The following is a 72,089-nucleotide window of genomic DNA, read 5'->3' as shown; positions in this document are numbered from 1 at the left end:
GAAATACGAATGGACCTCGGAGCAGGAGAACGCATTTCAATTATTGAAGAAGAAGTTAACTACGGCGCCTATTTTATCGTTACCTGAAGGGAACGAAGATTTTGAAATATATTGTGACGCTTCGCGACAAGGTTTTGGTTGTGTTCTTATGCAACGGAAGAAAGTTATTGCATTCGCATCCCGACAATTGAAGATTCACGAGCAAAATTATACGACGCATGATCTAGAATTGGGAGCAGTCGTGTTTGCATTGAAGATGTGGAGACACTACTTGTATGGGGTTAAATTCACTGTGTTTACTGATCATAAAAGCCTTCAACATATTTTCGATCAAAAACAATTGAACATGAGGCAACGTAGGTGGGTCGAGTTAATAAACGACTATGATTGTGAAATTCGTTATCATCCCGGGAAAGCGAACGTGGTGGCCGACGCTCTAAGCAGAAAGGAACGAGAACCAATTCGAGTACGAGCGATGAACATAAAAATTCGCATGAATCTCAACTCACAAATCAAAGAAGTTCAACGAGAAGCACTTACTAAAGAAAATATAGGAAATGAAATAATGAAGAAGTATGAGAAGCAACTCGTTATGCGGGAAGATGGAATTCGATATTTTGCAAATCGTATTTGGGTACCGAAGTTGGGTGGATTAAGGAAGTTGATATTGAACGAGGCACATAAGACAAGATATTCGATACATCCTGGAGTTGGAAAGATGTACCAAGATCTTAAGACGCATTATTGGTGGCCTAATTTGAAGACAGACGTTGCAACATATGTTGGGGAATGTTTAACTTGTTCTAAGGTCAAAGCAGAACACCAGAAGCCGTCAGGGTTACTTCAACAACCAGAAATCCCAGAATGGAAATGGGATGGTATTACCATGGATTTCATCACAAAGTTACCAAAGACTGCCTGGGGATACGACACCATTTGGGTGATTGTTGATCGTCTCACCAAGTCTGCACATTTCTTGCCTATAAAGGAAACGGATAGAATGGAGAAACTATTACGATTGTATATAAAGGAAGTTGTTTCAAGGCATGGAATACCTATTTCCATTATATCTGATCGTGATAGTAGATTTACCTCAAAGTTCTGGCAATCACTACAGGAGGCACTAGGAACTCGGTTGGATATGAGTACCGCATATCATCCACAAACCGATGGACAGAGTGAGAGAACGATTCAGACTCTCGAAGACATGCTCAGGGCATGTGTGATCGATTTTGGAAACGGATGGGATAAATATCTACCGTTAGCAGAATTCTCGTATAATAATAGTTATCATGCGAGCATTGGAGCTGCGCCATTCGAAGCATTGTACGGAAGGAAGTGTAGATCTCCTATCTGTTGGAATGAAGTAGGAGATCGACATTTAACTGGTCCCGAGATCATACACGAAACGACCGAGAAGATAGTACAAATCAAGGAGAGATTGAAAACATCCCGTAGTCGCCAAAAGAGCTACGCCGATGTTCGAAGGAAACCATTAGAGTTTCAGGTTGGGGACATGGTTATGCTAAAGGTTTCACCTTGGAAAGGTGTAATACGTTTCGGCAAAAGGGGTAAACTGAACCCAAGATACGTAGGCCCGTTTAAGATCATCGAACGCATTGGACCGGTAGCTTATCGACTCGAGTTACCGCAACAACTCGCCGGAGTACATAATACCTTTCACGTCTCGAACCTTAAGAAGTGTCTTGCAAAGGAAGACCTTACCATTCCTCTTGAAGAAATTCATGTCGACGAGAAACTACAATTCGTCGAAGAACCAATCGAAATCATGGACCGTGAAGTTAAACAGCTCAAACAGAGTAATATACCGATTGTTAAGGTTCGTTGGAATGCTAGAAGAGGTCCCGAGTTTACTTGGGAACGAGAGGATCAGATGAAGCAAAAGTATCCACACTTGTTTCTCGATGACGCAAAATAGGTACAATTTTAAAATTTCGGGACGAAATTTATTTAACGGGGAGGTAATGTAACGACCCGCACTTTTTCGATCATACTATACTTATAAGATTAATATTTACATAAATTAAACCTTGCCAACATGATAAGCAATCCAAATTGTCGAGACTTATATTTCCGAAAAGAGTTTTACACAACGTTTGACCGTCTAGTTTGACCGATGATATCACGAACTATACAATATATGATAATTATACGTTTGTGTATATAAATGTATATATACATATTTAACATGATTAATAAATGTTTTAATATCTCATTTTGTATTAATAACAACAAGTTATATGTGTATTTTGAAACTACTAACTTAAGTTTTCAAAACGATAACTATACGTAACGTTATTTGACATAAATACTTAAGACATATAATGTTTATACATATATTGTATAAGTAATGTATTTAATCACTTTTAAAGACTTAAATACATAAAACCATATAAGTGTATTCACAAAAGATAGCTATATTTGAATCCTCATTCCATTTTTCACAAAATTTCTATACGTATACCTAGAGTATTTGTACTCGTATCATACCAAGCTTCTATACGTATTTACTAATAGTAAATACACATCAAAATCACCACCTAACCAGCCATTATTCATGCCATGAGGGCTAGGTAATTGATTTTGGAAGCTTATTGACTAATTACACAAAAGAACAACTTGAAATCTTGTCATGGATACCCCATGAAACACGTTTTTTGTAGCTTATATACATGAGCATTTTTGATTCATTTTACCTTAAATTCTCTAGCAAAACACACACATACTTTGAAGCCTTAAAACCCTTAATCAATTCAGCAAAGTTTCCAAGAAGATCTAGCTTCAAAAACCATACTAAAACACCATAAGAAAACCATACAAAAACACTTCAAGAAAACCTTCCAAGAACACCAACTTACTTCCAATCTTTCATTCACCTCTAGTACCCTTTTGATTCTAGCTTCTTACTTCTCTTTTACAGCAATCTTATCCAAGGAACTTGAGGTAGAATCTATGTTCATAACCTTATTCGATTCATATATATATAGCTATATTATTTTGTGGTACAAAAGTTTAACAACAAGAACATAGTTTGAATGTTTTCAAACTTGTTTGCAAACTAAATAGATCCTTCTAACTTAACTTTTAAAATACTTCAAGACTTGTAATATAACTTATGTATATGCTAATTTAACAAGGTAAAACTTGGTTTTTCAAAGTATAAGTATTTTTAGAAAAATGGTCATTAAATGATTTTGTTGTAACAAAAATGTTTAACTTCATATGTTTCACTAATGTTTCACTTATGCCGTATGATTTTGAATACAAACCAAGGTATTTACAGTTCATAGTCTTAAAGAAGAACTCGATCCAAGAAGATGGCAATTTGAATCAACGAAAACGGATTTGTAACGAAGAAACTATGACCGAAACAAAATTGGTTATCCTAGATCATTTCAACTACGGGATCAATTGGAAAAAAATGATATAAATCACATATTTCTAAGATAACATGATATTTTATATATATGTACTTATAATTCAATTTTATATGGTTCAGGATCACCCGTAAACAACACGAGAAGATTAATTATAAGATCCCATGATTGTACGCAACACGTCATTTGACAACACCGGTACCATGGGTCAAGATTAATCTCGACCAATACATATACGATGGGGTTTTATTTATTTCGTTGGGGGTTTTGTTTATTGCGGGTATATTAAACATCTAAAAATGAACCATTAAAAATTGAATTACTAACATCGGAATGCTAACTACGGACTAAGGAAATATTCAAAATATTAAAAGTATAACAAGTATATATATATATAACGTTTGTTTTAAAATGAAAACATATTGATATATTATATATGGATAGGTTCGTGATATCAACCGGAAGACCGAGTCAAATTATATATATCATCAAGACAAGAGTGAGTATATAGTCCCACTTTTAAACTCTAAATATTTCGGGATGAGAATACATGTATTTTATGTTTTACGTTATGGACACAAGTAACTGAAAAATATATTCTACGTTGAGTTGTACCACTGGCATACTTCCCTGTAGCTTGGTAACTGTTATTTACAGCGGTATTGTAAACGCGAATCCTGTTGATAGATCTATCGGGCCTGACAACCCCAACCGGACTGGACGACCAGTATTCAACGGTTGCACAGTACTTCGTTTCGTGACTACACTTGGTACGGTGTAGTAAGATTTCATAATAAAGGGAATATGCGACGTGATTAAATGTTAAGTATGGTTACCAAGTGCTCAACCACTTAGAATATTTTTATTGAAATGTTTATATACGAAATCTTGTGGTCTATATATATATATTGCTGCGCACTAAACCTATATCTCACCAACTTTATGTTGACGTTTTTAAACATGTTTATTCTCAGGTGATAATTAAAGCTTCCGCTGCATTATGTTGAATCTAAGCAGGATCATGCGTACTCATATTTGTGTCAAAAATAAAACTGCATATCCGAGGACGTGTGTTGTAAAATATGCTAGAAATCGTGTTGTTATTATCATTTGTAAAGTTTGTAAGTCGAAGATTATCGTTAAACGATAATCATCTTTTTATTGTCTAAAGCTTGTAACAAAAATAATGGTTTGGTTTGTAATGTATAATATATGCAGTTTTCCTTTTTAAAAATGTCGCATATAGAGGTCAATACCTCGCAATGAAATCATACGTTATCTAACACGTTCTTATGGTTAAGGACGGGTTATGACAAAATATCCCCATACTTTAAAAAACAACACCAATTTCATTACCAACGGGTGCAACTGTTGCAGCACCAGGGACTCTACCGGACGAAGCATGCTAAATATATATAGTCAAAGGGCATTTTTGTTTTACCTGATACATTGTAAAAATGTTTTCAGTGGTTGGCGTACAGTAATATTGTATCAAATTTCTCAACAAGTCACATATGTTATATTTCTCTTCACTTTAGCAGATCTTTTAATTCCTATCGGAAGTAGATTACCGTGGGTGGAAATTGGAAATGATAAATAGAGAGACCAAGACTTTTAAATTGCTTTACATTGAGTGGTGTTGTTTGTTTCTTGAACTTATATGATTAGAATTATCTGTTTCTTTTGGTGTTAAATATGCCAAAATTTTGGACTTTCAAAAATGTTGATGCTCACTTGAAACACTATTATGAATATGACGATATTCATTTGTCTTGTGGTATCTGATTTTCACGTCTTATTTGGGTGTGCACATCGTTGCCCATTTCGCACACACACGCGCACAAACACACACAAAAGATCTTTATAGTTCGATACGCCCAAGCAGTCGTGTTAAATATAGTTGCTTCGATACTCCCAAGCAGTCCATTAAAACATGAAATTGATCCTAATACGTCAGTCTTTTAGTTTTTGTTTTATAGTTGCTTCATTTAAAATGCCGAATGGGTACTACAATGGGGTTCCACTAATTCGAAATTTGACTGCTGATCAATATATAAATATGGCCTAACCGTGAACCAGTCTGCCATGTACAATTGTATTTTTAGGTATAGTAATCCTTTTAGGTATAGTAATCGTGCCACAAACTGTCAATGTTTATACATACGTGTAAAGAAAGTAGAATTATTAACTTGATGTTTACACATGTTTCAAAGGAGCAAAAGTAAACTTGCTATTTCAAAATTGTAACTTTTAGTGTAGTTGATTCGTTTTCTTTGTCTAATAAGTTATTTTTACCATCTTAAGTCACAACAAAGTGTGGTTGAAAAGCGCAGCGCGGACCTCCTACACTCACTTATATTATATTACTTCGTATTACATATATAAAAAATATAAATACATATATTAGTATACACGTCTTAAGTAGAGATGAAGTTGCTTAATTTTACTACTTTATCTACGGATCTATATATGTTTTAACTGGATTAACACTATCTAGAGTATACAGTTTATATAGAGTTACAAAACAAAACAGCTTGGGCCTGATAAGATGTTTATAGACTGGAATATTGTGTAGAGGCTGCGCGAACGCAAGCCCCCACTGCCACAAATTATGACGTAGGCTCGACCACTTGTGCCGACCTTAGGTTAGCACGCCTCCAAAGTGCAATGGAAGTCACCAACCTAAGCCATGGACCTTCTTGATCGTCCATTGACTTCGTCCAGGTAAGTACCTAATACATTTGTTTGGCTCCATTTTCATACACGAGACTTCCCCTCTAACTTTTCTCTTCCCACCAATATGGGATAACCCCAATGCTAGTATTTTCAAATTTTACTCCATTTTATCTATATCTATATTTATTTAAAATTTTAAACTAATTAAACTCTCGAGAGGATGTTAAACAATTTTCATTGAACACGAATCTAAAAGTTTTAAATGAGAAATACGAACTTATCGGTTTATGGTAGTTTGCCGTGAAACCTTATATTCAAGACCGATAAATTTGCACGGATAAATTGGATTGGATATTACTTTCGATTTACTTCAAAATAAATGACACTCAAACTATGTTACAATACGTTTCTTGTTTAACATGCTTATCAAAATTAAAATTAATATGTAAATATAGGATATTGTAAGGAGTTTTACTCAATAATTCTATTATTCATTTTCATCATGGTTGTGTTTATAGAGTTTCATAGTTCGCAACAAAAATCTTTTAACGTATTCCAGTCAACTGGATCATGTTATCTCTGTATGCGTCATTTTAACCAAGTATGATGACACGAGTTTGCCAACGAAGCATTGCTTCAACGGCATCCCCTTCACATTGTGTGTTGGGGCTGAGGATTAGGTCATGGGTTCGAGTCTCGCTCTGCCCATCCTATTAATTAATCTGCCTGAAATATGGATATCCAGATTGACCTCAGTGGGGTTTTCTCCCGGATCCATTCATGATTCAAACTCGGTCCGCCTGCCCCTCGGGATGGTTAAAGGATCGGGTTCCTGTAATGCGATTCGGGTTTTCTCCCGAACGCGTGTGTGGGTGCAAATGATGAGTGTCGTTGAAATAAATGATACGCTGATGCAAGCTTGCCGTTCAAAAAAAAAAAACAAATGATGACACGAGTTTATGTCAATTCAACTGTATCCATGAGCAGGAAGGCGAACTTTATGCTAATTTATTTAACAGTTTCTCATAAAACAATCATCCGTTTGAACTTCGATTGCAGGTTGCACCACCAACTATAGGATTGAGTAAAGCAGTCAAGATCTATATAATTTTAAGTCACAATTGACAATATTGTTACTTAAAAGTAGTAACTAAGCATATCGTAGATCGGTCCAACACTTCTCAATAAAAGGGAGAAATTACACTTTCATATTGATTTTACAACAAAGCGCCCACCAAAAGACGATGTCTAAATGGACAAACAAGGTTTATAAAAACATATGTACATCCAATATAATATGATCAATGTGTAAATGTGTTTTTCTAATGAAAAAGCTTGAAATACAGGATAAAAATAACTGCAAGCACAATGGCTCCAATCAAGGAACCAAGGATCCAATTGTTCTTTGACATCCTTCTTGACATGGATGTCAACACTTTCTTGCTCTTGTCAATTGCATCATCAACACCATGAAGCTACCAAAACAAGTATAAAATTAATCTATGAATAAAATAAAAAATAAACTAACTATTAAAATTTACGCAACTGATTGAGTTTTGGTAAAATCTTGTGCTAAAGAGCATGGAGATTCGAGTTCTCGGCCCCTTCAAATCTTTGAGTAACATTCCGTTGAGTAAACAATTAAAAATGCCCCACGAAATAATATGTTTTTTCACTTAAACATGAAACATCACAATCAAGTTCACTGATTATAGCTAACAAATTATTCCTCTTAAACAAGATTTTATCTTGAGAAGCTTTACATTTTCCTTTGAAAAAAATGTTGTCTAACAAACATCGTTCATATTAATCATGATTGTGACTATTGAACAGTCTATCAAAAGTGTTTATGTTTATATAAAAGTCCATTACAACCAATACCCTCTTTAGTGCCATAGAAGAAGAAATATGCAGCTCGTAAAATACCTTTTTGCGTGGGAATTTAAAAGAGTGTCACGTTATTGATGCGAATCTTCTAGAATTGAAATGACAAGCTCCTCTGTTTCAAAGGCAGCTCTCCTGCTAACCTACTTTTTCTCGCTAGATTGATTTAGTCTCAATTGTGGTATCACCTCGCTGAGCTTTTTCCATTAATTTAAGTAGCTTAGACCTTTGGCTGGCCAGGCAAGACACACAGTCGGAAAGAAAAATAGTACTATGAAATATGAAAAAAATTGAACTAGAGTATTGTGCAGGGGCTGCGCGAACGCAAGCCCCCACTACCACAAATTATGACGTAGGCTCGACCACTTGGGCCGACCTTAGGCTGGCACCCCTCCAAAGTGCAATGGAAGTCACCAACCTAGGCCATGGACCTTCTTGATCGTCCATCGACCTCGTCCAGGTAAGTGAGTATTTCAATTGCCTGGTTCCCATTTTATACTACCTATATCCCCTAATGCTTTTCTCCTCCCTTAATATTCACCCAAACCTTTTTATACTTCAACATTACCATTTTCAAGTCTTACAATTCTTTTATAATTTCCTTTCAATTAAAATATATAAATAAATAAAACTCCCAACAGGATCTTAAAAACAATTTTCATTGAATGTATCAAAGAGTTTAAATTAGAAATACGAACTTATCGGTTTAAGGATATTAACTGTGTATCTTTATATTCAACACCAAGTGGAGGTGCACAACTAGGAAATTTGTACTGAATGAGTATCACTTTTGATTTACTTCAAAATAGCACACATTCAAACTATGTAACAGAAATCGTGAATGTATTCCAATCAGCATGATCATGTATGTATCATATTTTTTTACCGTGTAACCAATTAAGATAATCACGAGTTTTAGATGATTATGTATGTCAATTCATATGTGCGCGTCCATTAGCCGAAGGAGAACTTTTTTTTTTTTTTTTTTTTTTACCAGGAGGGGTATATGAGCGTGATGAGATGGCGTTCGATACAGCAGTAGCGTGTGGTGTTATTAATATAATACCTACAGCCGCCAACTTTGCAGGATCCAACGACTTTGTGAACACTAATATCGACTCAAGTGGATCCTGCAAACATAACGAAACCTTAATTAGTATTTCAATTCAATTTCTATAACCTAAATTCTTGTACGAAACGATTCTAATGATTAATAAATGTAAATGTATGCCATTAAATATACTAAAAAATACGTTTAACCGATTCCCTTTTAGCTACACTTTTTGAGCTGACCCATTTGAGTTCAAAACGGGACATATTTACGCGGATCACATAAGTAAACAAGTCATCACAGGACACACATAAATGCGAGCAATGAGAATGTGAAATAAGATATGTTATAAAATTTTACCGTTTCAAATAGTATAATAACTAACATGTTGAATGTTGACTATGGTTAGAAGAAAAATACTAGTACAATCATGATCTAAAAAGTTGTAAACATTTTTGTAATCAATTGTTCGACCTATTAAATCCATTTGACCCAGTCTGCTTTTCATTAAACTTCAAAATTTGAGAGACATAAAATCAAAATGGAACCCAAATCAACCTTTCCGTAATTAAAAGGGTCAAAATAGCCACCTTTAAGAATTATTATGGTTAGCATGATACCTTGTACACCATCTGGATATTGTTATAAACATTGTTAAAGAAAAGGTTTAAAACAAGAATGAGTGGGTCAGAAACTTACTTTTTCTTGTATTAAATCGATGAGTTTTTTCCTTTGGTATACATTATATGGATTGGTATCGTTAACTGGCGGATGAGGCTGTAACCCAAATCAATAAGACGCATATCAGCTTCAATACATTTAACTATTTGATATTCAGGTGACATATATAAACAGTTTTTGCACCTGAAATGAAAACCAATTTTAATTTTTATTCACAAGCAAATACTAACCTTTAAACGTCACAAAATAGGTTTTTTCCATCTTTCCTGCTAACAGAAAAATGAAAATAAATGCAAGATGAATTTCATCTCAAGAATAATGAGTATTATTCGAGGCCTTTATACTTTAACCACAATAAATCAAAAAATACACAGCCACTCAACTTTAGTCAAAAAACTTTTTAAGCACATATCATAAAACCACATGTATACTTGTTGCAAGTTTGTAAGCTCAATTTGTGTATCATTATCAGCTTCTGCAACAAGCAGGGGCGGAGGGAGGGGGTGCAAGTGGGGTCGGCCGCCCCCGACGATCGAAATTTTTTTAGGGCATTTTTATGTTAAATTTGACTTTTTTCCAATTTTTTTACGTTTTGCCCTCATCGAAAAAAGTTTCTGCATCCGTCGCTGGCAACAAGACTGTGACAATCGCTCCAAATCCATATGGACGAACACGTCATTCATTGATTTCATTGCGAGGTATTTGACCTCTATATGATACATTTTGTAAACATTGCATTCTTTTGAAAAGGCACACCATAAATGAATATTTAAATCAAAGGTTTTCGACATCTGATGATTTCTACATATAGACAATCACCATAAATAATGGTTTACAACAGTATTTCCGTTGATAATGCAGTCAAAATAAGATACATGGTGATGATTTGGTGAATGCAACGTCTCCTTGAAAAATATGTCATGTAAGACTCCATGCACATAGCTTGTTTAACATCTAAGCAAACAGCGGAAGACTTCTAGGAAACCTGAGAATAAACATGCTAACAAGTGTCAACACAAAGGTTGGTGAGTTCATAGTTTTAATGTTGCGCATAATCTGTATATAAAGGTGGATCACAAGATTTCAGTTGTTCAATCCAGAAACGTTTATCAAAATATTCTACGAAATTGAGCACCCTGGTAACTAAACTTAACGTATATATAATTTGTACCCTTTGTATAATCATCTTAATAATACACGCAAACCAACGTGTAAGCTTCTCAAATAGCATACGTCCGTTAAAAGGCTAGTGCTCTAGCTCGGACGGGGATATCAAGCCCTATGGATCCATATACTACTACTCGCGCCCACCAGTTCTTATAACTGGCAGTTAACAGTTACCAAAGCTAAGGGATTTTCGGTTCAAACTCAGTGTAGAATTTAGTATGTACTTGTATCCATTGCGTTTTAAATAAAGTGCATGTATTCTCAGCCCAAAAATATATATTGCAAAAGCAATTAAAAAGGGATCAATGAAACTCACCTTAGCAGCATATAAAGTCGTTCACCAAAATGTGATCGAAACACGGATTACCAAATAACCGTAGATCTCAACCTAGAGAACATATGTTGGTCAATAAATGTCTATCAAGCTAGGTCAGGTCATAGTGTATCACAATCCTAATGCTCGATATTGACATACAAAAGTTATCCAATGTTGTTTCAAAAAGTCAATTTTGACAATAGTTTAACAAAACGAGACGTACCTTATATAAGGATTCATTTACTCGGTTGGTAATATTCAAAAATCCAATTTATCAATCTCGTAAACAAGTTGTTTAAATCTTAATTGTAGATTCAAAAGCAATTTCAATTAACTTCAATCATAATTCAGTTGCTCATATCTTTTAATCCGTTCATCGAAATTATTCGATATCTAAATGAAAAGTTATTGATTTTTCGTCAGCTTTCCAAAAACATGTATATCATATATCTTTTACCAGTAATATATGTATTTAATTCGTGGTACATCATAAACTGTTTAACAAGGAAATTTAGCATACAAGCATGTATAAATATATATACTCGAGTACTAGACATGAATACACAATTATTATATAAAAGATAAAATATAAGTACTTCCATATCAATATTGAGATTCAATATTGTAGAAAAGTACGTAGACGTAACGGAGATGATAACCCTAGGTTTGACTTGCAAATAATACCCATGAATATTACCCATAACCTCCTTGGCAATAACCCATAATTTCCTTAGCTTTATCCGGCTCATAAAACTATTTTGAAAGTGACACGCTCATGACCTCGTCGTAGTATTTTATGTATAATACTAATAATAATACAAATACTACTAATAATAATAAGATTAATAATAATATTAATCTTAATAATAATAATAATAATAATAATAATATAATTAATAAATATAATACGGAGTAATTTTTAAATTAAAACAGAGGCAGATATCTCGAGCTTTATAGGTGTGGCCTGTCCAGGACTGCCATGCGATCGCATGGCCTCCAAAACCATTTCCTATGCGATCGCATGGGATGGATTTCCAGCTCATGATCTTTTAACTTCTAGTTTGTCGACATATTTTTTTATTATTAATATAATATATTTAATTTATATAATTAATTATATATTATATTAAATTCACATGCATAGTTGACTTGTAATTTTCATTCCGATAAGTCGTACGTCGTCACTCGACTTATGTCCCGGTTCCGGTTTTTCAAACGTCCTATCATATACTGAGAAAACTTGTACTTTACGTTTCGTGAATCGTACATTTGTCAAAATATAGTCTTAAATCATCCATAAACTATACCACTGTAGCAAAGTTATTGTAGCAAAGTCAATTTTTACTGTAGCAATTCACTGTAGCAAATAGTGATTTTCAAAAACACTGTAGCATTTTGGGTACTGTAGCAATTTGAAAATGTTACTATCGTTTACTAAATAACTTGAAATTATATATATGTATATATCTTTTTAATATACATAAATCAGTTTTTAAATACACATTGGAAGTTATTTATAAATAAATTTTAATAATAAATATTTCAACTTATCATATATATTCAAATAGATATTTAAACCAATAAGTTTAATGTACGGTAACAAATAATTAATACATTGTTACCTTTTCAAGTTATAGTATATATGTATCTATTTACATATAATTGTTCGCGAATCGTCAAAAACAACCGAAGGGTATTTAAATATAAAAAAGTAGTTCAAAAATTTTGAGATTCAGTTTTACAGACTTTGCTTATCGTGTCGGAAATGTTAATCATACAAAGATTAAGTTTAAATTTGATCAGAAATTTCCGGGTCATCACAAAGACGAACCAGATGAGTACTTGGTGTATCGTCATCTTCAAAATCTTTTATAGGTTTCAAAATCTTGTGAATGTCTAGCGGACGTAGCATAAACGAAGGTCTACTCATATTAGCATTTATGTGCTCTCAATTCACTATAAATCATCACACATTACTCAACCATTAACACACATAATAACACAGCAGTGCTAATAATTAATTATAAGCAGTTAAGCACCGATAATTTACTTTTTTTTTCTTTTTCGAAAGGCAATAGTAGTAATTATATTAATAAAAAACTAGCAAGATGCTAGGAGATACAAAGGTGGGTTACATATCACACGACTGCCATACCTTCTACAATACAACGACTTTAAACTCGAATCCACAAACATGAATCTAAACACGAGTAGAACATATAAAACTTAACACGAGTAGGTTAACTGAAACCTACAATAACAACGAATATAAATTCTCACATTCAAACACAAATCTCGGAGAAACATACAGCGATCCAACCATCAAAGGAAACCAGCTTGATAACCAAAACACATCACATGACCACTTCATGGCAAACACCCGACTGAAAGCATGAAAACGGACACGACCCGAAAACCACAAATGGAACCCGAGAGAATCTAAACCAACAATCCAATTACGCAATCAAATCGAGTGGTGGAAATGTAATATGTCAAGATGATTAACAAAGAACTAACCCATGATTATATGGACCGCCACATGCTGAAGTAGATACACACGACTTGAACCAAACAACACACCATGATTACAGAGCCCATGGCTTGAACCAACACACACGACTTGAACCAAACCACCGCCGCAAGACCTCCACCGTCTGCACCCACTTTTAAACCACGAGAGCTTGACCCACTCGAAATCACGAAAACTTCACCACGATTACGCACACAACCACCGCGAATAGGAAACCACAACCCGAAATCACGAACCTGCAAACACGAAACCCAACACCACGAACCAAACCTCGAAAATACCTGAAGTCAAAGGGAGAAAGACGATGGAAGATGAAAACTCGAATAGCCGGCGGCCAGAGAAAGGAATCGGTGCCGGAAAAAATGTGAGGAAAGCAACAGCCGGCCGAACCCACCACATGATACACTCGAATTGAGTAACGCACCACACGATACACACGATAACCAGACACCAAACACGATTGTTACAAGAGAAAAACAAAAGAAAAAGGTAACAGAGGAGGGAAAACAAGGAAAAGGAGTGAAGGATATAGGTCCTCCGGACCGCCGGAGTTAAACCGACGACCGGAGGAGAGAAAATAGAGATGGCGGCTACAAGTTTAAGCTAGGGTTTTACTGTAGAGAGGGAGAGAAAAGGAGAGCTTGCTTGTATGATAATTTACTTATTTAAGAGAAAATTTAGTGTATTAAGTGAGACTTTAACATGTGCATATATTAGAAAAGCCCTAATTTCAATTACACAACGTTTGTTTCCACCAGTATTTAATCATGAACTTAAGCTAGTAGAAGGAAATTAAAAACTTTGAATTTTTAAATATTGACGTATATTAGGTTAGGTTTGAAATGCCCTAATTTATTACAAGTTCAGTAACACATTTTTTCCCTATAGTAAAATAACTAGTCCGGGAAGGCCCGCGCGATGCGGCGGGAGATTTCGGCAGGCGTATTCATAGTTTTATTTACAGAAGGGAAAACGGTTCATGTGTTATGCGTCGTTGTTGGTGTCTTCGTCTTTAGTGTTTTTTAAAATGTGTCCGGTTCGAACGTAGTTAGTTTCGTTTTGTTGATAAAATTATTTCGAGCATAACGGTGCTGGCGACAAAATTTAACTCGCGGCGAGCAGGAAGATACGGGTTGTCGTTGTATTTAGCGTTTTTTAAAAAGTGTTCGTTTAGAACGTAGCTAGTATCGTTTTGTTCGTAAAATTATTTCGAGTCTGACGGTATTGTCGGAAAAATTTAACTCGCGGCGAGCGGGAAGATACGGGATGTCGTTGTGTTTAGCGTTTTTTAAAAAGTGTCTGTTTCGAACATAGTTGGTTTCGTTATGTTCCTAAAAATATTTAGAGTTTAACGGTGTGGTCGGTGAAATTTAACTCGGAGCGATGAGGAAGATACGGGGTGTCGAAGTGGTTGGGTGGAGTTTTTATTTTAGTTGAGATGTTTGACGTTTTACCCCCTTGAAGTTTGGTATATGTTTTGTAAGTTGGTTATATTTGAGGGGGGAGATATGGAAATTGCTAGTGTGAAAAGGGCTTTAAACTGTTGTCGTATTTTTTGTTGAGGGTACGACCACATTCTGCACGAGATTTAGTATGTTAAGGGTTTAATTTAAAAGCGTACCACAGGATGGTTACGCAGATGGTGGTGATGAGTAATTGAAAAAGATGTTGATTTGAGAAATGGAAAGAAAGGGGATGCGAATGTGAGAAGCACGTGTTTAGATTTAACAACGCTATGTTCTCAGTTTTTTTTTTTTTTTTTTTTTTTTTGAGAAAATTAAAACAAGAATTTAAATAGATAAAACGTGTCAAAAATAAACGAGTGAGATCTTGAGTTCCTTGCAAAATGTCTCATGTTCAAATCATATCCAGGACGAATATTTAGTGGTGGCCAGGGATTAGGGATGACAATGGGTGAGAAAAAACCTGTGACCCGCGGGTACCCGATCCGCGATGGGCGGGTAAAATCATTAAATCTTACCCGCAGGCACAGGTACGGGTAAAAATTTATACCCGTCGACGGGTCGCGGGTGAAATGTCCCGTTCTTATTGATTAAAAACGTTCCATATTAATTGATTTCGTTGCGAGGTTTTGACCTCTATATGAGACGTTTTTCAAAGACTGCATTCATTTTTAAAACAAACCATAACCTTTATTTCATAGATAAAGGCTTTAAAAAGCTTTACGTAGATTATCAAATAATGATAATCTAAAATATCCTGTTTACACACGACCATTACATAATGGTTTACAATACAAATATGTTACAACAAAATAAGTTTCTTGAATGCAGTTTTTACACAATATCATACAAGCATGGACTCCAAATCTCGTCCTTATTTAAGTATGCGACAGCGGAAGCTCTTAATAATCACCTGAGAATAAACATGCTTAAAACGTCAACAAAAATGTTGGTGAGTTATAGGTTTAACCTATATATATCAAATCATAATAATAGACCACAAGATTTCATATTTCAATACACATCCCATACATAGAGATAAAAATCATTCATATGGTGAACACCTGGTAACCGACATTAACATGATGCATATATAAGAATATCCCCATCATTCCGGGACACCCTTCGGATATGATATAAATTTCGAAGTACTAAAGCATCCGGTACTTTGGATGGAGTTTGTTAGGCCCAATAGATCTATCTTTAGAATTCGCGTCAATTAGGGTGTCTGTTCCCTGATTCTTAGATTACCAGACTAAAAAGGGGCATATTCGGTTTAATAATCCAGCCATAGAATGTAGTTTTAAGTACTTGTGTCTATCTCGTCAAACATTTATAAAGCAGCGCATGTATTCTCAGTCCCAAAAATATATTGCAAAAGCATTTAAAAAGGGAGCAAATGAAACTCACGCATATAAATATTGTAAAACAGTTAATAAAGCATTTGCATGTATTCTCAGCCCAAAATGTATATAAAAAGGGAATAATGAAACTCACGCATATAAATATTGTAAAAACAGTTAATAAAGCATTTGCATGTATTCTCAGCCCAAAAATGTAATGAGCAAAAAGGGAATCAAATGAAACTCACTTTCACAGATTTTTACTTCGTCGGGAAGTAAGACTTGGCCACTGGTTGATTCACGAACCTATAACAATATATACATATATATCAAAGTATGTTCAAAATATATTTACAACACTTTTAATATATTTTGATGTTTTAAGTTTATTAAGTCAGCTGTCCTCGTTAGTAACCTACAACTAGTTGTCCACAGTTAGATGTACAGAAATAAATCGATAAATATTATCTTGAATCAATCCACGACCCAGTGTATACGTATCTCAGTATTGATCACAACTCAAACTATATATATTTTGGAATCAACCTCAACCCTGTATAGCTAACTCCAACATTCACATATAGAGTGTCTATGGTTGTTCCGAAATATATATAGATGTGTCGACATGATAGGTCGAAACATTGTATACGTGTCTATGGTATCTCAAGATTACATAATATACAATACAAGTTGATTAAGTTATGGTTGGAATAGATTTGTTACCAATTTTCACGTAGCTAAAATGAGAAAAATTATCCAATCTTGTTTTACCCATAACTTCTTCATTTTAAATCCGTTTTGAGTGAATCAAATTGCTATGGTTTCATATTGAACTCTATTTTATGAATCTAAACAGAAAAAGTATAGGTTTATAGTCGGAAAAATAAGTTACAAGTCGTTTTTGTAAAGGTAGTCATTTCAGTCGAAAGAACGACGTCTAGATGACCATTTTAGAAAACATACTTCCACTTTGAGTTTAACCATAATTTTTGGATATAGTTTCATGTTCATAATAAAAATCATTTTCTCAGAATAACAACTTTTAAATCAAAGTTTATCATAGTTTTTAATTAACTAACCCAAAACAGCCCGCGGTGTTACTACGACGGCGTAAATCCGGTTTTACGGTGTTTTTCGTGTTTCCAGGTTTTAAATCATTAAGTTAGCATATCATATAGATATAGAACATGTGTTTAGTTGATTTTAAAAGTCAAGTTAGAAGGATTAACTTTTGTTTGCGAACAAGTTTAGAATTAACTAAACTATGTTCTAGTGATTACAAGTTTAAACCTTCGAATAAGATAGCTTTATATGTATGAATCGAATGATGTTATGAACATCATTACTACCTTAAGTTCCTTGGATAAACCTACTGGAAAATAGAAAAATGGATCTAGCTTCAACGGATCCTTGGATGGCTCGAAGTTCTTGAAGCAGAATCATGACACGAAAATAAGTTCAAGTAAGATCATCACTTGAAATAAGATTGTTATAGTTATAGAAATTGAACCAAAGTTTGAATATGATTATTACCTTGTATTAGAATGATAACCTACTATAAGAAACAAAGATTTCTTGAGGTTGGATGATCACCTTACAAGATTGGAAGTGAGCTAGCAAACTTGAAAGTATTCTTGATTTTATGTAACTAGAACTTGTAGAATATATGAAGAACACATAGAACTTGAAGATAGAACTTGAGAGAGATCAATTATATGAAGAAAATTGAAGAATGAAAGTGTTTGTAGGTGTTTTTGGTCGTTGGTGTATGGATTAGATATAAAGGATATGTAATTTTGTTTTCATGTAAATAAGTCATGAATGATTACTCATATTTTTGTAATTTTATGAGATTTTTCATGCTAGTTGCCAAATGATGGTTCCCACATGTGTTAGGTGACTCACATGAGCTGATCATTGGAGTGTATATACCAATAGTACATACATCTAAAAGCTGTGTATTGTACGAGTACGAATACGGGTGCATACGAGTAGAATTGTTGATGAAACTGAACGAGGATGTAATTGTAAGCATTTTTGTTAAGTAGAAGTATTTTGATAAGTGTATTGAAGTCTTTCAAAAGTGTATAAATACATATTAAAACACTACATGTATATACATTTTAACTGAGTCGTTAAGTCATCGTTAGTCGTTACATGTAAGTGTTGTTTTGAAACCTTTAGGTTAACGATCTTGTTAAATGTTGTTAACCCAATGTTTATAATATCAAATGAGATTTTAAATTATTATATTATCATGATATTATCATGTATGAATATCTCTTAATATGATATATATATACATTAAATGTCTTTACAACGATAATCGTTACATATATGTCTCGTTTAAAAATCATTAAGTTAGTAGTCTTGTTTTTACATATGTAGTTCATTGTTAATATACTTAATGATTTGTTTACTTATCATAGTATCATGTTAACTATATATATATCCATATATATGTCATCATATAGTTTTTACAAGTTTTAACGTTCATGAATCACCGGTCAACTTGGGTGGTCAATTGTCTATATGAAACATATTTCAATTAATCAAGTCTTAACAACTTTGATTGCTTAACATGTTGGAAACATTTAATCATGTAAATATCAATCTCAATTAATATATATAAACATGAAAAAGTTCGGGTCACTACAGTACCTGCCCGTTAAATAAATTTCATCCCGAAATTTTAAGCTGTTGAAGGTGTTGACGAATCTTCTGGAAATAGATGCGGGTATTTCTTCTTCATCTGATCTTCACGCTCCCAGGTGAACTCGGGTCCTCTACGAGCATTCCATCAAACCTTAACAATTGGTATCTTGTTTTGCTTAAGTCTTTTAACCTCACGATCCATTATTTCGACGGGTTCTTCGATGAATTGAAGTTTTTTGTTGATTTGGATTTCATCTAACGGAATAGTGAGATCTTCTTTAGCAAAACATTTCTTCAAATTCGAGACGTGGAAAGTGTTATGTACAGCCGCGAGTTGTTGAGGTAACTCAAGTCGGTAAGCTACTGGTCCGACACAATCAATAATCTTGAATGGTCCAATATACCTTTGATTTAATTTCCCTCGTTTACCAAATCGAACAACGCCTTTCCAAGGTGCAACTTTAAGCATGACCATCTCTCCAATTTCAAATTCTATATCTTTTCTTTTAATGTCAGCGTAGCTCTTTTGTCGACTTTGGGCGGTTTTCAACCGTTGTTGAATTTGGATGATCTTCTCGGTAGTTTCTTGTATAATCTCCGGACCCGTAATATGTCTATCCCCCACTTCACTCCAACAAATCGGAGACCTGCACTTTCTACCATAAAGTGCTTCAAACGGCGCCATCTCAATGCTTGAATGGTAGCTGTTGTTGTAGGAAAATTCTGCTAACGGTAGATGTCGATCCCAACTGTTTCCGAAATCAATAACACATGCTCGTAGCATGTCTTCAAGCGTTTGTATCGTCCTTTCGCTCTGCCCATCAGTTTGTGGATGATAGGTAGTACTCATGTCTAGACGAGTTCCTAATGCTTGCTGTAATGTCTGCCAGAATCTTGAAATAAATCTGCCATCCCTATCAGAGATAATAGAGATTGGTATTCCATGTCTGGAGACGACTTCCTTCAAATACAGTCGTGCTAACTTCTCCATCTTGTCATCTTCTCTTATTGGCAGGAAGTGTGCTGACTTGGTGAGTCGATCAACTATTACCCAAATAGTATCATAACCACTTGCAGTCATTGGCAATTTAGTAATGAAATCCATGATATGTAATTTTGTTTTCATGTAAATAAGTCATGAATGATTACTCATATTTTTGTAATTTTATGAGATTTTTCATGCTAGTTGCCAAATGATGGTTCCCACATGTGTTAGGTGACTCACATGAGCTGATCATTGGAGTGTATATACCAATTGTACATACATCTAAAAGCTGTGTATTGTACGAGTACGAATACGGGTGCATACGAGTAGAATTGTTGATGAAACTGAACGAGGATGTAATTGTAAGCATTTTTGTTAAGTAGAAGTATTTTGATAAGTGTATTGAAGTCTTTCAAAAGTGTATAAATACATATTAAAACACTACATGTATATACATTTTAACTGAGTCGTTAAGTCATCGTTAGTCGTTACATGTAAGTGTTGTTTTGAAACCTTTAGGTTAACGATCTTGTTAAATGTTGTTAACCCAATGTTTATAATATCAAATGAGATTTTAAATTATTATATTATCATGATATTATCATGTATGAATATCTCTTAATATGATATATATACATTAAATGTCTTTACAACGATAATCGTTACATATATGTCTCGTTTAAAAATCATTAAGTTAGTAGTCTTGTTTTTACATATGTAGTTCATTGTTAATATACTTAATGATATGTTTACTAATCATAGTATCATGTTAACTATATATATATATCCATATATATGTCATCATATAGTTTTTACAAGTTTTAACGTTCGTGAATCACCGGTCAACTTGGGTGGTCAATTGTCTATATGAAACATATTTCAATTAATCAAGTCTTAACAACTTTGATTGCTTAACATGTTGGAAACATTTAATCATTTAAATATCAATCTCAATTAATATATATAAACATGGAAAAGTTCGGGTCACTACAGCGGGCGGGTCGCGGGTATATACTACCCGTCACGGGTAAAACCCGACCCGTGAATACATGAGACTTTTCTTAATTTATCCACGAATTAATTCTTACAATTATTAAATTTAAAAGCTATTTTACTAGTATTTGAACTAGTATTTGAATAATAATTAAATATATAATATTTTATACAAGTAAAAAATATAATTTTCACGTCATTATACATATAACTTATACATATGATTTTATAATTAAGAAAATTATTTGATTTTTCTAATAAAAAGTTGTATTTATTATTACCCGCGGGTTACCCGCGAGTCACGGGTATCCGCGGGTCACGGACATGGGCAAAATGTTTTTACCCGTGAGCGGGTAACGGGTCTCAACGTGCAAAAAGAAACCCAACGGGCGGGTCGTGGGTATGTAGAACCCGTGCCCGTTACCCGCGGGCGCCATCCCTACCAGGGATGGGTTGAAAACAGCCAGCGAGTAATCATGTTTGGTTGCGTACATCAGAGAAGGGGGTCGGATTACTCACCCTCCCGGGTAGCCCGAACAGGGAAAAACCTTCTACTTTTGATGACTTTTTTATCGAGTCAACAGCAAGCAACGATTTATTAGCAACTTGACTGTCGCTTAGACCACCTTTAGCGCACGCGTGCTCGATGAGGTGTTGGCCAACACGCCGTAGCGCAGCCTGTTGGACCAAAAATTCGGCGGCATGCAGCAAGCTAGCACGAGGTATGTTGCTGCGTGTTGGACTGGTATGGCGACGTGGAGATATACAAGCCATCAAAAAACTAACAGATATATACATATATTAATTAAAAACATTTAATTTTCTCTATATATATACAATATACAAACACACTCTCGTTTACTTTCCAATATCAATTTCTACTATCACATCAACTATCACATTTTAATCAAAATGGATGCCTATTTAAAGATCGTCGACGATGATTCTTCGGACGATGAAATGTTATTAAGTGTTATGCGTTCGTGCGCCGAAGAGCTAGACCGAGAAGCTGATGAGGGCCCAAGTCAGCGACCTCGATGACCCTGAATCTATATCCCTAGGGATCGCGAAGGTGCGGCTGTACATCTACACAGAGACTATTTTGCTGTACAACCTACGTTTCCTGTGATGACCCGTCCAAATCCATTTGGACGAATACATCATTCATCGATTTCACAGTGAGGTACTGACCTCTACATGATACGTTTTGTAAATATTGCATTCTTTTGAAAAGGCACACCATAAATGAATATCAAATTCCAAGGTTTTCGACATCCGATGATTTCTACATATAGACAATCACCGTAAATTATAGTTTACAATACTACATCCGTTGACAATGCAGTCAAAATAAGATACATGGTGATGATTTTGTGAATGTAAAGTTTTCTCGAATAAAGCATGTATGACTCCATGCACATAGCTTGTATAACGTATAAGCAAACAGCGGAAGACTTCTAGGAACCTGAGAATAAACATGTTTTTAAAAGTGTCAACACAAAGGTTGGTGAGTTCATAGTTTTAATGTTGCGCATAATCTGTATATAAAGGTGGATCACAAGATTTCAGTTGTTTCATCCAGAAACGTTTATCAAATTATTCTACAAGATTGAGCACCATGGTAACTAAACTTTAACATATATATAATAAGTACCCCTGTTTTAACATACATGCAACCAACATGTACAATACACGCAAACCAACGTGTACTAACCTCAAATAGCATACGTCTATTTTATAGTTCAGGCTAGGGTTTCTATACCTGAAACAGACGGGGATGTCAAGCCCTATGGATCCATATACAACTACTCACGCCCACCAGTTCTTATAACTGGCAGTTACTAGTTAGCAAAGCTAAGGGATTTTTGTTCAAACTCAGTGTAGAATTTAGTATGTACTTATATCCATTGCGTTTAAAGTAAAGTGCATGTATTCTCAGCTCAAAAATATAGATTGCAAAAGCAATTAAAAAGGGAGCAAATGAAACTCACCTTAGTAGCACATAAGGTCATTCACCGAAATGTGACCGAAACTCGGAATGCAAAATAACCGTAGATCTCAACCTAGAGAACATATGTTGGTCAATACATGTCTAACAAGCTAGGTCGGGCCATAGTGTATCACAATCCTAATGCTCGAGACCGACATGCAAAAGTTAACAAAAGTCATCTCAAAAGTCAACCTGACCCAATATGATCTTTAAATCTATACATGTTTATTAACATAGTATAAGTCTTGATAATTGAACGAATTTATAGTTTATCAAACTCAAAATATTATTTATTTCAGGAGCTATATTATATTTGAATTATCATGGCAATCGGAAATATTTTATTATTTCACATAGTTTTCCAATACTTATAGAATCAGATTATAGTGTTTATAAAGCTTTAAAACATGATACGACAGTCAACTAACAAAACGAGCCGTACCTTATATAGAAATTCATTTACTCGATTCGTAATATCTAAATATCTAATTTATCAATCTCATAGACCGGTTGTTTAAATATTAATTTACAGTTTCAAACACAATTTCAATTAACGTTAACCATAATTCAGTTGACCATATCTTTTAATCCGTTCATCGAAATCACGCGATTTCTAAATGAAAAGTTAATAATTTTTCGCCAGCTTTCCAAAAATATGCATATCATATACTTTATATCAGTAGTATATGTATCAAATTCGTGATTCATCATAAACTATCTAACAACAAAATAAAGCATACAAGCATGCATAAACATATATACTCGAGCACTAGACATGGATACACTATTAATATATAAAAGATAAGATATGAATACTTATGTATCAATATTGTGATTCAATATTGCAGAAAAATACGTAGACGCAACGGAGATGGTAAACACTAGTTTGACCTCACGAGCTATACCCCCGAACCATACCCATAACTTCCATAGCTATAACTCATAATTTTCTTAGCTCTATCCCGCTCGTGAAACCCGTTTTGAAATAACTCGCTCATGACCTCGTCGTAGTATTTTATGTATACTACCTAATAATAATAATACTACTAATAATAATAAAAATAAGATTAATAATAGTAATCTTATTAATAATAATAATAATAATAATAATAATAATAATAATAATAATATATATTATATATTCATACGGAGAGTGATTTATAGATGAAAGAATAAGTGAATGATTATAAAAGAATCCGAACGCAATTTATATGTAACATCCCGCATTTTTCCGTTAATTCATTTTAACGCCCGTCTTTTTTTTTAAATAATACCTTTCGTCATCTATATTTGTACCTTTCGTTAACTAATGTTCTTAACATTTTCGTTATTGGATTGTAACATCTCCCGTTTACTCTCGCGTATTTAAAATAATTCGTTTGGTTAAGCACGCACCCGCTTTTAAACTCGAGGGACTATTGTTGCCAAGGGACCAAAGTGGAGACTAGTGGCCAACTAGTCACCACCACCCACCTTCCATCTCTCACTCTCTCTTATCTCTTCTTCATACTACCATTTTTACTCTCAAACACCCACTTCACAAATTCATCATCTATTTCACATCTAGGAAGCTTACAACAAAACGATTCTTACTTTTGGAATCCTCTCTTCATCCTCTACAACTTGATACCAATTTTATCTCGTTTGAGTAACATTTTTAAAACTCTAGATTTCATGTTCTTAGTGTTTTTGACTTGAAATGGTGTTAATTAGTGTCTGTGGCTCAAGTCTAACATGAATATGTGTTTGGTTTGCTCGATTTGTTATTTTGAGTAACTAGCTTGAATATGAAAAATGGGTTTGTTAAATCCTTGACTTTGGTTGATTAAGTGTTGTTTAAATGTTAAAATTCATGTATTAAATGTGTTACTAGCATCATTAGCTTCAATTTGATGTGTAGGTTGACTTGGAAAGGCTTCATTAACATGATTGTTGATTTGGTGATTTTTGGTTAGGGTTTGATAGACTTAAAATAAACTTTTGATGCATTGAATGCTTGTTAATGTTGTTAGTAAGTGTTTAGTTGCAATGTATGTTTAATTACTTTCGAAACGGCATATCGTATGTGTAAATTGGATTCCCGAATCACCATTTGCATTTTTGAGCTTGAAACGTTAAATAATGATCATTCGGCGAGATTTCGGTTATTGTAAATGATATTTTTGTTTAATGAAATGTGTTTAGTTGTATTCCTTGTTAAATTACCTTTCTAATGATATAAGATACGTGTTTTGAATGTTTACGGTTCATGAGTTATGTTTGTTTGAAGTTTGGTTCGAGCATATACATGAATGATGTGCGTAGAGGTGTATACGAAATAGTTATATTTTTACTACAAAATACTATTAAATACGATACAATTTTACACAAGTTATTTATTTATTTATAGAGTGGATATATCTAAACCTTGCTACAACACTTATAGGCAGTGTACCTAATCGTACAGTAGTGTAGTTTTTAGTAAGTCCGGTTCGTCCACAGGGAACTAGCCAAGTTTAACGCTATATTTTTAAAACTATATTTGTATAAATATAAATATAAATATAAATATAAATATAAATATAAATATAAATATAAATATAAATATAAATATAAATATAAGTAGTATTATTATTATAAAAAGGGGTTTTTACTGTTTAATGACCGGTTTGTCGATTTTAAAACTTTAGTCGCAGTTAAAACCTAATGTAAAATATTAAAAATATAAAAGACTTAATTTAAAGCGTAAAGTAAATGACAATAATGAAATTGCGATAAATAAAAGTGCGATAAATAAAATGACGATAAATAAAATTGCGATAATTAAAAAGTACGATAATTAAAATGACAATAAATTAAAGTGCGATAATTAAAAGTGCAATTAAATATGAAATAAAGAAATTATGCTTATTTAAACTTCCGTAATCATTATGTTTGACGTGTTGATTTTAGTTTATTACCATGGGTTAATTGTCCTTTGTCCTGGATTATTCAATATGTCCATCTGGTTTTTGTCCATAACAGTCCATCAGTCATAAATATAAAGTGCGAGTGTCCTCGTCAAATTATCCTTATATCCGAAGTCAAATATTTCAACTAATTGGGGACTTAAACTATAATTACACCAATTTTCCTTGTATATAATTCACCCCTGTTTTAATAAGTCCATTGACTATTAATCCATTCCCGTGTCCGGTTAAATGAACGATTAATAGTACTTATAAATATCCCGCTCATCTTGTCCGATCGAGTGTATATGGTTATTTATAGGTACGTCCAATTGTAAATCTTTATATTAAATTAACAAACTATCATTTAATTAAACAAATATAAAGCCCATTAATAGCCCATAGTCTAATTTCCACAAGTGTCGTTCTTTTGTCCAAACCCCAATTATGGTACAAGGCCCATTTACCCAATTTTAATAATTAGCCCAACATCATGATTACTTCGGCTTAAATAAGCATAATAATAACTTAGCTACGAGACATTAATTTAAAAAGGTTGAACATAACTTACAATGATTAATAATAGCGTAGCGTTACACGGACAGAATTTCGACTTACACCCTTACAACATTCGCTAACATACCCTTATTATTATTAAAATTAAAATTATAATATATATATATATATATATATATAATACGTTGAGAGAAGAGAAGAGAAAAGGATGTGTTAACATTCGACCAAAACTGCGAAATTTATAGGACCTGACCAGATTTTTTGCTCCATGCGATCGCATGGAATTTGTTTTTCCAGGCCATGCGATCGCATGGCCCTCTTTTATAGCTCAGGAACCTTTGTTTTCTTGTTTGCCGACGGTTTTATTAAATAATATAATATATAAATAATTTTAAGAATTAATTAAGTACTATTTTACTTGAATATGATAAAAGTTGTTATTTCTTCTCAATTTGCTAGCCGTGGTGTCGAATAATATAGAGTCAGTGGTTCTTCAGTGGATATGTTCTCCAGGTCGATATATGATGCTAAACGGAGACCGAGATAGAGAGACAGGGTTATTTATATAAACAATCAAAGGTATGTTATATTACTTTGAACAAATGAGTTTACTTTCATTTTAGTCATTTTTTATGAGAATGTAGAAATGGATGGATCTATCAAAGATCTAGAAATGGATGGATCTTGAAAAGTCAACCGCACAATGCAAGATGGTGGTTTAGCTGAACTGTGTAGTACATCGAACTTGAGACAAGATTTTAATGACCAATTCCCGTTTCTTCCGGATGGTAATATCAATTTTTCACAACCAAAATAAATGAGGTCTGACACATCATCAACGACTGTGCGAGGGTTCCTGGATTATGCAACGAATTGCAACTTTGAGATGCCTAGAACTGTTTATGATGACAATATGGGTCATGCTTGGAATCATGAACCCGGACCTTCAAATCTTTCCATGATGGATGCAAACACGTACTCTCAACCACAAGTAAGATTTTAAAAATAGGAGTAATATTGTTTATGCATATACTTGTAAATGGTTCGATGTGTTTGTGTTTTATCTTTATAGGGTGAAATGGGTCGAACGTTACCTAAGTGTATTCATATAGCTTTGAACGTCCTGAATTAATATTATTCTATTAAACGAACTTTGTATTCTTTATCCTAAAGATCTAATATAGGATGCAACTGTTTTTATAAAAAAGGAAAAAAAAATTAATATTGGAGTAAGCAAGATGGGTGGGTCCAAATAGAAACGGGTTGTTGGCTTAAAACATGAACCTATAGGTTTTCGACGTAACTAAAATTTTATCAGTGAATGCTTATTAATTAACGTATTCCAGTCAACTGGATCATGTTATCTCTGTATGCGTCATTTTAACCAAGTATGATGACACGAGTTTGCCAACGAAGCATTGCTTCAACGGTATCCCCTTCACATTGTGTGTTGGGGCTGAGGATTAGGTCATGGGTTCGAGTCTCGCTCTGCCCATCCTATTAATTAATCTGCCTGAAATATGGATATCCAGATTGACCTCAGGGGGGTTTTCTCCCGGATCCATTCATGATTCAAACTCGGTCCGCCTGCCCCTCGGGATGGTTAAAGGATCGGGTTCCTGTAATGCGATTCGGGTTTTCTCCCGAACGCGTGTGTGGGTGCAAATGATGAGTGTCGTTGAAATAAATGATACACTGATGCAAGCTTGCCGTTCAAAAAAAAAAAACAAATGATGACACGAGTTTATGTCAATTCAACTGTATCCATGAGCAGGAAGGCGAACTTTATGTTAATTTATTTAACAGTTTCTCATAAAACAATCATCCGTTTGAACTTCGACTGCAGGTTGCACCACCAACTATAGGATTGAGTAAAGCAGTCAAGATCTATATAATTTTAAGTCACAATTGACAATATTGTTACTTAAAAGTAGTAACTAAGCATATCGTAGATCGGTCCAACACTTCTCAATAAAAGGGAGAAATTACACTTTCATATTGATTTTACAACAAAGCGTCCACCAAAAGACGATGTCTAAATGGACAAACAAGGTTTATAAAAACATATGTACATCCAATATAATATGATCAATGTGTAGATGTGCTTTTCTAATGAAAAAGCTTGAAATACAGGATAAAAATAACTGCAAGCACAATGGCTCCAATCAAGGAACCAAGGATCCAATTGTTCTTTGACATCCTTCTTGACATGGATGTCAACACTTTCTTGCTCTTGTCAATTGCATCATCAACACCATGAAGCTACCAAAACAAGTATAAAATTAATCTATGAATAAAATAAAAAACGAACTAACTATTAAAATTTACGCAACTGATTGAGTTTTGGTAAAATCTTGTGCTAAAGAGCATGGAGATTCGAGTTCTCGGCCCCTTCAAATCTCTGAGTAACATTCCGTTGAGTAAACAATTAAAAATGCCCCACGAAATAATATGTTTTTTCACTTAAACATGAAACATCACAATCAAGTTCACTGATTATAGCTAACAAATTATTCCTCTTAAACAAGATTTTATCTTGAGAAGCTTTACATTTTCCTTTGAAAAAAATGTTGTCTAACAAACATCGTTCATATTAATCATGATTGTGACTATTGAACAGTCTATCAAAAGTGTATGTTTATATAAAAGTCCATTACAACCAATACCCTCTTTAGTGCCATAGAAGAAGAAATATGCAGCTCGTAAAATACCTTTTTGCGTGGGAATTTAAAAGAGTGTCACGTTGTTGATGCAAATCTTCGAGAATTGAAATGACAAGCTCCTCTGTTTCAAAGGCAGCTCTCCTGCTAACCTACTTTTTCTCGCTAGATTGATTTAGTCTCAATTGTGGTATCACCTCGCTGAGCTTTTTCCATTAATTTAAGTAGCTTAGACCTTTGGTTGGCCAGGCAAGACAAACAGAAAGAAAAATAGTACTATGAAATATGAAAAAAATTGAACTAGAGTATTGTGCAGGGGCTGCGCGAACGCAAGCCCCCACTACCACAAATTATGACCTAGGCTCGACCACTTGGGCCGAGCTTAGGCTGGCACCCCTCCAAAGTGCAATGGAAGTCACCAACCTAAGCCATGGACCTTCATGATTGTCCATTGACTTAGTCCAGGTAAGTATCTAACTCAATTGCCTGCCTCTCTTTTTATATTCCCTATATCTCATTTAGCTTTTCTCTTTCCACCGATGTGGGATGCTTTCAATACTCACCCAAACTTATATGTTTCGTGCAGGTCATGAGCTGCGTTGTTAAGAGGTAAGGTTACTTTTGTATTTGATTTTATGTTTAAATGCAGTTTTTTTTTTTTTTTTTAAATGTGATAGATGTGGAGTATCACTTTAAGATAAGGAATTTCTTTTATTTAAATTAGAGTAGCTTTTGTTGAAAAACAATTGCTGAAATTTTTATGGTTTTCACTACTTTAGTCTTGTGCTCTTTTAGTTGGAATGTGATGTAACAAAAAGCAACAAAATAGTCACACATAAACTCAAAACTTGAAGAAGGAATGGTTTGAATAAAAAGTAATCCTTGAATTTAATCATACATATGCAATGGTCGTAATTATAGGTAACTCATCTTCAGCTATGTTTCTTAGTCTAATAGTGATGCTACTAATCAAGAGGTTGTTCAAAAATTCCCAGTGGCAATTTTTATTGTTTATTTTTAAGTTCGTTTAATGTATTTATTTTTACTTATAGTTTGTGCAAATCTCACTTTTTACTGCTTAAAGTGTAAGTCCATGTATGTAAATGTTTTCTATGTCTACATGTGCTTAAGATCAACTGTTGATACTTGACATTCACATGTGGTATCTTTCATCATAAGGCTCCACCATGGGATTCTTAAACTGTATCATGGATTGAGATGTGAAGCGTTGCATCTTTCATCTTAAGTCAATGGCAATTATTAGGTAAAATTATTCAGATGTTATTTTTTGTGATTAATAACAACAAAATTAAAGATTTTTAACGATGATCTTTCGATAACTTAGCTAATACTATAAGTACTATCAAGAATCAAACGATGGTCTTTCCAAAGGGTACCAAACCCATTGGAATTTGTGTTGATCACAATAAATTTTATCTACTCAAAAGTCTAATGGTTTGTTTATGATTGAACCTTCAGTTAGCTCGGATTGGATGAGACTACATCTATGATTGAACCTTTAGTCTAATGAGTGATTGAACCTTCAGTCTAATGGTTTGGCACATGAGATATCAACTTGCAAGTTGAACTTGTCTACAAGCTTAGATAAGTAATAAGTAAATAAAATGTTAAGATGTTTTTGTTGGAATAAGGTGTGTGGGGTTTTTGGGACATCACCCACTAATAGTATATGTTTGAACATGTTATCTTAAATTTCAAAAGTAGAGTGTATTTATGAACTTAATTGATGCATAACGTTCCATTTTATGAATATTGTTACTATACAACAAATCTTTTGTACCTGTAGATATGCGTTTTTTGGTACTACTTTGCTCAATAACTATAGGGAAATATTATCTGAATGTCGAGGTTACTACAACACATGCAAAATAAAAAAATTATTCACATTTACTCGCGTAAAATTAATAAATGCTTAATCCAATAAAGTAGCCCCGCGAATTCGCGGTCACTAAGCTAGTATTATTATTAATTAATATATCAATAGAGCTCAAGGATTTATTTATGGGGATGATTCTAACACACCATTTTTTGATCCTCACACATCTATTTTAACCTTTTACTCTTCTAATAATACTCCATTTCTTTAAATTGGTGTGTGAGGATCAAAAAAGTGTGTGTGAGAATCATCCCCCTTTATTTATATTTATATTATATTCATATTTATTTATTCATAAAAAAATTTGCGCCATCGCACACATCCATCGTCGACGTCCATCTTCCCGTTCTCTGATTTTACGCTGATACGAAGTTGGATCTTTTCACATTATTCGCCTACATCCTTCTATCACTTCCCAGGTTAATTTTAATTTGAAGTTCTAATATGTAATAAATTTGTAAGTTCGTGCTAAACCGTTTTGATGCAGATAAAGACATAAATCAGTAGGAGTTATGCAGTTTGACACCACTTGAACGCCACAATTTACAATTTGTGAGGTGTCAAACTTTTACAACGAACTAATATACGACTGAGCCATCTATGTCACAAATGCAGGTTGAGATTGGTAAACAATATCCTAGCTGCAGTTTACTCTTAACAACTTTTTTTGAAAGGCAAATAAACAATGTATTAAACAAAAAATGTGTAATACAATTGTATTTCTTTTTTTCGGAATCAACGGGAAATATGGTTGTTGGCTGTTGCAAGTGTTGAGATTGATCATGGTATTGCTAAGGATTTTGATTATACTGAAGTGGAAAGTGGATTTGCGAAAAGTGAATTTGAATTGCTTTACATTGAGTGGTGTTGTTTGTTTCTTAAACTTATATGATTAGAATTATCTGTTTCTTTTGATGTTAAATGTGCCAAAATTTTGGACTTTCAAAAATTACAAATTTATGTGGTTTACATGCGTTGATGCTCACTTGAAACACTATTATGAACATAACGATATTCATTTGTCTTGTGTTATCTGATAGTTTAGGGAAACATGTGATGTTTTCGCTGGAGTTAATCCTTTGGTTATATCAACTAGAGTTGGTCCTTTGGTATCTGATTTTTATGTCTTATTTGGGCGTGCACATCGTTGCCCATTTCACACACACACACGCACAAACACACACAAAAGATCTTTATAGTTCGATACACCCAAGCAGTCGTGTTAAATATTGTTGCTTCAATACTCCCAAACAGTCCATTAAAACATGAAATTGATCCTAATACGTCAGTCTTTTAGTTTTTTGTTTTATAGTTGCTTCATTTAAAATGCCGAATGGGTACTACAATGGGGTTCCACTAATTCAAAATTTGACTGCTGATCAATATATAAATATGGCCTAACCGTGAACCAGTCTGCCTATGTACAATTGTATTTTTAGGTATAGTAATCCTTTTAGGTATAGTAATCGTGCCACAAACTGTCAATGTTTATACATACGTGTAAAGAAAGTAGAATTATTAACTTGATGTTTACACATGTTTCAAAGGAGCAAAAGTAAACTTGCTATTTCAAATTTGTAACTTTTAGTGTAGTTGATTCGTTTTCTTTGTCTAATAAGTTATTTTTACCATCTTAAGTCACAACAAAGTGTGGTTGAAAAGCGCAGCGCGGACCAAGTATGATGACACGAGTTTATGTCAATTCAACTGTATCCATGAGCAGGAAGGCGAACTTTATGCTAATTTATTTAACAGCTTCTCATAAAACAATCATCCGTTTGAACTTCGACTGCAGGTTGCACCACCAACTATAGGATTGAGTAAAGCAGTGAAGATCTATATAATTTTAAGTCACAATTGACAATTATGTTACTTAAAAGTAGTAACTAAGCATATCGTAGATCGGTCCAACACTTCTCAATAAAAGGGAGAAATTACACTTTCATATTGATTTTACAACAAAGCGTCCACCAAAAGACGATGTCTAAATGGACAAACAAGGTTTATAAAAACATATGTACATCCAATATGATCAACTAGTTCGGTCCGGCCCGAGCGATGCGGCGGGGGCTTTCGACATGTGTATTCATATTTAACGTAGCTTTATGTATTTACAGAAGGGAAAACGGCTCATGTGTTAAGCGCCGTTGTTGGTGTTGCGGTCTTTACTGTTTTTTAAAATCTGTCCGGTTCAAACGTAGTTAGTTTCGTTTTGTTGATACAATTATTTCGAGTCTGACGGTGCTGGCGAAAAAATATAACTCGCGGCGAACAGGAAGATACAGGTTGTCGTTGTTTTTAACGTTTTTTAAAAAGTTTCCGTTTCAAACGTACTTTTAATCGAAAAAATTTAGCTCGCGGCGAGTGGAAAGATACGTGGCCGTCGTGTTTAGCGTTTTTTGATAAGTGACCGTTTCGCGTATAGTTAGTCTCGTTGTGTTCGTAAGATTTTTTCGAGTTGAACGGTAGTCTCGGAAAAATTCAACTCGCACCGAGCGAGAAGATATGGCCCGTTATAAATTCGGGTGGAATTATTTTCTTTTATTTTAATAGAATTATATATTTACACTTTTTACCCTAGAGAAAGTGTAAACTTGAGGGGCCGTTGTGTAAATATAGTCGAATTTGGGAGACCGGTTGTAATGTGAACGTAAACTTAAAACTACAATCGCTTTGAACTAAAACTACAATGTTTCCGATGACATTTAGTATATAAGGGTTAATAAATTCGGGTGGAATTATTTTCTTTTATTTTAATAGAATTATATATTTACACTTTTTACCCTAGAGAAAGTGTAAATTTGAGGGGCCGTTGTGTAAATATAGTCGGAAAGTGTATGTTTATATAAAAGTCCATTACAACCAATACCCTCTTTAGTGCCATAGAAGAAGAAATATGCAGCTCGTAAAATACCTTTTTGCTTGGGAATTTAAAAGAGTGTCAAGTTATTGAGCTTGTAATTAATCTTCAAGAATTGAAATGACAAGCTCCTCTGTTTCAAAGGCAGCTCTCCTGCTAACCTACTTTTTCTCGCTAGATTGATTTAGTCTCAATTGTGGTATCACCTCGCTGAGCTTTTTCCATTAATTTAAGTAGCTTAGACCTTTGGTTGGCCAGGCAAGACAAACAGTTTGAAAGAAAAATAGTACTATGAAATATGAAAAAAAATTGATCTAGAGCATTGTGCAGGGGCTGCGCGAACGCAAGCCCCGACTACCACAAATTATGACGTAGGCTCGACCACTTAGGCCGACCTTAGGATGGCACCCCTCCAAAGTGCAATGGAAGTCACCAACCTAAGCCATGGACCTTCTTGATCGTCCATTGACCTCGTCCAGGTAAGTGAGCATTTCAATTGCTTGGTTCCCATTTTATACTACCTATATCCCCTAATGCTTTTCTCCTCCCACCGATGTGGGATAAACTTAATATTCACCAAAACCTTTTTATACTTCAACATTACCATTTTCAAGTCTTACAATTCTTTTATAATTTCCTTTCAATTAAAATTAAAATATATATATATAATAAATAAAACTCCCAACAGGATGTTAAAACAACTTTCATTGAATGAATCAGAGTATAAATTAGATATACGAACTTATCGGTTTAAGGATGTTAACTGTGTATCTTTATATTCAACACCAAGTGGAGGTGCACAACTAGAAATTTGTACCGAATGAGTATTACTTTTGATTTACATCAAAATAGCACACATTCAAACTATGTAACAGAAATCGTTTAATGTATTTTCAATCAGCATCAGTGGCGTAACTTGAAATTTTTCTCGTAGGGGCGAGATCAATACGAACAACAAGCATTCTCAAGGACATGATGAATAACATTTACATAGAGCAATAGTACTTAAGGGCCATGTATAACCAAAAAAACTAGCTATACACATGTAATACATGGAAGCAACATGAACAGATCAAGAAGGAATACATAACCAGTGTAAAGTAGCAGTAACAAGAATCTTAATTTATAATCGCAAAAAGTTATACTTTATATATTTATATATGTGAAACATAAGTACATAACCATCACTTAGCAAGTCATAAGAAACCAAAACAACCGATTAAAGAACAATGTTCAAAGATTATAGTTCAGCTCGACGACCTTTTTTGTCTTTAAATTCATCAACCAGTTAGGGAATAATTCAAACCACACAAACCGAAATTTACGATCTTGTTTCCCTTTTGCAGGGTACTTTTTAAGATGTACTTGAAGAGGTCCGAAATTCAAATATTGTCGCCTTATTTGTTCCCTCAGATTAATCGAATATTCCCACATTTGTTTTCTCTTTCCCGGGTCTCTTTCTATTGAAGTAATATCAAAATGATTTGTATTTGGCCTTGGAATTTCAGAAACATTTGGTTCCGGGTCTGGTTGGTTTCGCTCTTCTGACGCACTTGTTGAAGCTTTGAAACGTTTACTTTCTTGATTTACATCTTCAGTTGGTTCATCACTCTTTCTCTTAGAAAAAAAAAGAAGTAATCTTTTTTGTGTTCTTCATGATAGTATTCTAAATATCAAACATTCATATGTTATCATTATATCTCAAATTAAATCTCCAGAATTCAAAGTCAGTAAGTAGGAGACTAGGAGTAATGTAGCTTTAAAATTTAAATTGATGGTTTAAAACACTAAAGTGTGAAATAACAACTCCCCAAATAAGTGAATAACAATTATCAACTTCGAGTTCTTTAATAACAAATAGACACACATATGTAGCTTTACTGTTAAATATTTAAATAACAACTTGGAGTTATTTAATACTTCATCAGTTCAATAAAGACTTCATTAATCATTAGCATATTACCATATAATAAAGAATAGCTATGAAGTGTGAAATAAACAATAGTAAAATAGAAACAACGAGCTACTTAAATGGAAAGCTAACTAACACAAACACAAACACAATCACATATATACAATACATACAAATTAAAACATTGTACAATTTTGTAGTTCGATTGTTAGAAAATTAGAAAAGAATACCTCATATAATAACTTGTAGTTGGCTAACTTGGCTTGTATTGGATTTCATTTGATGAATTTTGAGAAAGAAGCGTCAGTCATCAGGTGATTAGGTAAAGAATTTTGATTGAAATTTTGGGTTTAGGGTTAATTAGCTGTGTTGTATTCATTTTTTTAATTGGGAATTTTGGGATCGTAATTGTACCAGTACTTTTTGAAGTTTCCATCTAAATATCTAAACTTTGTTAATGGGTAATGTTTGTTTGTGTTTGGGCCAGGTGGGCCAATACAAAATATATTGAAAACTAAAAGCCCAAAATATGAAAAATTGCTAATTATAAGCCCAAACCCAGGAGGGGCAGTCACCCCCTTTGGGTTGTGCTATCTTCCGCCACTGATCAGCATGATCATGTATGTATCATATTTTTTTTTTCAGTGTAACCAAGTAGGATGATCACGAGCTTTAGATAATTATGTATGTCAATTTATATTTGTGCGTCCATGAGCAGGAGATTTTTTTTTTTTTACGAGGAGGAGTACATGAGAGTGATGAGATGGCGTTCAGTACAACAGTAGCGGGTGGTGTTATAAATCGGGTGGTGTTATAAATATAATGCCCACAGCCGCCAGCTTTGTAGGATCCAACGGCTTTGTGAACACTAATATTGGCTCAAGTGGATCCTGCAAACATGACGAAACCTTAATTAGTATTTCAATTTAATTTCTATAACACCAAATTCTTGTACAAAACGATTTTAATAATTAATAAATGTAAATGTATGCCATTAAATATACCCTTTTAGCTACACTTTTTGAGCTGACCCATTTGAGTTCAAAACGGGACATTTTCCCGCGGATCACATAAGTAAACAGGTCATCACAGGACACATAAATGCGAGCAATGAGCATGTGAAATAAGATATGTTATAAAACATTACCATTTCAAATAGTATAATAACTAACATGTTGAATGTTGACTATGGTTAGAAGAACAATACTAGTACAATCATGATCTAAAAGGTTGTAAACATTTTTGTAATCAATTGTTCGACCTATTAAACCCATTTGACCCAGTCTGCTTTTCATTAAACTTCAAAATTTGAGGGACATAAAATCAAAATGGAACCCAAATCAACCTTTCCGTAATTAAATGGGTCAAAATAGCCGCCTAATTATGGTTAGCATGATACCTTGTACACCATCTGGATCCTTTGAAGGGTGACTTCGCTGACAATGACATCTCTCTTTTTCTCTCCTCTCTTGTATTAAATATTTTTCCTTTGGTCTAAATACATTGTATGGATTGGTATCGTTAACTGGCGGATGATGCTGTAACCCAAATCAATAAGACACATATCAGCTTCAATACGTTTAACTATTTGATATTCAGGTGACATATATAAGCAGTTTTTGCACCTGAAATGAAAACCAATTTTAATTTTTATTCACAAGCAAATACTAACCTGTAAACGTCGGAAAAATAGGTTTTTCAATCATTCCTGCTAACAGAAAAATGAAAACACAATGTCAAAAGTATACTTTACTAATTTTTATTATGTTAACTGAAAATAAATGCAAGATGAATTTCATCTCAAGAATAATGATTATTATTCGAAGCCTTTATACTTTAACCACAATAAATCAGAAAATACACAGCCACTCAACTTTATTTGAAAAACTTTTAAGCACACTTCATAAAACCACATGTATACTTGTTGTAAGTTTCTAAGCTCAATTTGTATCATTAGCTTCTGCAACAAGACGAACCAAATGAGTACTTGGTGTATCGTCATCTTCGAAATCTTTTATAGGTTTCAAAATCTTGTGAATGTCTAGGGGACGTAGCCTAAACGAAGGTCTACTCATATTAGCATTTATGTGCTCTTAATTCACTATTAATCATCACACATTACTCAACCATTAGCACACATAATAACACAGCAGTGCTAATAATTAATTATAAGCACAAATATTTTACATATTTAAGAGAAAATTGTGATATAATAGACGTGAGCCCAATTCAACCCCAAAAGTTAACTCAAGGGGATGAGGAACTCAAGCTATTATAAGTATGTCTGGCAAACGGGTCAGGTTGGGTCGGTTTGGGTAACGGGTCAAAATGGTTTTGGGTTGAAATGGGTCATAGGTCAAACGGGTCAATTTTTTAAATGGGTCAAAATGGGTCAGGTTGGGTCAGTTTGGGTAACGGGACACATTCATCGATTTCTTTGAATTACTTTTTATGCTCGACCCATTTGACCCATTCACAAAACCCATTAGACCTATTTCTATTTATTGATCTTTGAGTATTGATACCCATTAGACCCGTTCATTCATTTTTTGTATAGGACTCAATAGGTTGGAGAGAAACCCATTTTGAATCTTTTTTTAAGTTTTGATTTACATTTTTAAGCCTAATTTTTCTCAAGACCCAGTTGACCTGAAAGCTTGATCCATTTGACCCGAATTTGAGTGTTTGGGTCTCAATTGCCAGGTATAATTATAAGCACCACAATATTTTTACCCAAGGCCGATGTGAGATGATTTACTCATTACGCCCCCCTCACACGAGGCGCAGATTAGTGCAGGCGTGGTCCCAACATCAATGACCGGGCGTGGTCCCAACATCAATAACCGTAGCTCTGATACCATGTGAAATAATAGACTTGAGCTCAATTCAACCCCAAAAGTTAACTCAAGGGGATGAGGAACTCAAGCTATTATAAGCACCACAATATTTTGACCCAAGGCCGATGTTGGATGATTTACTCAACAAAAATTTAGTGTATTAAGTGAGACTTTAACATGTGCATATATAAGAAATAAGAAAAGCCCTAATTTCAATTACACAACGTTTGTTTCCACCAGTATTATAAGCTAGTGGAAGGAAATTAAAAACTTTGAATTTTTAAATAGGGCAAATAGCCCAAAAAAGTAACATAAGTTACCAAATTTTCCGATAAAGGTAACATTGATAATTTCATGCTCAAAAGGGATTATAAACTCAATTTTCGAAGATGGTGGCTGGACAGTTTAGAAGTTGTAATCGAAAGAACATTTCATGTTCCTGAGTTTGAAGGTTGAAATATTTATGGGTTTGATGGTTGAAATGGTCCTCATGTTCCTCACGTCTCTGGATTCTTGAAATGTTATCTAGTTCTTCAAATGTTAATACAACAAATAAAAATAAATTAAATAAATCCATATAACAAATGCCACCTCACAAAATAAAAATAATTCAATAAATTTTATTATGAGAAAAGACACTTAATCACTCCACATAAACTTTATAACCTGTTACCTTCTCAATAGGTCATCCACTCCTTTAATTGCATCAAAAATAAATATATAATCCTTTTTTAGCACGAAATTATTAACGTTACTTTTGTCGGAAAATTTGATAACTTACATTACTTTGTTGGGCTATTTGCCCTTTTAAATATTGACGTATATTAGGTTAGGTTTGAAATGCCCTAATTTATTACAAGTTCAGTAATGCATTTTTTCCCTATAGTAAAATAATTGAAGTAAGTGATTATAAAGTACATGTAATCAATAATTGTTAAAAGCGTACCACAGGATGGTTATTGGTTACGCAGATGATGGCGATGAGTAATTGAAAAAGATGTTTGATTTGAGAAATGGAAAGAAAGGGGATGCGAATGTACGAAGCACGTGCTTAGATTTAACAACGCTATGTTCTCAATTATTTTTTTATTTTTATTTTTTTGAGAAAAAACAAGAATCTAAATAAATAAAACGTGTTAAAAATAGCCCGGACTCTGAGTTCCTTGGAAGATGTCTCACGTTCGAATCATGTCTAGGACGAATATTTAGTGGTGGTAAGCGATGGGTTGGAAACAGTCAGGGAGTAAACTTGTTAGGTTGCGTACATCAAAGTGTGGGGTCGGATTACTCGCCCTACCGGGTAGCCCGAACAGAAAAAAAACCTTCTACTTTAACCATCACAAGATAGCCAAGTGGTTGGGGCCCTGAGTTCCTTGAAAGAGGTCTCAGGTTCGAATCCTGTCTAGAACGAATATTTAGTGGTGGTCAATGATGGGTTGGATACAGTTAGGGAGTAATCCTGCTGGGCTGCGTACATCAGAGTATGGGGTCAGATTACTCGCCCTCTCGGGTAGCCCGAATAAGAAAAAACCTTCTACTTTTGATGACTCTATTAATCGAGTCAACATTAAGCGTCGATTTATTGGAGACTTGACTGTCGCTTACAGCCTAACTTGAACTTCGGGCAGGTTTAAAACCTATGAAAATTTGATTTTACCATTTTCATGATGTCTCACACTTGCTTTTTTTATTTTTTTTAAACATTTTTTAACCAAATTATTGGTCGGATGTCCATTCGAAAGCAATCTCTCTATCCATAGAACATTGAGAGGGAGGACTTTCTCTACTCTTGGAGTGTATCACTCTAGGTGGATATATGACTTCTCTTTATTCTATGATAGGGTAAGGATTGTCTACATCTTACCTCCCCCGTAACCCACTTTTGTAAGATTGAGTTTTGTTGTTGTTGTTGTTTCAAAAACTAATTTTGTTACAAATGAAACAAAACCTACATAAACACTTTTGAATAGATCATACGATCTACTTGAATAACCAAATGTGGCAATCAAACTCAACTATGAAAATTAAAACATCTATTTAATCGATCATAACCACATTGCAAAAAACCGAAAACAAGCAAAAACACTCATTGAACAGCCATCCGTCGTTCGTCAAGTACCATGGATACCATTAAAGAATCATCACATAGCAAATTGAAGACCAACACTTGAAGTTCCGTGGAGCCTACCAAGCATCGTCGCCACAAATATGGGGATAGAATATGCAAGAAACTACCACCAACCAAACAAACCAACCAACATATTGACGTCACAAATCACCCTCTGAAACCCACCTTCGTCGACCAAAAAACTTCAAAAAACCTAAATTAACACAAATAGAAAGAAACATTTACCAATAATCAAACAAAACTCAAAAACTCAAAAACTCCTAACGAACCATCTAAAATCGCGACCCACACTTCAAAACCTTCGCTTGGAAACCCAAGAACATCCACCTTAGATCCGGATGGAGAAAAACAACGACCCGAGCACCCCTAACGACCACACCGTTGATAAAAGCAACCTTGAGAACAGATGAAACTGTCGTATGAGGGAGACCTTGTTAGGGTGCAAACCAAAGTCCCACATCGGTCATGGGACAAAACAAATGTATATATATAAGTCTAAGGGAAAGTCTCTCTATCACCAATTGGTTTTAGAAATGACTAGATGTGTATGGAAGTAGTATTAAAGTTGTAGAAATTTGTTGTTTTGAACTAGCATGCTAAAGGAAAACAATGCATATAGACCGTTGATGTAATGGTAGCAAATTGAAATGGGTCATGGTTGTTGATTCATGAGTGAGCACTAAATTGTGTTGATGTTGATCTACATCATGTCACGACCCGGAAAATTTTGACTAATTTTGAACCAAACTCACGATACGATTTCATAATTCTGACACGATAAGCAAAGCCCGTTATCCCGAGTCTCAAAATTTTTGAACTGTTTTCTTACATTCATTAAACTTCGACTGCTCTCGACGATTCACGAACCACTATTTGTAAATAGATACATATATATTTAAATATATGAATATATAATAATAATTTAAAATATAATTTGAAATATTATATGATTTAATTATTAGAATTTATTATGTAAAATAAAATAAAATATGATATTATAATATATTAATATATATAATTGAAGTATATTATATATATATATATATATATATATATATATATATATATATATATATATATATATATATATATATATATATATATATATATATATATATATATATATGATTTCGAATTTAGTTTGTAATCGACAGTAACGCTCAATTGTCATTCGATCAATATTAAACGACTTAAAAAAAGAACTTATGTGATTTTAAAAATAAATAATTATCCGAAAATGAGTAATATAAATTATAGGCTTATTAGAAATATATTTAGGATCTAATTACTAAATTTTAACACTTTTTATATTTTACCTGAGATCGAGCGCGGACAGTTGATTTAATTTTTATTTAATAATTTTAATCAATTAATGACCATAAATAATGATTAGAATAAATATTTATAATTTATGTAAAAATTTGAGATTTTTTTTGAGAACTTTTAGTCCGCCAATAATTTAACAACGGAGCACGAATTTCAGTCCGTGAATGAAATAGTAGATGACGACTAACTTAATAACACGTTTATATTTTTAATTATATTATATTAATTATTATATTATTATTATGTTATTGTGTTGAATATGATAGGCAACTGAATTTGTTTCAATTGATCTGTAAAGTTGTATTGAGATGATTGATAACTGTAACAATAATTACACTTGGTTAATGTTGGCACTTGCTATATATCTAAATCTAATTTATATATATAGATATATAGATGCAGGATAACATACATAACTACACATCTCCCTTTCTCTTCTTCTTCAACACAACTACCGTGAGCACGACCACCGACAACAATCACCATTCTTCATCATCCTCTTTTGTTCGACTGCCACCATCCACCACGACACCACCTACAATCCCCACACCACTTCTTCATTCTTCACCGGGCTGCTGGCCTACCGGCGACCGTCGACTTCACCTAAAAAGCTCAACTAAACTGATCACCAAACATATACTTAACAAATTTTACATTCCTTCTACAACTAATTCCATTCGTTTGTTCATAAACTTCATTTCCTTTTCTGATATATATCACCACATATATGTATGTATGCGTCTGTATGTATAGCCAAACATTTCCAGAAAACTATCACTAAAGTATACACCACACGCCACCATCTTAAATAGGGCTGTAAACGAGCCGAGCCTAGCTCGAGCTTGGTAGTGTTTGAGCTCGGCTCGTTTAGGTTTCAAAAAGCTCAAGCTCGAGCTCGGCTCGATTCGAGCCTTACGCTTTAAGCTCGAGCTCGGCTCATTATAGGCTCGTTATTTGATTAATTGAGCTTAAGCTCGAATTGAGCTCGGCTCGTTAAGAAAAACCTGGAGCTCGTTAATAAATTTGTTACTACTCATAATTTCATTCACAAAAAAGTAAATAACATCCTCCAATTTAAGTACTCATAATAAAGGAAAAGTTGATTATAACAATTCATCACTTCTCATGGCATAGTATAGAAACTCAACATCATAACAAACATGCAAAATAAACCATACACGGAACAAAACAATCAAACATTCTGCACCAAAAGCAACTTTATGCAAGATCAAAAATATGCACGTCTCCATTAGTTTAATAAGCTCCAAAAATGAATTACATGAAAAAGAACCCTGCATTAATAAAGATAAATTAGACATTCTAAGCTTAAACTCAATAATACAAGTAAAAAGAAGAACATGTGTATAGAAACAGTTTAGTAAGTCTGCAAAAACTATCAATGATAACCTAAAAGAAAGTGAGTTTGCAAAAATTATCAATGTCAAAACAAGTTACGACAAAGACATAAGGACCCTAATTGCATTGTTAGCTAATACACAAACTAAACAAGTAACATTAACATTCAAAATTCCATTTTAATTAATAGTTTTTTAAGTTGTAAAAGAAAAGTTACCTTCAAGTTGAACGCTTCACGTCAGGCAATAAAATCTCTATGGGTAGTTCCTCCTAAAAAAATAAATCAGCTAGTTAAGAAAAAAATACATACATATTGTGATGCCCCGTACAAAATCATCGTGTACGAATCATCAACAACAGGATCATTACAAGGTTAAGTACTATATGCTGTAATTAAAGAAGTTGCATTCATGATAAAAAGGTGATGTCATAACCGACATCAAATGTTTTACATTTCAAAAGCATGCCTCACTAAGTAGAAGCAAATAATAAGTGTACGTGACCCCAAATGGTTGTTACAAGTCATAATTCAAAAGTACTAATGTTTGAATGCAAAGTAAAGTAGTTCATGCGTGGACAACTCTAAGCAGCGGGTTCTACAGCACGACTAGTACACAGCGGAAGCAACCTCAAGTACCTGAGAAATACATGCTTAAAAATGTCAACACAACGGTTGGTGATCTATAGTTTAAGTATAACAGTAATGTAAGTAGGCCACGAGATTTTAGTGCTACAAAGAGCGTTTCAAAACAGTATGATAAAGTATATGTTAACCGTGGGCACTTGGTAACTAACTTAACGTTTATACCCCCTGAAAGTACACTTGGCGAGTGCGTATGTTTACGAAGTATTAAACACTCGTTGACTGCTAGCGTGACTAGCCCGAGTGGGGATGTCAAACCCTATGGATCCATATCTAAGATTCGCGTTCACCGGTTCATAAACCAATGATTAAACGTTACCGAGCTAAAGGGAATGTTTCTGCCGTTATATAACCCACACATATATAAAGTTTAAGTACTCGTGCCTAGTATGTAAAACATAAAATCCGCATGTATTCTCAGTTCCCAAAATAAGTTAAAGTAAAAAGGGAATGCTATAACTCACAATGATATGTAGCGGTAAAGTAGTAGTCGGGAAAGGTGTGCAAGTAAACGGTCCGAAAGTCCTCAACCTAAGTCAAATAGTACTAAGTCAGTAAATTGTCTTAATAGGTTTAAAAGTATGTATTTAAGGTCTTAAGGGTCATCATCAATCATCATCAAACAAAAGGCGTAAAGTAGGTTTCGTTTATGAAAGTAGTTTAAAATAAAGTCTGACTTCAGTCAGTCACCACGGCCTCTACCCTTACTGAATTAAGGTGAGACCAGTGGCCATGGCTCCGTCTATGAGTCCCTTAAGTGTGGTAAAATTTACAGAAGCAAACTCGTCTTGGTTTGACCGTGGCGACAGTCTAAGTGCGAGTAGGTCAGATATTTCTGCACAACTTTAAAGGACATAGTAACGATCGGAGGGCCATAAATCCTAAACCGTAACTCGGATTAAGACGAGTCCTATATAAAAAGTTATCTACTCGAAAAGTTCTATCTAAAAATAAAGGTTATAACAGCCCAGGTCTACTGGTCTGTTCCAGAAGCATCAGGTCAGTAGGTTTTGGACAGAACAGTGAGTTTAAAAGGGTTCCGGTGGTCTTGGTGCTTGATGTTCATCATGGTTCTCATCCTTGATGCATATAGCTTCAAGTGTATAACTCATTGATGTATCTACATCATCTTAACCAAGTCTTGACCATCATAACCCATGTGCAAGTCTAAGACATGAAGCACAACTCACTTAAGAGTTGTATGAAGTTTAATGAACCAAAGTTGCATCAAGGTCTTAGATCTAACACATACATGGACTTTAAAGCTAATAACAAGTTACAAACTTGAAAGTAAACTAACTAATCAAGATCATAAGTAGTAGAACATAGTTCTTAGTTTGATCTTGAAGATCCAAGACTCAAAAGTCTAGATCCAAAGTTATATTTAAGGAAAACTTATTTGTGTGTTCTTGAACTTTCAAAGTTAACTTAATTTGTTCAAGAGATATGAGATCAAGACTAACTTGTAGTACTTGACCATGTAAACTAACTACATGAAATTAAAGTGTATAAATTGAAGAAGTAAACTTAAATAAACAAGAAAAGGTTCATGGTTGTTCATACTTTAAAGATTCAAACCAAGGTTTGATCTTTAAGAAAGTAAACTTTTAAGTTTACTTCATGAATCACAAGTATGGTTTGCAACACATGAACTCTAAATCTTTTGAAACAATAAATGTAGAATCATAAACTAGTAAGTTTATGTTCTTGTGTTCTTGATAAATACAAGATATTATGGAGAATCAAACTAAAGAGTTTGATTCTTAAACATGTAAATAAGTAATAACAAGAACAAGTAACAAAGTAACAACAACATGATTTAAATCAAAGACAAGTAACATTTAAATAAAAGAATGATGATGATGAAGATGTAGAATTCAGTTTTTAGAAGTAAAAAGGAGAGAAAAGTTATCTTGCTACTTACTAGATTTAAGAGAAAAGCAAGAGAGAAAAGAGAGAAAGAAGTTGCAAGTTTGAATGTGTGTTTGAATGAGAGAAAATACAAGTGATGAAGTAATACAAAAATGAACCAAGAGAACTCCCTCCAAGGCCATAAGGGCCACGGTTTTGCTGCAGTATTTTGGGGGGAGGAGTTTGTTTGTTGGTTACTAGAATGTAAAGATGACAAAAGTTAGATATTAAGGGTGCATGCATGGGGAAGGTGTGCAACTAGATTCCAAGTCTCCTTTAACTAACTAGTTCATGAACTAATTGATACTTACAAGTGAAAGAATGGGCTAAAGGGTCCAATAATAATGTAGGGTGGGCTTGGAAGTCCAATAACATGAGTCCATTACACTAACAAAGCCCAAGTTCAAATAAATCACAAGTTAAACCAATTAAAGCCCAAGTAACTAACTAATAGCCTTAGTTAATTAAAATGATTAATAAATTTAATCATGAATGTAAATAATATCTAAAAATATTATTCGTGAAAGTTTCGGGTGTCACAAAGACGTTTCGGGCTCTTAAAAGTCAAGTACGGGCAATCAAGGCAACATGTAAATGTAATAACATACATTCGTTTAATCACACGTATTAATAATAATAATTATTAATAAATAAATGTTGGAAATTCCAGGGTCGTTACATTACCCACCTGTTAAAGAAAATTTCGTCCCGAAATTTAAGCTGAGGTAGATGGAGGAGTCGGGAAAAGGTGAGGATACTTCCGCATCATTTGATCCTCTCGCTCCCAAGTAAACTCAGGTCCTCGTTTGGCATTCCATCGTACTCGTACAATCGGAATCTTGTTGCGTTTTAAAGTTTTGATCTCACGATCCATAATTTCAACAGGTTCCTCCACAAAGTGGAGTTTGTCGTCAATAGTAAGTTCTTCCAATGGTATGATAAGTTCGGGTGCAGCAAGACACTTCTTCAAGTTCGATACATGGAAGGTAGGATGAACTGAGCCCAATTGTGCTGGTAGATCCAAATGGTATGCAACTGGTCCAACACGTTCCAAGATCTCGAAAGGACCAATGTATCGTGGGTTTAACTTTCCACGTTTTCCAAAACGGATCACACCTTTCCAAGGTGCAACCTTCAACATTACACGATCACCAACATTAAATTCAAAGTCTTTACGTTTAAGATCAGCATAACTCTTTTGGCGGTCACGGGCAGTCTTAAGTCTAGCTTGAATTTGAGCAATCTTCTCCATCGTTTTGTGGACTACCTCGGGTCCGGTGATTTGCTTTTCGCCTACTTCGGCCCAACAAATAGGAGATCGGCACTTACGGCCATACAATGCTTCAAAAGGTGCAGCATTAATGCTTGAGTGATAACTGTTGTTGTACGAGAATTCGGCGAGTGGCAAATGTCTTTCCCAGGCCTTTCCAAAATCAATGACACATGCACGCAGCATGTCCTCCAAGGTCTGAATCGTTCGTTCACTTTGCCCGTCAGTCTGAGGATGATAAGCAGTGCTCATGTCGAGACGAGTTCCCATGGCTTCTTGCAAAGAACGCCAAAATCTAGAGGCAAAACGGGGATCGTGATCTGAGATGATCGATAAAGGTACACCATGACGAGACACAACCTCTTTAATGTATAATTGAGCAAGTCTTTCCATCGTATCAGTTTCCTTCATCGCTAGAAAATGTGCAGATTTGGTAAGGCGGTCAACAATAACCCAAATAGTATCGTATCCGCCCACCGTCTTTGGTAGCTTAGTAATGAAATCCATTGTGATCCTTTCCCACTTCCATTGTGGGATTTCCGGCTGTTGAAGTAACTCAGAAGGTCTCTGATGTTTAGCCTTAACTTTCGAACAAGTCAAACACTTCCCAACATAAGTTGCAACGTCCTTATTAAGATTCGGCCACCAATACTGTTCTTTAAGGTCATGGTACATTTTACCCGCTCCAGGATGAATCGAATATCTCGACTTGTGTGCTTCATCAAGTATCAGGTTCCGCAGATCTCCATAAAGAGGTACCCAAATTCTTCTGGCATAACATTGGAGTCCAGACTCCCTAACCTCGAATCGAGAGACAAGTATGTTCAAATGTTCATGAGATATATTCTCCTCCTTGAGAGCCTCAACTTGGGCTACTCTGATCTGGTTGTTGAGGTTCGAATGGATGGTGATGTTCAGAGCCCTAACACGAAGAGGTGCCGTCCTCTCCTTTCGGCTTAAAGCGTCAGCTACAACATTGGCCTTGCCAGGGTGATAACGGAGTTCACAATCGTAGTCGTTGAGCGTCTCGATCCATCGACGCTGTCTCATATTCAGTTGCTTCTGATCAAAGATGTGCTGGAGACTCTTGTGATCGGTGAAAATAGTGCTCTTAGTTCCATACAAATAATGTCTCCACAATTTGAGCGCAAAGACAACGGCTCCAAGTTCAAGATCATGCGTAGTGTAGTTCCGCTCGTGAATCTTCAATTGGCGGGAGGCATAGGCAATAACCTTTGATCGTTGCATCAGTACACAACCAAAACCACTCTTCGATGCATCACAATAAACAACGAAATCGTCACTGCCTTCGGGAAGTGATAGGATAGGTGCGGAGGTTAACTTCTTCTTCAAAGTTTGAAATGCTAATTCGTGTGCGGGTTCCCAAATGAACTTCTTGCCCTTGTGAGTCAGTACGGTCAAAGGACGCGCAATCAGAGAAAATCCTTCGATGAATCTTCGATAGTAACCGGCGAGACCTAGGAATTGGCGAATATGCGTCGGAGTAGTGGGGGTCTCCCACTTGCTGATGGCTTCAATCTTAGCGGGATCAACTTTGATACCCTGGTCGCTTACAACATGACCCAAAAATTGTACTTCCTTCAACCAAAATTCACACTTGGAGAATTTGGCGTAAAGTTGCTCTTGTCTTAAGAGTTCAAGCACTAATCGGAGGTGTTGCTCATGTTCTTCTTCGCTCTTAGAGTAGATGAGGATATCATCTATGAAGACGATAACAAACTTGTCCAAGTAAGGCTTGCAGACACGATTCATGAGGTCCATGAACACGGCAGGTGCATTTGTCAAACCGAATGGCATCACGAGAAACTCATAATGACCGTAACGGGTTCTGAATGCAGTTTTCATCACGTCACTTTCCTTCACCCTCAGCTGGTGATATCCGGATCCCAAATTGATCTTTGAATAAACGCTCGATCCTTGTAGTTGATCAAAAAGATCGTCAATTCGTGGAAGAGGATACCGATTCTTGATAGTCAATTTGTTGAGTTCGCGGTAGTCGATACACATACGGAAGGATCCGTCCTTCTTCTTCACAAACGGAACAGGTGCGCCCCAAGGCGAGAAACTTGGTTGGATAAACCCTCGATCTAACAGCTCTTGTAGTTGAATCTGTAATTCTTGCATCTCGGAAGGTGCGAGTCTATAAGGTGCGCGAGCTACAGGTGCAGCTCCTGGCACTAAATCAATCTGAAATTCTACAGCTCTCGGCGGTGGTAATCCAGGCAATTCCTCTGGGAAGACATCGGAAAATTCGTTCACAATTCGAACGTCGTTCACGCTCTTCACCTCAGTTTCTACCGTTTTCACATGTGCTAGGATAGCAAAGCGTCCCTTCTTCATAATCTTTTGCGCTTTCACGCAACTAATGAGGTTCAACTTCGAGGTACATCTCTCTCCATAGATAACCAGTGGTTCGCCATCTCCTTGTGGTATGCGAAGTGCTTTATCTCCACAGATTATATCGGCCTTTATCTTGCTCAACCAATCCATACCAACGATCACGTCAAAACTTCCCAGTTTGATGGGTATCAAATCAATTTCGAAATCTGCACCAGCTATGTTGATAATAGCTCCTCGACTAATGTGGTCAACTTTTTCAAGTTTTCCATTTGCGACCTCGACAAGCATACTCTCTTTTAACGGGACTAATGACCAATTAATCTTATCGCAAAAATGTCTACATACATAACTTCTATCCGCACCAGTATCAAACAAGACAGAAGCTAAAAGATTGTTGATTGTGAATATACCTGTCACCAAGTCGGGGTTATCGCGTGCATCCCTTGCATTAACATTGAAGGCTCTACCTCGGGGTGGTCCTCCATCTTTTCGCTTGTTTGGGCATGCGTTTCTGAAATGGCCCGTCTGTCCACATTCGTAGCACTTCTTCGGTCCATTGGTGTTTGGTTTCCCATTCAAAGTGGTGACCTTGCAGTCCTTTCCGATATGCCCAGCCCGTTGGCACTTCTCACAGACAACATTGCAATACCCAGTATGGTACTTGTAGCACCGCTTGCATTGTGGTAAGGTTCCTTTATAGTTCGGGTTGGTGTTGGTGTTGTTGTTGGGATTAGGGTTTCCACCATTGTTGTGCCTCTTGGCGGGGGTTTGATCGTAGTTTCTCCCCCTGTTGTTGTTGTTGTTGTTGTTGTAGTTGTTGTGGTTGTTATGGTTGTTGTCCCATTTCCTCTTTTCACTACTACCGGCTTCAAACTTAGCCTTCTCCGGCTTGTCAAGGATGATTTGATTCAGGAGAGTATGCGCCATGCGCATTGCTTCGGGAACATTCGGTGGTTTGGATGAGGTAACATTACCCTTGATGGACTTAGGAAGTCCCGAGAAGTATTTCTCCAAGCGCTTAAATTCGGGGGTGACCATGGTCGGACACATCAGTGCTAACTCCAAAAACCTACGATTGTAACTGTTAAGGTCGTTCCCTACGGCCTTCAACTGCATGAATTCAATTTCCATCTTCTGAATTTCGGTTCTCGGACAATACTCATCAATCATAGCCGCCTTGAATTCCTCCCATGGCGTAGCATACGCCTCATCGATACCTTTCGCTTGAGCTAACGTGTTCCACCACGTTAGCGCACCGTCAGATAGTGTGCAAGATGCAAACTTGGTCTTATTATCCTCCGAACAGTTGCTAACTCGGAATACTGATTCAAGTTTCTCGAACCATCTGGTGAGACCAACTGGTCCCTCGGTGCCGCTGAAGTTATGCGGTTTGTAGCTCTGGAATTCCTTGTATGTACACCCATTTCGAACTGGTGGAATAACCAGTGGCGGTGGCGGTGGAGCTTCGAGATTTCTTTCTGCTAGGGCTGCAGCGACCCGTTAGTTGATCATATCCTCAATGTGGGCGGCGGTAGGTGTGGATCTTCCGTTAGCCATGGTATTCTAAACAAAAATTTTGACTCAAGTCAAAATCCAGTATGCAAGTAGTAATAATACAGTATATAGTGACCAACATGGAATCAAAACATCACATGTTATTAAATAATGCATCTAGGTACAAATACCACAGAATCATCGTACAGCAATGTAAATAGAATATCGTGCAAGAATTAAATAATGCAAAGTTCCATTCATTAATAATAATAAGTTTCATACATCTGAATAAGTTCGTACAATACATATGAAATACATGAAACTATAACTAGATTACATCATGAAATCTAAATACAAAGTCCTACGGTGAAGGCGGGTGAACTGCTCCTCGAGCCAACTGCTCCTCGAGCTCAGTGACTCGAGCTCGGAGAGTCTCAACCTCCCTCATCAGTTCCTCGTTAGAGGGAGCTGGTGGGGCAGGCGGTGCAGGTGGGGCGGGTGGTGCGGGTGGTGCCGGTGGTGCTGATGTAGATGGTCCGGCTCCGGATGTAGACGGTACATCCCTAGATGTAAGTGGTCCGTATCTAAATCTAGGTGGTACGGTTCCAGGAATAGTCAATACGTAACGGGGAACCTTACGTATCTGTGGGTCGGCAGGGTATGGCACAACTCGTTTACGAGCAGTAACCCTACGACGATGGCCAAAAGCGTCAGTAAAAGCACGACCTCCATTCACCCCTGGAATGACGGTGCCGTCGAAACGGTACCGCTTCTTCGGCGGGGTGGAGGGTGCCTGAATAGGTCTATCAGCAGGATCCTCATCATCGCTGGAGTCGTCTGATGATGAAGAATCGGCGGATGATGAGTCATCCGAATTGTGTGGTGGTGACATTGGTGGCTGAGCTGGTAATCCGAAGCGTCCGAAGGCGGCCAACATCTGTCTGTGTCTGCCTGGAGGAATCATGACTAAACGTCCGTCGAGTGCGTCGGCAAGGCGTGCGCATGTGGTTACGAAAAGGCCCTTCCCCGAACTCTGCGGGGATCTCAATACCACCAATGCGGAGCTGTGACCTCGAGGGTCCGGGAGCAGAAACTGGGGCAGGTGCACTAGTACCAGCTCCGGAAGTAGAAGCGTCGGGATCACTAGTGGGTGTCGGGGCCGGTGTATCGGCAGTAGCAGCAGCAGGTGTAGCAGTAGGTAGGGCGACGGGGTCTGAGTCTGTACTGCCCGAAATGCCAGCAGGTGGAACATCCGACATCTAAACAAGGAAAAATAAATTTTCCATGTCAGTATGTCATAAAGCAAGCAAATAATAGGCCAACAGTTTAAATCATGTATAACGGTAACTAGCATGGCAATAACAGCAATTCGTATGAAAGTAGCATGCAATCGAAAGCAAGTAGCATCATGCAGTAGTGAAATCATGTAGTAGCATACGACATATAGAGGAAAAAGTAAGCAGTAGCATGCAGTAAATTTAGCGGAAACAAGTAAACTAGCAAGTTGTAGATTAGTCCTATTAGTGAATCCTACTCGGGTCAGTCTTAGACTCACTAATGCAACCTAATTCCCTACAACCAATGCTCTGATACCAAATGTGATGCCCCGTACAAAACCATCGTGTACGAATCATCAACAACAGGATCATTACAAGGTTAAGTACTATATGCTGTAATTAAAGAAGTTGCATTCATGATAAAAAGGTGATGTCATAACCGACATCAAATGTTTTACATTTCAAAAGCATGCCTCACTAAGTAAAAGCAAATAATAAGTGTACATGACCCCAAATGGTCGTTACAAGTCATAATTCAAAAGTACTAATGTTTGAATGCAAAGTAAAGTAGTTCATGCGTGGACAACTCTAAGCAGCGGGTTCTACAGCACGACTAGTACACAGCGGAAGCAACCTCAAGTACCTGAGAAATACATGCTTAAAAACGTCAACACAACGGTTGGTGAGCTATAGTTTAAGTATAACAGTAATGTAAGTAGGCCACGAGATTTCAGTGCTACAAAGAGCGTTTCAAAACAGTATGATAAAGTATATGTTAACCGTGGGCACTTGGTAACTAACTTAACGTTTATACCCCCTGAAAGTACACTTGGCGAGTGCGTATGTTTATGAAGTATTAAACACTCGTTGACTGCTAGCGCGACTAGCCCGAGTGGGGATGTCAAACCCTATGGATCCATATCTAAGATTCGCGTTCACCGGTTCATAAACCAATGATTAAACGTTACCGAGCTAAAGGGAATGTTTCTGCCGTTATATAACCCACACATATATAAAGTTTAAGTACTCGTGCCTAGTATATAAAACATAAAATCCGCATGTATTCTCAGTTCCCAAAATAAGTTAAAGTAAAAAGGGAATGCTATAACTCACAATGATATGTAGCGGTAAAGTAGTAGTCGGGAAAGGTGTGCAAGTAAACGGTCCGAAAGTCCTCAACCTAAGTCAAATAGTACTAAGTCAGTAAATTGTATTAATAGGTTTAAAAGTATGTATTTAAGGTCTTAAGGGTCATCATCAATCATCATCAAACAAAAGGCGTAAAGTAGGTTTCGTTTATGAAAGTAGTTTAAAATAAAGTCTGACTTCAGTCAGTCACCACGGCCTCTACCCTTACTGAATTAAGGTGAGACCAGTGGCCATGGCTCCGTCTATGAGTCCCTTAAGTGTGGTAAAATTTACAGAATCAAACTCGTCTTGGTTTGACCGTGGCGACAGTCTAAGTGCGAGTAGGTCAGAAATTTCTGCACAACGTTAAAGGACATAGTAACGATCGGAGGGCCATAAATCCTAAACCGTAACTCGGATTAAGACGAGTCCTATATAAAAAGTTATCTACTCGAAAAGTTCTATCTAAAAATCAAGGTTAGAATAGCCCAGGTCTACTGGTCTGTTCCAGAAGCATCAGGTCAGTAGGTTTTGGACATAACAGTGAGTTTAAAAGGGTTCCGGTGGTCTTGGTGCTTGATGTTCATCATGGTTCTCATCCTTGATGCATATAGCTTCAGGTGTACAACTCATTGATGTATCTACATCATCTTAACCAAGTCTTGACCATCATAACCCATGTGCAAGTCTAAGACATGAAGCACAACTCACTTAAGAGTTGTATGAAGTTTGATGAACCAAAGTTGCATCAAGGTCTTAGATCTAACACATACATGGACTTTAAAGCTAATAACAAGTTACAAACTTGAAAGTAAACTAACTAATCAAGATCATAAGTAGTAGAACATAGTTCTTAGTTTGATCTTGAAGATCCAAGACTCAAAAGTCTAGATCCAAAGTTATATTTAAGGAAAACTTATTTGTGTGTTCTTAAACTTTCAAAGTTAACTTAATTTGTTCAAGAGATATGAGATCAAGACTAACTTGTAGTACTTGACCATGTAAACTAACTACATGAAATTAAAGTGTATAAATTGAAGAAGTAAACTTAAATAAACAAGAAAAGGTTCATGGTTGTTCATACTTTAAAGATTCAAACCAAGGTTTGATCTTTAAGAAAGTAAACTTTTAAGTTTACTTCATGAATCACAAGTATGGTTTGCAACACATGAACTCTAAATCTTTTGAAACAATAAATGTAGAATCATAAACTAGTAAGTTTATGTTCTTGTGTTCTTGATAAATATAAGATATTATGGAGAATCAAACTAAAGAGTTTGATTCTTAAACATGTAAATAAGTAATAACAAGAACAAGTAACAAAGTAACAACAACATGATTTAAATCAAAGACAAGTAACATTTAAATAAAAGAATGATGATGATGAAGATGTAGAATTCAGTTTTTAGAAGTAAAAAGGAGAGAAAAGTTATCTTGCTACTTACTAGATTTGAGAGAAAAGCAAGAGAGAAAAGAGAGAAAGAAGTTGCAAGTTTGAATGTGTGTTTGAATGAGAGAAAATACAAGTGATGAAGTAATACAAAAATGAACCAAGAGAACTCCCTCCAAGGCCATAAGGGCCACGGTTTTGCTGCAGTATTTTGGGGGGAGGAGTTTGTTTGTTGGTTACTAGAATGTAAAGATGACAAAAGTTGGATATTAAGGGTGCATGCATGGGGAAGGTGTGCAACTAGATTCCAAGTCTCCTTTAACTAACTAGTTCATGAACTAATTGATACTTACAAGTGAAAGAGTGGGCTAAAGGGTCCAATAATAATGTAGGGTGGGCTTAGAAGTCCAATAACATGAGTCCATTACACTAACAAAGCCCAAGTTCAAATAAATCACAAGTTAAACCAATTAAAGCCCAAGTAACTAACTAATAGCCTTAGTTAATTAAAATGATTAATAAATTTAATCATGAATGTAAATAATATCTAAAAATATTATTCGTGAAAGTTCCAGGTGTCACAAAGACGTTTCGGGCTCTTAAAAGTCAAGTACGGGCAATCAAGGCAACATGTAAATGTAATAACATACATTCGTTTAATCACACGTATTAATAATAATAATTATTAATAAATAAATGTTGGAAATTCCAGGGTCGTTACACATATCATATACATATTAAGATCAAATAATGTACCTTGACTTTATTCTTTAACCCAAAAGTTTGTCTAACCCAATCACCTCCACAAAGCAACATTTCTACCGTTTCAGGTGCTAACGATGATCGGAATGGTTCAATAACTCTACCTCCGGCGCTGAAAGTTGCCTCAGATGCAACTGTAGATATTGGAATAGCAAGTACATCCTTTTCCATTTTCGATAAAACAGGAAACTTCATCTTATGAATGTTCCACCACTCCAAAATGTTAAACGAGTCCATTCCTCCTTGTAATATGTGTAACCCTTCATCATAGTACATTTGAAGTTCAGACACTTGTGGCTTCCGTAAATCTACTCCTTTAATAAATTTCTCATATTCTTGCCATCCCGTTCCATTTGAAGCATCTTCACTATACCTTTCATAGTTGCATCCTTTAGAAGATCCAATGCCAATTGTAGCAGCTTCTTTCACTGATGCATCATGCATCTCCCTATACTCATTATACATATCCTCAAGTGCATCCTCCACTTCTTTAATGTTCTTGACAGCTTGATCTGGTTCATATAAAATATGATGACATTCCAATTAACCATTTTTTGAATCTTGGATCGAGAACATACGCAATAGCCATAAGTAAATGGCACTCCCCCCAATACTTGTCAAATTTTGCCTTCATAGCTTTCACCATGTCACGAATAAACTGATCTTCGGACCTTGCACCATCATCCAATACTTGTTTGACTTTATAAACCTCAATAAGGTACAAATTGGCAGTAGGATAATGACTTCCTGAGATGATATTAGTGCACACCTATGAATAACAAAAAAGAAATTGCAATGAATCAGCATTCTGTTACTAAACCAAGTTTAAAAGAAATAGCAATGATATATAATTCAATTCTAAACCTTGAAAACTTTCAAAATTTCACAAACTTTTGCCACATTTTCCCAATCTTGTTCTGTTGGTAAGTTTTGGAATTTGAGTTCATACTCTGCATAGCTAAAAAACACTTCAAAGTTAATAAATATTATGAAGATAAAAGCTTATACAATAAAAATGTATTATATAAAAATACAAACTTTAAAAATACCTTGGAAAAATATCTTTGAACTTAAGAGCTAGAGACAACATATCATATGTGGAGTTCCACCTTGTTGGAACATCAATCAATAACTTTCTATCATGTACTTTTAGTTGATGTGCAACATTTGCAAATGTTTGGGTTCTCGCCTCAGAGTAATTAATATACTTTACTGCTTCTCGAACTTCTTCGATAACATGATCGATCTTTGAAAGTCCATCTTTAACACAAATATTCAAGATATGTGCACAACATCTAACATGAAGCAACCTACCTTTGCAAGGAAGCTTTCTCGATAAGGAGAAATTTTTTTCTCAAAGTCTCAACCACCCTGTCATTATAGGACGCATTATCAACAGAGATGGAGAATACCTTATCCTCGATTCCCCCAATCCTTCAAACATTTGTAAATGCCATCTGCAATAGCGCGCCCGGTACGAGGCGGAGGAACATGAACAAAATTTAACACACGCTTATGTAATCTGTGACAAAAATATACAATTAGTTGTTAAAACTATAACCAAATAATTACTTAACAATAAATCATAAAAATCAAATTATTAATTCAAAGTTCAATCAAACCTCCATTTATAATCAATAAAGTGTCCAGTTATGACCATGTACTCGATCCTTTGATGAGATGACTTCCAATAATCAGTTGTCAAACTAATCGTTGAGGTGGTATTTGTAAGGGCTTTCAACCTTTTTCTCTCATGCTCATAAACCTTGATACAATCTGCTTTTGTTGTTACCCTGCTTACTTTCTCAAATAATGGATTAGCAGTCTTTATCATGAAAACAAACATGTCATCTTCCACAACATTAAAAGGTTGCTCAGTTCCCATTATCCAGGATGCAATTGCTTCTCTCATCTTGTTAGGATCATACTTTGCATTTGGTGCAATCAACGGAGAAGGCTTGTCATATTCCAAATCCGTAACAGCTTGAAAATTTAACATTTGTTGAGTTCTTTGATATTTTTGGCGTTTCAAACAATTCTCTAAGTGACGCCTATATGTTGATGTAGTGCCACTTTTTGACTTACCCAACTGTTTCCTACAGTGAATGCACTCAACTTTTTCCAAGCCATTTTTAAGAGTGACAACAACAAATTCGTCCCAAACACTCGAAGTCTTTCGATGCTTATTATTCACCGCCACTTCATCTTCCTCATTACGGTTTTCTTCATTTTCCTCTCCAATACTTGCATGTTCACCCCATTTAAGCTATTTGGTTCATCACTGCCATCAAGGTTTATGTACTCATGTGTAGACCTTGATGAAGAAGCTCGAACCGGACTAGTCGAGTTAATTTCACCAATGCCTTCCATTAATATGATTCTGCTTTATAAGTAATGAACATCAAATTACTAAATGAACTTCAAATAAATGCACTATTACTGTATGTATATAAAACATACTAAAACGAAACTACAACGAAATTACAATACTGTATTCATATAGGACACCATAATAGCATAACAAAACTAAATTACACCATGATGAAACTTTACTACAATTCATTTCATCCAAATATTTTAGCTAAGAGTCCATAAAGCAAAATTCTAGACATGTGAATCTGTTGCAAAATAGTTGAAACACTAAGCAAGCTAAACACCATATTTTAAATTTTAAGTACTGAAGTTTAATTGTATTATCTATATATTCTTGTTTCATCTAAATCTAACCATGTATATATAAATACACATGATTGCTCAATTTATATCTAACAAAATATACAAAAATACACCAATCCATAACCAATATGTGATACCAAGTATTTTTGTACTCCGTACAAACTTAGACTTTGACTCTTTTTCCCACTTCTTGTGGGTTTCTTCATGTATCATTTTTATTTATATATAATATATGACATTTGCCTGAAAAAAAAAGTTCTAAAACTATAGATCGATGTCAAAATTAAGTCTAACTATTGTAAATAAGAATAACTGATGATTCAAATAAACTTATTGCATGCAAACTTACATGGAGAGGCAAGCTTTGTCGGACTTCCGGCGAAGTGCATTGAAGGAATGATTGAGATGGAAGGTCACTATGTTAAGAAGCTTTTAGAAATTGAGAAAAAAGATATGAGATATTAGTGATTGTTTAGGGGAAAAAAGATATGAGATAATACTAAAAGGAAATCGAAGCGGTTGTTTAGGAAAAGGAAACGCCTAATAATCTATTTGGTTTTGGGATTTGGCGTGTTCGAGACTTCAAATCTTGCTAAAAATCTAATTGATTTCCTCATTTAATTTAATTTAATTTAGTATTAATTTTAATATATATATATTTTTTATGTATACTTAATTACATACATTATTTACATACATATAATTATATAAAAAACTTAAAAATATATAAATATATATATATAAGCTCGTTTAGGCTCGCGAGCCTAATCGAGCTCGACATCTGAAGCTCGAGTTCGAGCTCGTTTACTAAACGATCCCTTACTTACGCTCGAGCTCGGGCTCGAGCTCGTTTAGGCTCGGCTCGAGCTCGTTTAGGCTCGAATCGAATCGAGTTATTAACGAGCCGAGCTCGAGTAGCTCGCGAGCCAGCTTGGCTCATTTACAGCCCTAATCTTCAACTTTAAAACCACCTTCAAACCACCATCATCATCACAACAACATTTGAAACTGTTTCATTTTTTTGTTGTTTGTTGTTGTCGTGATCAACCAAAACCGTCACCCTCCTTCACCATATCACCACCCTTGCAACTCACCACTATCATTGATCACCAACCCATCACTACCCTCGCCTGTTGAAAACAACCGGGAACTACCAACCAGTCAACCACCATCTCTCCACCATCACAACCCTCCTACCACCACCACCATCACGAGTCCCCATCATCTCCGTTATTATATTATCCGATCAACGTACTACTACTGTACTTTTCTGTTTTTCAGGATCAAACTCAACCCAAAACCACCGTTCAAAAAATAACCAAAAACCAACTGAATGTTTCTATTTTATGCTAACCTGCTGCTATTGGACACCTGTTACAGAAAACCCAATCCAAACATATATGCTACTCGAACCCACTATTGTACATTTCTGTTTCCTTTTAAACGATGATGTTATAATTACGGATGTATGATGTTGATGTCTGCTGCATAATGGTTAATATAATATTGATAAAGATGGTGATTCGATTTCCACTAATTAAATATATGTTTTCTGTTTCCTTTACGAGTAACAAACTGAAACCCATAAAGTTTTGCTAATTGGGCCGTGACAAAATGGGTTATCATATTGGGCTTATGAAATATTGGGCCGTGAACTTTGTTTAAGTTGTTGTGTCGAAGAGCTTGAATAAATGATGATGAAAGGAGAAAACAAATGATGATGATGATATGATGGTTATGGTTAGAGTAATGGAAATGAGTGGTATTCGATATGCTAATGAAGATAGTTTTAAAAAATGGAAAACAATGTAAAACGGTTTAAATAAATATAAGTTTAGTATTAATCAGAAAAACATAAATGGAGTAGTGGTTTAGTTGTGTTTGCGTTATTCGAGAGGTCTTAGGTTCGAGCCCAGGTGATGGCGTTTATTTTTTTAAAGCTTATTTTGAAAGTTAGTCATATTCTTATTCTTATTATTAATATTATTATTATTATTACTATTATTATTATTATTATTATTATTATTATTATTATTATTATTATTATTATTATTATTATTATTATTATTATTATTATTATTATTATTATTATTAATAAGTATTAAGTATTATTATAAAAACTATTATTTTCATTAGCATTATTATTAAACTTATCATTTTATTAAAAACTAATACTATTATTAAAAGTATCATTTTTATTAAAATTATCATTTTATTATTAATATTATTATTAACAATACTATTATTATCATTATTATTATAAGTATTATTAATTATTATTCTTAATATCATTATTATTATCATTATTAGTAAAAGTATTATTATTATAGATATTATAGTTATTATTATTATTACTATTATTATTATTATTATTATTATTATTATCATTCTTATTATTAAAAGTATTAAAATTATCATTTGTATTAAAATTATCATTTTTAATAAGATTACCTTTATTATTAAAACTATTATTATTATTATCATTAATAGAATCATTAATATTATTATCATTATTATTATTATTAGTATTATCATTATTATTATTTTTATCATTACTAATATTATTTTAGTATTATTATAATTACTATTGTAACAAACAAATGATATATATACATATAAAGATATATTTAATGCATATAACATAACAAAATTAAATAATTTTATTTATTTAAAATATATAAAATGAATATATGAAACATATAAGTTATTAATATAAAAATGATATAACTAATAAATTTATATATATATATATATATATATATATATATATATATATATATATATATATAAATTTGTTCGATTACAATTATGTGTGTTAATATATATAAATGATATAGGTTCGTGAGTCCGAGGCCAACCCTACATTGTTCAGTTCCGTCGTATGCATATTTTACTACAAAATATCGTATCATGAGTTTCATTTGCTCCCTTTTTAAATGCTTTTGCAATATATATTTTTGAAACTGAGAATACATGAAATACTTTTATAAATGTTTGACGCGATGGACACAAGTAAAACATTCCTCAAATGAATGAAATTATTATATCGAATATCACCCCCATTTATTATAGCTTGGTAACCTAAGAATTAGTGAATGCCACTAATTGACGCGAATCCTAAAGGTAGATCTATGGGTACTGACCAGCCCCATCCGGGTTACGGATGCTTTAGTACTTCGAGGTTTATATATTATACAGACGGAATGATTCTGTAATTATCATACTGATTGCTTTATGCCGGTATGTTTTGGGGATCTTCTTATGCGCATTATTTTTTTAGCAGATGAGTATTCCAGCTTATGTTTTTGTACACAAGATATGTGTACGGATATTAAGAATTTTGAAAAATGGTTTCGCACATGAAATAGGTGTACTTTATTTAAAAGAAATTGCATGGACATTACATGTGGGTATAGGATACAGACCCATTTGTGCCAAGCATATTTAAATCTTGTGGTCTATCAAAATTACTGAATTTAATTGTTTACGATAAACTTATGAACTCACCAACCTTTTGGTTGACACTTTTAAACATGTTTATTCTCAGGTATTAAAGAAATCTTCCGCTGTGCATTTGCTCATTTTAAAGATATTGCATGGAGTCGTTCATGGCATATTTAGGTCAGTACCTCACAATGGGACTAAATGTTGATGCATTCATCCAGGTAGATTAGGACGGGCTATCACAGTTGGTATCAGAGAGGTGGTCTTAGCGAACCAGGTCTTGCATTAGTGTGTCTAACTGATATTCGTTAGGATGCATTAGCGATTCTGGACTTCGACCTTAGCTGCATATTATAAGTTTTGTTTATCTTTCCTAGTGGAAAATTACCTGCTTATCATTCCAAATCTAGACACGTCTTACTGCATTTATTGCATAGATAGTGTATAGACAGATTCATATCTTAGCATATCTGTTGCTATAAACTTTGCCTGATAGCTTCCAAAAGTTCCTCCGTAATCAACGGGATCTTCTGTACTATATATATGTATTCTATGTAATTAGAATATCATTTGATGTCCGAAAATCATTTCAAATCGAAAAATAATTTACCTGACCGTATCAGATGGAACGCGCAACTAGTTCAAATTCCTCGGATTCCGATAGCTATTCTGACATGGATATTCACCTGAGCTCCAAAAGCAGTGTAACCAGAATGGATCAACCAATCAGCCATCATCAATTCTGGATGAATTGGGGATGGGTTCGTACTCAACTTAATCAATAAAGGCGAGAAGAATGCGATACCTTCCATCAACCAAATTGCCCTCTTGACGAAGAACCTGAAGCACTTACCTGCGAACCAGTCCGAAACACCATTTTCACTTTCATTTCCAGAATAGCTCACAACGATTATATAATATCTACAATTCTAAACCTTATTCATCCGCTCGTGCCGACCGCCAATCATCCTGGTGTAATAGAAGAAGTCAACGAGCTTCGCGCTCGAGTTGTGACTTTGGAGAATATGGTGCAAAGCTTACAAGCACCAGCAGCATCACTGACACCAACAGTACCACCAATAACAACATACGCATTACACGCCTCAACATCACAATCTATACCTCGAGCATAATATCCGTTCTACGTATCATTCTACATCAAAGATTATTTTGTACAAAATGTTAATGGTGAAAATATTTTAACAGGTAGGTAATACCCGAGGAATATTTAGATTTCACATTAATAAGTTACACTGTACATTCTTCAATTCAGATTCAGCAGTCATTAACAATACTGCTTAAATCCACATATATACGTATCCATTCACCAAAGAACAACTATTTTCATTCAAATTCAATTTCATATTCGAATTTTGACCGATCAAAATCCAAGTCAAGATTTGACAAGTGGCATAATGAAGAAAATAATGGACAAATAAAATTGATTAGTAACTAATTAATTAACTACGTAAAATTTTAAAACCTATACTAACCAAATCCTAGCTAACTGTTCCTATACCCGTTATGACTATTTCTTTATTACATTTTATTTATTGTCATTTTAATTATCGCAATTTATTTATCGCAATTTTAATACTCGCACTTTATTTATCGTCATTTAAATTCTGTTATTTATTTTACGCATTTTAAATATCGTCGGATAAATTGGGACACATGTACACAATACGTCGGATTAATTGTGAGACAATAGTTTGTACAATGGGTCACGATACGTCTTGATTAACTATATTATATATTGAACTATTGGACTACTGACATGGGACTACTAATGATAATGCTAAAAACGAACATATATTTCATAGCATTATTCCTCAAGAAAGACAAGCTTTTAGTTGCAATTGTTCTATTTACAAGTGATATTCGTTTAAATAATAAAAGGTGAAGACAAAAGACAGATTCGACGATTTGAAGACGCAAACGACCAAAAAGCTCAAAAGAACAAAAGACAATCAAAAAGGTTCCAATTATTGATAAGAAACGTCTCGAAATCACAAGAGTACAAGATTCAAAACGCAAAGTACAAGATATTAAATTATACGCGAGGACGTTCGAAAATCCGGAACCGGGACTAGAGTCAATTCTTAACGCTCGACGCAACGGACTAAAAATTACAAGTTAACTATATATATAAATATAATATAATATATAATTAATTATATTAATTATATATATATATTATATATATATATTAAAAACTGTCGGCAGCCAGAAACTCCAAGGGAGTAAATTGAAAATACCTCTCCGCGACTCGCGGAGTTTGAAGGGCTTTTTGCCGCGAGTCGCGGAGCCCTAAAATTCGACTCTGGCTATAAATCAACCCGAATTCTGATCAAAAACACATCAAATTTTTTCATCTCTCTCTCAATATATACGAGTAATATATATTTATATTTATAATTTATATTTTAATTTTAATTATAATTCTAATAATAAGGGTATGTTAGCGAATGTTGTAAGGGTGTAAGTCGAAATTCTGTCCGTGTAACGCTACGCTATTTTTAATCATTGTAAGTTATGTTCAACCTTTTTATATTAATGTCTCGTAGCTAAGTTATTATTATGCTTGTTTAAAACGAAGTAATCATGATGTTGGGCTAATTACTAAAATTGGGTAATTGGGCTTTGTACCATAATTGGGGTTTGGACAAAAGAACGACACTTGTGGAAACTAGGCTATGGGCTATTAATGGGCTTTATATTTGTTTAACTAAATGAAAGTTTGTTAATGTTAATATAAAGATTTACAATTGGGCGTCCCTATAAATTACCATATACACTCGATCGGACACGATGGGCGGGGTATTTATTTGTACGAATAATCGTTCATTTAACCGGACACGGGAATGGATTAATAGCCACTAGAATAATTAAAACAGGGGTGAAATTACATTCAAGGGCCATTGGTGTAATTGTTAACAAAGTAGTAAAACCTTGGTTTACACGCAGTCGATAACCTGGTGTATTCATTAAACAAAGTATTAAAACCTTGTTACAATTCGAATCCCCAATTAGTTGGAATATTTATCTTCGGGTATAATAATAATTTGACAAGGACACTTGCAATTTATATTTATGACTGATGGACTGTTATGGACAAAAACCAGACGGACATATTGAATAATCCAGGACAAAGGACAATTAACCCATGGGCATAAAACTAAAACCAACACGTCAAACATCATGATTACGGAAGTTTAAATAAGCATAATTCTTTTATTTCATATTTAATTTCCTTTATTTTATATTTAATTGCACTTCTAATTATCGCACTTTTATTTATTGTTATTTCATTTTATCGCACTTTTAATTATCGTACTTTTTAATTATCGCAATTTAATTTTTATCGCATTTTTATTATTCGCAATTTCATTATCGTTATTTACTTTACGCTTTAATTTAAAGTCTTGTATTTATTTTATATTTTACATTAGGTTTTAACTGCGACTAAAGTTTTAAAATCGACAAACCGGTCATTAAACGGTAAAAACCCCCCTTTATAATAATAATATTACTTATATATATATTTGTATTTTTAATAAAAGTAAACTAATATAGCGTTGAGCTTTGTTTAAAGATTTCCCTGTGGAACGAACCGGACTTACTAAAAACTACACTACTGTACGATTAGGTACACTGCCTATAAGTGTTGTAGCAAGGTTTAAGTATATCCATTCTATAAATAAATAAATATCTTGTGTAAAATTGTATCGTATTAAATAGTATTTTCTGCGTAAAATATAAGCTATTTTATATACACCTCGCGAAACATCAAGTATTTTTGGCGCCGCTGCCGGGTAATATCTTAAAAGCCGGAAGCGCAACGCTAATATAAAAAAAAAAAAAAAAAGATTTTCATCTACTTTTATTAAGTCGTTTTTGTAAAATTACGTTTTAAAAGTTCGAAAAATATAAAAAGAAAAAAAACAAAAATATTAGTATTTTTAGGATTTTGTTAAATATTTAAGTTTTATAAGTTTCTTTATCTTTATTTTAATTTATAAAAATATAAATTTTATTAAAAATCGTTTATTTAAATTAAAAACAGAAAATAAAAAAAAAAAAAATATAAAGAAAACGCGTAAAAAACAAAACCTGTCAACTGAATTCCTAAACCCCGCGACTCGCGGGGTTTTCCTCTTTATTCACCGCAACTCGCGGAGGGCCTCTGACACTCGGACAAAAACCCTAATCACGGGTTATTATTTATTATTATTATTATTATTATTAAAACCTAATTACTATTATTATTATTATTAGATTTAATTTTACTTTTTATTTAATTTGTTGTATTTTGTTAAATTAGTTTTAATAAAATTGTATTATTTGTAGTTTTATAATAAATAAATAATATAAAAATAATATTTTTTATAAAAATTGTACTTTTTACAACTTTTTGTATATTTTTACATTTTGTATCTTTTTAATCGTTGTAGCGTAATATTTGTATTTTTTAGCTCATATTTAATTTTAAACTTAGTTTTTACTATAGTTATTTTTACTCCTAGATTTTTAGGCTTTGCCGTAGAATTCCTTAAGTGCTTTTTCTTTAGACTAAGATTTAGGTGCTTTAGAATTTTGCGACGCCTTTTTAAGTTTTAGTTTCTTTTTAAGTTATTTCCATTTGGGATTTAGTTTTTCTTGTAAGCTTTAATATTTTTAGAGACCTTTTACTATGTACCAATTATCATTCCAATTAGTAATTTCAATTTGCGATTATAATTTTAAGTTAGTTGTAGTAATAAGGTTAGGTTAGTTAAGTATTTTTAAGTTTTTTTTAAGTTTCTTTTATTTTTCCGTCACCTTTTATTTTTCAACCATTTTTCTTTTTCGACCTTTTTCGACGAACTCTTTTTCTCTCTTATTTCTCGCTATTCTAGTTTTAGGACTTAGAATTTTTTTCTACTTCTTATCTAAATTTCTTAAAATTACGAAAATTTATTTTAAGTGGTTAAATTGATAGACATCAAAATTTTCTGGTTCGTAGTAATAGTTGGATTTGTACGTGGACCGGGTTATTGGAGCCAAACAGTCCTCAATTATATTGAGACCAAACGAATCCTGCCCCTCTGCTGCATCTTTTGGCTATTCGAAACGTGGGCAAAATCAGAAAAGTCTATTGATTGGATAACTTATTATAATTTTTCTTTCCTTTTAAAAACTAATAGGATATTCTGTGAATGCACCGAGCAAGACGTTCATCACCTTTTGTACGTTCACCACCTGTAACTCGATCAAGACATCGTTTAACAAATATAACCGCCGTTGATTTTTCTTTAGAATCGTCATCCAGTCAACCAAGTACTTCAGTTCAAATTTCCGATAATCCAGTTTTTGAAACAAACCTCACAATTGAGAATCCAGAAAATATTCAGGAACGGTTCGTAGATCCTGAACCATTAAACTTTCCTCCGGAACCACCAATCATTCAAACAGAGATTGTTGAGGAACGAACCATTAAATCAGAATCATCTAGTGATACCGATTCAACAAATTCAATTATGGAGAATCTGGAACCTTTAAGTATGGAAGACCGAATGAGAGCTAAACGCACTGGCCAAGGTCACGCAATTACCCATCCAGACATTAATGCGCCAGACTATGAAATCAAAGGACAAATTTTACACATGGTGACTAATCAATGCCAATTTAGTGGTGCGCCGAAGGAAGATCCAAATGAACATCTACGTACCTTTAATAGGATCTGCACACTATTTAAAATACGAGAAGTGGAGGATGAACAAATATATCTCATGTTATTTCCCTGGACTTTAAAGGGAGAAGCCAAAGATTGGTTGGAATCGTTACCTGAAGGGGCGATCGATACATGGGATGTTTTAATTGATAAATTTCTTAAACAATTCTTTCCTGCATCTAAAGCCGTAAGACTTCAAGCAGAAATTGTTACGTTCACACAGAAACCAAATGAAACTCTATATGAGGCGTGGACAAGATATGGAAAGTTGTTAAGAGGATGTCCGCAACATGGTTTAGACACCTGTCAAATAGTACAAATATTTTACCGAGGATGCGACATCACTACAAGAAAAGATATTGATATAGCAGCTGGTGGTTCTATTATGAAGAAAACCGAAACTGATGCTTACAAAATTATTGATAACACTGCTTCCCACTCGCATGAGTGGCACCAAGAAAAAGATATCATTAGATCATCTAAAGCAGCTAGAGCCGATTCTAGCCATGACTTAGATTCCATTTCCGCAAAGATAGATGCTTTCGAGAGACGAATGGAAAAGATGACTAAAGATATTCATGCTATACGAATTAGTTGTGAGCAGTGTGGAGGACCACATTTGACAAAAGATTGTCTAAGTATTGAATTAACAATGGAACAAAGAGAGAATATTTCATACACAAACCAAAGGCCTGGAAATAATTATCAGAATAATTATCAACCGCCAAGACCTATTTACAACCAAAATCAGAACTATAACCGAAATATTCCCTACAATAACCAACAAGGTCCTAGCAATCCACAAGTATCCAATAATACTTACAATCAGCAAAGACCGAATTTTCAAAACAAACCACCACAACAAACCGAAGATAAAAAGCCGAATTTAGAAGATATGATGACGAAGCTAGTTGAAACTCAAACGCAGTTTTTCACATCTCAAAAACAAACCAATGAACAAAATGCTCAAGCATTTAGAAATCAACAAGCTTCTATTCAAAATCTGGAACAAGAAGTAAGTAACCTAGCAAGGTTAATAGGTGAAAGAAAACCGGGAAGTCTACCAAGCGATACAAATGCTAACCCCCGGAATGAAACAGCTAAAGCTATTACCACAAGAAGTGGTACAACACTTAAACCACCTGAAATACCAGTAACTTCTGATGAAACTATTCCTACTCCACAAGAACCACAACCTGATCAAGATAAGGAAAAAGAACCGGTAGTTGAAAAGGTTAATGAAGATAACACAGTTAAGGATAAACCTTATGTTAAACCATACCAACCACCACTTCCTTATCCGAGTAAAATGAAGAAAGAAAAACTAGAAGCCGAGCAATCCAAATTCTTGGATATGTTTAAACAAATAAATGTAAATCTTCCTTTCATTGATGTAATTTCAGGAATGCCAAGGTATGCTAAATTCTTGAAAGATCTAATCACGAATAGAAGGAAAATGGAAGAACTCTCGGCTGTTACTATGAATGCTAATTGTTCAGCAGTGCTGTTGAATAAGATACCAGAAAAACTATCTGATCCAGGAAGTTTCACAATTCCATGTTTTCTGGGTAGTCTTAGTTCAATAGAAGCATTGGCAGACTTAGGTGCTAGTATAAATCTAATGCCGTATTCACTATACGCTAAACTAGACCTTGGAGAATTGAAACCAACCAGAATAAGCATACAACTAGCCGATAGATCAATAAAATATCCTAGAGGGATAATGGAGAACATGCTAGTTAAAGTTGGTACTTTAGTATTTCCAGTAGATTTTGTTGTTTTGGACATGGAAGAAGATTCTCAAGTTCCTCTTATATTAGGAAGACCATTCTTAAACACGGCTAAAGCAATGATAGACGTGTTCGGTAAAAAACTGACCCTAAGTATAGAGGATGAGAGTGTCACCTTTTCAGTTGATAGAGCAATGCAACAACCACAATCTGCAGATGATACATGTTATTATATTCAAACTATAGATGCACATGCAGAATTATTAGAAGAATTTCCAGAATTACAAGGAACAGGAGAATGTTCTTTAGGAGAAAGTAATGAACCAATTGATGAAGCTGAAATGTTAGCTACACTTATAGCTAATGGATATGAACCAACAACAGAAGAAATTCAAATGCTAAAAGAAGAAGACAGATATCGATATAAATCATCGATAGAAGAACCTCCGAAATTAGAGTTAAAGCCACTTCCAAACCATTTGGAATACGCTTATTTACATGGTGAATCTGAATTACCTGTAATAATATCGTCTTCTCTTACTGAAAATGAGAAATCACAACTCATTTCTGTGTTGAAAGCTCATAAACCAGCCATTGCATGGAAGATTCATGATATTAAAGGAATAAGTCCTTCGTATTGCACACATAAAATCCTTATGGAAGAAGGTCATAAAACGTATGTGCAACGCCAACGAAGACTAAATCCTAATATGCAAGATGTAGTTAAGAAAGAGATTATTAAGCTGCTAGATGCAGGTTTGATATATCCAATTTCTGATAGTCCATGGGTAAGCCCAGTTCAATGCGTGCCTAAGAAGGGTGGTATGACTGTCATCACAAATGAGAAAAATGAGCTTATTCCTACTAGGACTATAACAGGATGGCGTGTATGTATTGATTATAGAAAATTAAATGACGCCACCAGAAAAGATCACTTTCCCTTACCTTTCATAGATCAAATGTTGGAAAGATTAGCCGGAAATAGTTACTATTGTTTTCTAGATGGATTTTCCGGATATTTTCAAATTCCAATAGCACCCGAAGATCAAGAGAAAACCACATTCACGTGCCCTTATGGTACTTTTGCTTACAAACGCATGCCATTTGGACTTTGCAACGCCCCTGCAACCTTTCAAAGGTGTATGATGGCAATTTTTCACGACATGATAGAAGAATGCATGGAAGTATTCATGGATGACTTTTCAGTCTTCGGTGATACATTTAAATCATGTCTAGTTAATCTGGAACGAATGCTAATTAGATGCGAAAAATCAAATCTAGTACTTAATTGGGAGAAATGCCATTTCATGGTTAAAGAAGGCATCGTTCTTGGACATAAAATTTCAAAAGAAGGAATTGAAGTGGATAGAGCTAAAGTAGATGTAATTGCTAAACTTCCACATCCCACCAATGTTAGAGGAGTTAGGAGTTTTCTAGGGCATGCCGGTTTTTACCGACGTTTCATAAAAGATTTTTCTAAAATTGCCACTCCTATGAATAAACTCCTAGAAAAGGATGCGCCATTCATCTTTTCAGATGAATGTATCAAATCTTTTAATATTCTTAAAGAAAAACTCACTAATGCGCCGATCATGATAACACCAAATTGGAATCTACCATTTGAACTAATGTGCGATGCAAGTGATTTTGCAATGGGAGCCGTTTTAGGACAAAGGATTGAAAAACGATTTCAACCTATATATTATGCTAGTAAGACGTTACAAGGAGCACAAACGAACTATACAACTACTGAAAAAGAACTCCTTGCTATTGTCTTTGCTTTTGACAAATTTTGATCATATCTCGTTCTAGCAAAAACGGTGGTCTATACCGACCATTCTGCTCTTAGATACCTATTTTCAAAACAAGATGCTAAACCAAGATTAATCCGTTGGATCTTACTCTTACAAGAGTTTGATATTGAAATCCGAGATAAAAAAGGAGCAGAAAATCTCGCCGCTGATCATCTTTCTCGTCTTGAAAATCCCGAATTAGAAGTTCTAAATGAATCGGCCATACAAGACAACTTTCCTGATGAATATCTATTGAAGATAGATTATAAAGAAATCCCATGGTTTGCAGACTATGCAAACTACTTAGTTTGTGGATTCCTTGAAAAAGGATTATCGTACCAAAGACGAAAGAAATTCTTCAGTGATATAAAACACTATTTCTGGGAAGATCCACATCTGTTTAAAAGTTGTCCCGATGGAATAATACGCCGATGTGTATTTGGAGATGAAGCTAGTAAAATTTTAAACCATTGTCACACAGGACCAACAGGAGGGCATTATGGGCCTCAACCAACAGCAAGAAAAGTTTATGAAGCTGGATTCTATTGGCCTACAATTTACAAAGACGCACACCTTCTTTGCAAATCCTGTGATGCATGTCAAAGGGCCGGAAAAATAAGTCAACGTGATGAAATGCCACAAAATGTCATCCAAGTATGTGAAGTATTTGACATTTGGGGTATTGACTTTATGGGTCCATTTCCAAAATCTCATAATAATCTATATATACTCGTAGCCATTGATTATGTATCTAAATGGGCGGAAGCACAAGCTCTCCCAACTAACGATGCACGAGTTGTAGTCAACTTTTTGAAACGTCTTTTTGCAAGGTTTGGAACACCGAAAGCTTTAATAAGTGATCGGGGTACTCATTTCTGTAATAATCAACTTGAGAAAGTTCTTAAAAGATATGGAGTAACTCATAAAATCTCCACCGCATATCATC

At 34.6% G+C, this 72,089-nt stretch overlaps 1 long non-coding RNA gene, 4 other non-coding genes and 1 pseudogene across 5 annotated transcripts; all 6 read right to left on the bottom strand.

Moving 5' to 3' along the window:
* Nucleotides 1–5,969: 5,969 nt before the first annotated feature.
* LOC139903690 (U1 spliceosomal RNA) lies at nt 5,970–6,130 on the bottom strand. Its single transcript, XR_011778495.1, has one exon. It is a non-coding gene; the product is annotated as a U1 spliceosomal RNA (small nuclear RNA).
* A 2,135-nt stretch (nt 6,131–8,265) lies between these two features.
* On the bottom strand, nt 8,266–8,426 carry LOC139903682 (U1 spliceosomal RNA). Its single transcript, XR_011778487.1, has one exon. It is a non-coding gene; the product is annotated as a U1 spliceosomal RNA (small nuclear RNA).
* A 595-nt stretch (nt 8,427–9,021) lies between these two features.
* On the bottom strand, nt 9,022–9,993 carry LOC139897709 (uncharacterized). Its single transcript, XR_011776754.1, has 3 exons — nt 9,921–9,993; nt 9,709–9,786; nt 9,022–9,088 (listed from the first exon to the last, which is right to left on the bottom strand). It is a non-coding gene; the product is annotated as an uncharacterized lncRNA (long non-coding RNA).
* Nucleotides 9,994–29,547: 19,554 nt separating this feature from the next.
* Nucleotides 29,548–29,708, bottom strand: LOC139903687 (U1 spliceosomal RNA). The gene has a single exon (XR_011778492.1). It is a non-coding gene; the product is annotated as a U1 spliceosomal RNA (small nuclear RNA).
* A 4,610-nt stretch (nt 29,709–34,318) lies between these two features.
* On the bottom strand, nt 34,319–34,479 carry LOC139903683 (U1 spliceosomal RNA). Its single transcript, XR_011778488.1, has one exon. It is a non-coding gene; the product is annotated as a U1 spliceosomal RNA (small nuclear RNA).
* An 8,819-nt stretch (nt 34,480–43,298) lies between these two features.
* LOC139901357 (zinc finger BED domain-containing protein RICESLEEPER 2-like) lies at nt 43,299–58,161 on the bottom strand (annotated as a pseudogene).
* Nucleotides 58,162–72,089: the final 13,928 nt, after the last annotated feature.

Source organism: Rutidosis leptorrhynchoides, chromosome 3, assembly GCF_046630445.1.
Source record: "Rutidosis leptorrhynchoides isolate AG116_Rl617_1_P2 chromosome 3, CSIRO_AGI_Rlap_v1, whole genome shotgun sequence".
Taxonomy (NCBI): domain Eukaryota; kingdom Viridiplantae; phylum Streptophyta; class Magnoliopsida; order Asterales; family Asteraceae; genus Rutidosis; species Rutidosis leptorrhynchoides.
The sequence above is the reverse complement of the archived record's forward strand: the minus strand, read 5'-3'. Positions and strand labels throughout refer to the sequence as shown.